At 43.4% G+C, this 72089-nt stretch overlaps 1 protein-coding gene and 1 pseudogene across 1 annotated transcript; both read right to left on the bottom strand.

Annotated features, from left to right (window-relative positions):
* Positions 1-25878: 25878 nt before the first annotated feature.
* On the bottom strand, positions 25879-48344 carry LOC9268642 (indole-3-acetate O-methyltransferase 1-like; annotated as a pseudogene).
* Positions 48345-61643: 13299 nt separating this feature from the next.
* LOC4340895 (uncharacterized) lies at positions 61644-63058 on the bottom strand. Its single transcript, XM_015786493.3, has one exon. The coding sequence runs from the start codon at positions 62565-62567 to the stop codon at positions 62007-62009; it is 561 nt and encodes a 186-aa protein (XP_015641979.1). The 5' UTR covers positions 62568-63058; the 3' UTR covers positions 61644-62006.
* Positions 63059-72089: the final 9031 nt, after the last annotated feature.

The raw sequence follows: 72089 nt of genomic DNA, 5'->3' as shown, positions 1-72089 counted from the left end.
AATACTTAAAAAAAGGTAGAAAAAACATTTTTGCATGCGGCCGAAAACGGTCTTCCCAGGCGGACGGCCATTCCTAGGTGAGGTGGAAGGGAGCACGACACACCGCTAGGGAAGATGGGTAGGAGTCTCCTGCGATAAGAAGGCCCCGCCGGCTAGGAAAATATGCGCCAAATTTTAAAATTTCCCGCCAAATTTTTTAATAATATTATTATCAATAATGTTGCAATTAATTAATTAGTGCATAAATAATATTAGGAACTTACAAACATTTAATACTAAGAAAAATACATATATTGCATTAGTGAAAAGTGTCATCAATATGTCACAATATTTTTTATATTTGTCATTTTAAATGCACTATCTAATTAATAAATACATTATGGCATCGCGTTGTTCCAATCCCGAAGAGACTTGTATTCATCGCTTGTCGCTAGGGTGCCTTCTGGGTCGAAGAACCGTCCTTGGATATGATAGCACTCGTGATGGATGAAGTGGCAGAGGTCCCGCTACAAATTTTGAATGCCTTCATCATCAAAACTTGTCCGATGTTCAATTCTAGGCAACTGCATGCACGAAAGAACGATAATATATTAGTAACATCTAGATGCGCAGTTCTCCATTGCACTTATACATTGAGTCGAGAGACTTACATCCTCTGCGTTGGTCGTGTACGTCCCATTCACCCTTAGGAATTCGCATGTGTAATAAATGCAGAGGACACCGACTTTAAGTTGCATGTGACACTTCTTGACATACACATAGAAGGAACTAGTTAAATATTGCAAGTAAAACAATTGAAATACATTAAGTGTGTGGATTATTACCGGCCAGTATGTATGCACTAGTGGTTTCTCCCTTGTTTGCAGTTGTTCTCCACCTTTACCTTGTAGTAGTTATACGCATTGTATGGATTTACCTATTCGCATTAAGGAGGAGATTTAATTATAATTCATGAAACGTAGACATGCATGTATCAAATAACTTACTATTGTAAAATTGTTAGAAATTGTCTGTACATCCTGTGATTATAATCAAGGGGTCTAGGATTGTCAAGGTGTCGTACTTCGAGTAGATCAGCAAATAAATATAATGATCGCTACATAGTAACAACGATGCAGTTAGTCACGGATGAAATAACACAGATATGTACAAAGAAATCTACTGCAAGCTGTATGCAGCCTTTAAGACTCTTTTGTGTTGAAATTTCAAGAAGGCTCGTCCAATGTACTCTACGATAGTAAGCAACTTGGTCTTGTGAAAGCCCTTCTAGTATGCCGCTATCTCTTCAGGCATCTTGTCTTTGAGCTGCTCGGAGTTTGATGGTAGCGTCATGGTATGTTGTGTTTGACAGATCCTTGTGGTATCCAGATATCCGATAAGTTCCTTTGTCTTCTCATCATCCATGTATTGCATCTTACAAAAGAAGCTTGTTAATAACAATCACAGGCTCACGTATTCTATTGATTTATTTGTATTATAAATGCGCGTTCATACTCACTTGCACCATGCACCAACATAGTTTGCATCTATCTTTTCCCGACAATAGACGGCTCGGAGATTAGAGAAATCGAGCAACAAACCTTCCTCAGCCATGAAAGCCTCATGCGGTGATCGAACAGTTAAAAAATGAACAACAAATATTTGTAAACAAACTTAAGTTCACTATAAAGGATAGAGAACTATTAATAACTAAGAGATAGTCTTTGAACGCGCTGATGAAGCCTAGATGGGGGGTGAATAGGTTGTCCCTAAAAACTTAAAAACAAATCGCAGCGGAAAAATTCAAACAGACCCGGAACTTCCTGGTAAGGAACTCCGGAACTTCCGGTCTCCCAGGCCTAGAACTTCTGGTGTTCTAAGACATGAACTTCCGGGTAACAGAACAGAGATGAAATTCAAATTTCGAGATAGGAGACTAAGCCAATCTTCACAAGATGGTGCGCAGGTATTCTAAGCGGAGGATATATCACAGAATCATCCACAGAAACATCACAGAAAGAGACAAGAGCGATTTTTTTCCCAAAGTTCGGATCTTGCAATCCTACTCTCTGTTGAGGGGCTCCAAAGAGTTGGGTCTCGATTAACCCCTTGCCTCACTTGTGCAAAAACCCCAGAGGAAATCCACAGCCTTCAACCCCAAACACCCCTAGGCAAATTTCTAGAATTGAGTGACCACCAAGATCCAACTCTACCTACCTCTAGAAATCCACCACAAGTGTGGGTTGCTCTACTTGGAAAGCCTCTAGAATCTCAGCACAAGAACTTCACTAACTTACCTTGTTCCCTTTCGGAGGAGAGGAAATCCTTCACAAACTTACCTGGGACATCCACAATATGCAACGGATTCTCGCGGGCGACACCTAACCGTCTAGGAGATCATCTCCAAGAGTAATAAGCACCGAGATGACAGCCCACGAGATATTCCAAGTGCTCACCCAAGATCCTAGTCTTCACACCTCTCCAAATCTTCTTCTCTCCCTCTCATTCTCTCTATCTCACAAGAATTAGGCTCTAGATTGAGTGGAGAAGGCAAGAAACACTTGGGAGAGGCTAGCAACAGCTCTAGGTTTGAAAAGTAAAAGTTGAATAGCCAAGGAACGAGCTGGAAACGAGTTGTATATGTATAACGGCTAGGTGACGTCATCTAGCCGTTACTCACAATTTTGAACTGGAAACTAGACAGGAAGTTTCTCACCTAGAAGACAGGAACTTTCGGACTACACTTAGGAAAAAACTTTTTCACAAGACCGGAACTTCCGGACCTGGAAGACAGGAAGTTCCGGACTTGCACTTTTGGACAGATGGAGTATTTGCAAAAAAGACTCCTAGGGAAACTTGACACTTGGTTCACCCTAAGAGCACTTGACATATCTCAGAGCATCACCTGGAACCCCTCTTAATAGTACGGTTTTTCCTAAAAACTCGATTTCAAAAGATAAACTATCCTATGCACTTCTCGAGTTCCGGTCAGCTTTGAATTTGTACTTTTTGGGGGTCTCCAAGCTTCCATCTTCCACACCTTGGACTAATGCACCTGAAAGTTATTCAATAAACTCATTAGTCCCTTAACCACATTTGTCATTAATCACCAAAACCCACTAGGGGGATTAATGCACTTTCAGTCTTAACAACGGAATTTTGCATCAGATTCAGAGAAGAAGGAAGAATATCGAAGCAGATTTGGTGTGGAATCGAGTTGAATTTGGAGTCGGACTGCGCATCGGCTAGACACTTGTGCTCAGTCTGGGCCTAGATTCGAATAACTGTTATTGCCAATTAGAGATAGAGCTCGATTAAGGAAATTGTATCTATTAATAATTAGGTTAGTTACGTCGGTTTGTGTTAGATTTGGCAAGAGACTGCCGTATATGATTTTGCTTATATTTTTTCTTTAGAAAGGTTTCAGTCGTGTCCATAATGGATAGAGTCTATATTCGGGGTATAAATATGAACCCCCTAGCATTGTAATACGGGGGACAATCCAATACAACTTCGGCGCATCGCCACCCTTTTCGTTAACAATGTCAGGAGGAGATAGCAGCCCAATGAATTTCAATGAGTCTGTCAGTCACACTAAGATGCAAGGTGCAATAGACCAAACCATGAAAAGGGTGGAAGACTTATTTGCAAAGATAGACGTAACGAACTCCATTGAGCGCATGGAAAAACGGTTGCCTACTATAACCGACAAACTTGACGATATTGACGGTCGTCTACCACTCCTTCGAGACGGTACCCACAAACATGGAGAGGTGGTAAAAGTGAGAAACACAGGATGAATGACTGCATCAATGCCTTCGTCTCAGTCGTCACGGTATGGGAGGTAATAATTTTAATAATCAACACCATGCCAAGTAGACTTATGATGCTTATGATGCCGAGAGATACTAGTGCTTATGTGCTTTATGATGTTTTTCTATTCAATCATTTTCTGGTGCTTGTGATGCCGAGGTATACTTTGATTGGGAGATGATAGTAGAGAAAAAGTTTCATTCACACGTAATTCCTAAGGGCTATAGAGTTAGACAAACCACTAGTGAGTTCAAGGACTTTGCAATAATATGGTGGAATGGTCTATGTGAAACCGAGGACAGTTTCCAATCAAGAAGGGGAAGATGATGAGGACCTCACTAGCTCGGATATGACCATGGATACCTTATGTATTCATCAATCAAATGCACATGTTTTCTACGTGAGATTTGCGTGTTCATATATTTTAAACATTATTACACTATGAGTTTATGCGTTCTGGTTTCAAAGATACTTGCTTGGGTAAAGAGAAAGAGATTGAGCGAAAGGAATATATGGGTGATCAAAGAAGTTTATTGGGAACCAAACCAAGACCTTCCCCAAGTATACTTCAATATTATCATGTCACTTTTGGTCTATAGAATGTAAGAGATGAAGTTCTGTATATTTTGGATACAGATTCGGGTTCTTGACAGCATCAACTTCAAACGGATCTAGCCGGTGATCCAAAAGGACTTTGAGACCCATGAGTACTTGTTGGAAAGGTTATATAGTCTACTTTCATATGGTTCTAGTCCCACATCAAAATTACTTCGGAGCAGTCGGGAGTATACAAAACAAGCCACGTACCTCATCCAATTCTAATCTGATTTGGGTCTTTGCCTTGTAATTATATCATGGTCTAAACCCAATGGGGTGGCACCCTAGGGCTACCCCTAGGACGTCCCTCGTCAAATTTGTTTAGTAGTCGTCATAGTTTTCAGTCGGGTTTTGCTTAGATTATTTCTGTCATTGCAGTTTTGCTGTTAGTTCGGTTTTTGGAATCCCAACTTTGAGATTTTCATCATTCTTCTATAAATAAAGTCGTAATTTATCTTGTTCTTAATTGTGTTCTTCGATTCATATGTAGGGATTAGCCTTCTTAGCGGTGTCAATGGGGCAGCACACGGAAAGAAGACGTGGTGTTGCAATTGCAGGGTTCAGATCGTAGTGATCTGAAGTCGAATTGTTTGTGTTTTGTTTCACTAAATTGAGAGTTATCAGGACCTATCAGAAGATTGAGACCTAATTTTTATCACTATCGGTTTTATGTCCTCTTCCAAGTAGGTAATCGCTTGCCTTTATCGTAGTTTTCAATGTTCTAGAAAAAGTATTGGAATTTACATTATAATTCAAATTTACATTGTAAATGTATGTAATTATATTTATAGTAGAAAAGAAAAATATGGAGTCACAAAGCTAACTCGTCCGTGAATCAACATCTAAGGGCAGTCCAAGTGCAAAAACACTTTTAGCAGTTTTTATATTTTGTTCAATATCACCAAAAGAAACCTTTCGCGCGCAATGCACACACTATGTTAATTAACGAGGTACTTCCTCCATATCACAATGTAAATCATTCTAGCACTATCTAGATGTAATGCCCCGGGTTTTGAATTAATATATTTCAGGGAATATTAGAGCAATCTGGGAAGTTTCTCCTCAAAGGATACAAAGAGGGATTCGCAAACAAAAAGGGGAGGACAAAAGTTCAACTTTTAAACCATTGTTCGAATAGGCGATCAGGAACCGTGGATGCGTAGAGCTCATCGAGTAGTGCGAAATAGACTATAAGTTTGTGGTAATCGGAGTCCCGAGTTATTTCCGGTGATCGATTTAATGTGGGCCGTTCGATCTTCATTAGCCTCTCCCTATTTAACCAATAGAAGGAAAAAAAAAAAAAGGAAAAACTGCTGCTGCCGCTAGGACTGCTGCCTGTGCTGCTGTGGCTGCTGGCCTGCTGCTGATCTGCTTGTGCTGCTGCCGATCTGCCGTTGCTGCTGCTTGTGCGTTGCTATTGGCTGCTGCTGCTTGTTAGAAGGGAAAAAAAAGTTAAACCTAGTTGTTTAAGAGAAGGGAAAAAAAAGTTAGAAGAAGGGAAATTTGGGGAATTTGGTGGATATTTCTAAATTCTTGGTTTTTTTTACAAAATTAGTACTGCTAGCTAATCCGTTTTAGTCCCTAGTTGTTTCTAATTTATATATAAGACGATCTGTTTCCGGTAGCTCTATTTTTATCGAACGCTAGGCTGAAACCGTATTTTCAATTCTAGTATTAAACCTTCGGGATTCAGGTTAGTTGTCCTAAATAAAGTTTGTAGTCATCGTCGATATCTTTCTAACGCTGCTGGTTTCGCTCGATTCCAATAAACGGTTTAGGAGAAACAACAGAAACAGTACTGCTGACCAGGTCCGGAAATCAGGACAACAATTCGTTGTAGACAATTTTGTCTAGATGTCCGAAGTTGTATTATTTGCTAGATTCCGTTAGACGGTTCGTGAGTTACACATAAAACAATAAGGGAACAACTATAGGTTATTTAATATAAATCGGTAAAAAATTTATATATTCTAGGTTTCGATTTTAGTAAATGTCCCTTGTAACTATCATTAGTTGGATATAGTGGTTTATTATGGGTAGTTTTGCTCCATAGGTGTGGAGGGTACCAATGTTGAAGGAGTTGAGTTGGATTATCGATGAAGTTAAGGCAAGTACAAGACGGACTTGTGTGGTGGATAAACTGTATTGCTTTGTTGGTTTCATTTACCCAATTATTATTCGAAGCTTCCTATTATCAATTGTGTGGTTTTGGTATTATGCTACATATTCATATTTCACTTCATGTTCAAGTTCACGACGTTATTCATGTTTCATTCTTCCAGAAGTTTTTGATTATATTATTCAAGTACCATGCATAGTCATGGGAGTGCAATTTGAATCTTTTTGTTTACATTATTGTCACGCTCGGAATTTCTATCCAAAATTCCAAACGCTTACATGTGTGTAAACCCTCGTCCAGGAATCAGCCGAGACACACAATAACAAATTGATAATAGAGTGCAATTATTATTCTAATTAATAAGCGAATATAAAGTCATTACAGAGGTAGATAGTTCCTCTTAAACAATAAAGATCTAAGCAGCGGAAAATAAAATAAGCAGCGCAGGCGACTCCATCCCACAAGCAGCTTGACCAGGGCTACGCCTAACCCTCCACACCTTCAGCATCACTGTAGAACTCCTCCTCTGATGAATGATTGCAAGGTGAGTATATGACATACTCAACAAGCCACGCAGCAAATATGCAAGTGCAGGGGATAACAAAGGATGGCATAATATAGTCTCATTTGCATAAATGACATTCAATAAATACTTCAGAATTTAGAAAAACAATAAAGTATTTAAATAAACAGTATTAATCCAACGCTATACAACATACCCATTGCATAGGCCCAACCATTCTGAACAACCATTCCCGGCTGCACAGTTCTATCTCCAAACCAGGAATATACCATTCCAAACCAGGAGCTAAACAAGTTATTGCCAATTACAGCATCATTTATTATGGTGAGAGGTATGAGACTAATCACGAAAGACATTGTAAGACCCGTCCATAACCGCGGGCACGGCTATTCGAATAGTTTTACTCTGGCCAGAGGTGTACCACTGTACCCACAAGACACAACCTCAACATCATGTCAACCATGCGTCGCGATACTTAACAAGTACCTGAATAGAGATTGTGACAATACCCTTCACATAACACAATTCAAAGCAGTGCACCGTTCCTGGATCATAATCACCCCCTTATAAAACAAGGCATGGACTCCTCAGCGACCCCCGTGGGCTTATCTCCGCCACTTCACAGTCTGGTGCTCTACAATGAACCACACTATACAAAAGGTAAAGCCGTTGCCCACGCTGGCTTGTGGTTGGCACGGTTAATGTTTCACAACCGAAAATCGTGAACCGGTCCTTAACTGTCATTAGCACGACCATCAAAACCATGTGCTCACAACCCACCATTATCAAGTTTTAGTTGGCATCTTATTTAATCAACCTATCATGATTAACCATCATGAGCTACCATTAATCCATCATTAAGTAGTAGTGAATCATTAATTATCCCATTCATATGAGCTAATATCTCTAAGCATGGCTAAGCATCCTAATTACTTTAGCTAAAACCATATAATGTTCTAGGTAATCCAATTATTAACCAGGTGACAAAGTATAGGTAGTCAATAACAAAAGGCTATAACAAAGGTAATAGGTCATTCCCACCCGATGACATTAAAAAATAAAGGGATCAACATGCTCAAAGGGTTGTTTGGAATCTGTGTGACTTGCCTTGCTGGCCTTGGAACTCTTCAAAGTCTTCTCCTGCAAAATCGGACTCTCCGGGAACGTCGAAATCTAAGCGCAAAAGAGCAAAATCACCAAAACAGCACATAAACAATCGTAAACAGCACATGTGGATATTTTTAACATGTAGATCTCAATTTTAGAAAAATTTAGAGACTTGAACCAACTAAATCCGAGCTAAGATGAAATAGTTATGAATTTTCTAAGATTAAACCAGATTAAATCATTTATTTAGATTTTAATTGAATTATGACGCAATAAAGAATTATTTTTGAAAAAGGAAAAAGGATTTATTGTGTCAACGGGGCTTGGGTTCACGGTGGACCGGGTGCACGGAAGCGGTCTACGAAACGAACGGCCGAGATCTAATCTAATCCAAACGGACGGCCGAGATCTAATCGATCTACCGCGGGTCTACGGCTGACGTGGCACTGATGTCGATGATGACGTCATCACCGGCGGCTGCTCGGCATCTCGTGCTCGCCGGCGAACGACGGCGCGGCGGCGCAAACGGAGGACATCTACGCGTAGAGGGCGACACGGCGAACTCACCGAGGGCTCGGACGACGGCGGACGGCAACAGACGGCGACGGCGGCGAGGTCGAAGCGGCGGAGACGTTCGGGTCGAGGACGACGGCGATGCTCCGGCGGTCTTCGGTGAAAACGGATGACGGGACGAGGACGGCAACGACTTGGCGAACCCGACGGCGGCCTTCCCGAGCGACGACGACGACCGGAGTGGCGGCGGCGCACGGCTGGACTTGCTGCGGCGACGGCGGCGAAAGGCTAACGCGGAGGCGGCGCTACAAGCGGCGGCAAGCTAAGGCGAGGGTTGCGTCCGACGGAGGAGGTCTCGGGGGTCCTTTTATAGGGGCTAGGGGGCGGCGGCTAGGCCCACGGCGGCCGGCGGCGGCGATGGAAGGTTTAGGGTTAGGAGTGAAAAATGAATCCGAATCGAGATCAAATCCGGGGTTTTCCAAACGAAATTAGCCGAAGTTTCCAAAAGAGAAAAGGAAGAGGAGATCCCGAGGATCATTTCCCCTCTATCAATTCGATCGGATCGGAAAAGACGTGGCCGAATTTGGAAGAGGCGGCGGCGGCTTGCGCGCGGCTGCGGCGGGAGGAAGACGACGACCCTGACAGGTGGGCCCCACCTGTCAGCGGGAGAGAGAAGGGAGAGCGGGCGGCTCGGCTTGGCGGGCCGACTGGGCAGGGCACGCACTTGCCTGGGGAGAGAGAGAGACTTGGGCCGACTTTCGGCCCAAATCCAAAAGAAGGATTTTAAAACCTTTTTCCTTTTAAATTATTCATGAAATGCAATTCCATTTATTAAAAATACTTTCTTGGCTCAAATAAATCCCAGAAAAATCTAGGAACTATAGAATCAAGAGAAGTATTTAATAAAATTTTATCTAGCCCGCTTTTATATTGGAATTTATTATTTAAAAATTAGATCTTTTCTTCTAGGCTTTTAAAATCATTTCTAATAATTCCATTTAAACAACAATTTATACATTTGGGATTTTTAGGGTGTGACAATTATTCAAGTACTATGCGTAGTCATGGGAGTGCAATTTGGATCTTTATTCATGATTCTTGAGAAGCGCTGATCACGCTTGCTCGGCTTACCGGTAATGCTAAGAGGATATTCACACCTGCCCGGGAGGGAACTGAAAGTTCAAGTGCCATTAATTTGGTTTTGATGATTAATAACAAATCCAATTATGTGAGACTAATGTTTTTATAAGCATTTCTTTGCCTAGTCTCATGTGGATATGAAAGTGGAGTGTTGGTGGACCTAAATCACAAGGATGAAATACATGGAGATCAAGCTATATGTATCACTCTTTCTCTTCATGTACATATTGATATGTTCGTATATAATATTTCCACGTGATTGGCATATGCATGTGAGACTAATGTTTTGTTTGAGTATTATCTCTTATTTAGTCTATTTACATTGAGAACGTGGAGATGATGAAGGTATTGAAAGGGTCAATTAGGCCTAGAGGTGGGGTGAATAGGCTAATTTAAAACTTTATGCGGAAGCTAAAACTGAAATAAGGTCGGAAAGTCTGATCCACAGTCAGACTATCCGAAAATATCAGATAGTCTGATGTTGGATCAGACTGTCTGATCCACCAATGAAGCACAACAAGTGGATCTATCACACAAACAAGAGTAAGGCACAAACAGCGGCTAGATCTATAGCGGCACAATTAAGCAAAACTAAAAGGAGGATGAAGGGAGATCAAACTCGGCATAATCTGCATCGGCATAACCAATGAGATCAAACCTCGCTCCCTTAGGATACCAAAGACCAAGATTAGGTGCGTGCACTAAATATCTAAGAATTCTCTTCATGGCCACAAGGTGACACTCCTTCGGAGCGGCTTGAAATCTTGAACACATGCACACACTAAGCATAATATCGGGCCTAGATGCACAAAGGTAAATGAGTGAGCCAATGATGGAACGGTATACCTTTTGGTCGACATCTTTACCTCGCTCGTTGAGGTCGAGGTGGCCATTTGATGGCATGAGAGTGTGGATTGGCTTCGCATTCTCCATTTCAAACTTCTTGAGCATGTCCTTCAAATACTTTGTTTGGCAAATGAAAGTTCCTTCCTTGAGTTGCTTGATTTGAAGGCCGAGGAAGAACTTCAATTCGCCCATCATGGACATCTCAAAACGCTTGGTCATCATCCTACTAAACTCTTCACTAAAAGACTTGTCAGTAGAACCAAATATAATGTCATCGACATATATTTGGCACACAAAAATATCATTATAATGTCTTTTAGTAAAAAGAGTTGAATCAGCTTTCCCGATCTCAAAGCCGTTTTTCACAAGAAAATTGCGAAGACACAAACGAGTAATGCTCACAAAAATTTGCAATACGAGAACGAGTGGATACTCCCTTGTTGATGTCTCCTAAGATGTTGTCGGTGGGGTGATCTCGTTGGATACTTTGGTGGATTCTTGGATGAGCTAGATTTATCGGAGAGGGTGGCACTTGCTCGCCTTCTTCACCTTGATCCAAGCTTGAAGTAGAGGGATCGTCGGCTTGGGTTGATGTAGGTGGCTCCACTTGTGTTGAGGAAGAGGCCCCTTGTTGTGGCTCCCTAGGACGTACGTCTCCAAGAGCCAACCTTTTGATTGCTTCGCTAGGGTCCTCCTCTTCACCTAACACATGTGAGTCAACTTGCTCTACTTGAGAGCCGTTAGTTTCGTCAAATATCACATCACGCGCGATCTCAACAATACCGGAGGTTTTGTTGAAAACGCGGTATGCGCACTCATTTGACCCATACCCAAGCAAGAACCCCTCATCCACTTTAGGAGCAAACTTTGAGGATCTAGCCTTCTTATTAAGAATGTAGCACTTACTACCGAAAACAGGAAAGTAACAGACATTTGATTTGTTACCGGTAAGAAGCTCATAGGGAGTCTTCTTAAGAAGGTGGTGAAGATAGAGGCGGTTGATGGAGTGACATGCGGTGTTGACGGCTTCGGCCCAAAAACGGTCCGATGTCTTGTATTTGTCCAACATTGTCCTCGCCATCTCAATGAGAGTCCGATTCTTCCTCTCGGCTACTCCATTTTGTTGAGGTGAGTATGGAGCCGAGAACTCATGCTTGATGCCTTCTTCATCAAGGAAACTCTCGATGCACGTGTTCTTGAACTCCTTGCCGTTGTCGCTTCGAATGTTCTTGATCTTGAGGTCGAACTCGTTTTGGGCTCTTCTTGCAAACTTCTCGAAGATGGCTTGTGTCTCACTCTTGTCATGCAAGAAGAACACCCACGTGAAGCGTGAAAAGTCATCAACAACAACAAGACCATATTTGTTACCTCCAATGCTTAGATAAGCAATTGGCCCGAAGAGGTCCATGTGAAGAAGCTCCAACGGTCTTGTAGTAGTCATTACGTTCTTAACCGGGTGATGTGCTCCAATTTGTTTCCCGGCTTGGCATGCACTACACACCCTATCTTTCTCAAATTGAACATTTGTTAGTCCAAGGATGTGATCGTGCTTTAGAAATTTGTGAAGATTCCTCATACCAACATGGGCTAGCCTCCGATGCCAAAGCCATCCCGTGTTGGACTTAGCCACTGAGCATGTCTCATGTTTGGCTTTAGTTGAGGAAAAATCCACAAGATAAAGTTTTCCCTTGAGAACACCCTTAAAGACTACCGAGGAATCATCCCTTCTAAATACGGTCACATCAACATCGGTAAAAAGACAATTGAATCCCATGGAACATAATTGAGAAACGGACAATAGATTGTAATTTAGAGATTTTACCAAGAGGATGTTGGAAATGGAAAGGTCATTTGAAATTGCAATCTTACCCAATCCAATTACCTTTCCCTTTCCATCGTCCCCGAAGATGATGTTCTCTTGAGAAGTGCCATTTGGATCAAGAGATGAAAACATTGATTCTTCTCCGGTCATATGATTAGTGCAACCACTATCAATCACCCAACTTTTTCCACCGGAGACATATTCCTACAAGAGATCAATTTCTAGTTTTAGGTACCCATACTTGCTTGGGTCCTCTCATGTTAGTAACAAGTGCCTTAGGCACCTAAAGTACTCTCTTGATAGAAATATTTTTTCCCTTTGGGCCAACATACTTAGCAACAACACGACCACTAGTGTTCTTCCTAAGAACATAAGATGCATCAAAAGAACAATGAGAAGCATAATCATTAGGAAGGATACATTTTTCCTTAACAAAGTTGCTAAGACCTTGGGGCTTCTTGATCATCACTCTTGTCCACCTTTCCTTTAGGTGGAGGAACATACCCAAGACCTTCATGGTTGAAGTAGTCCCTTTGATAGCCTAGGTACTCCTTTAGGGCCTTACTATCCATATGGCACTTAAGTAGGCCATTATGAAGGAGTCCCATAAGCTTCTCATTTTGCTTTTGCAAAGCACTCAAAGAAGTAGAGTTAGTAGCACAAGCTTCAATATCAATATCTTTGCACCTCACACATGGTTTATTGCTTGGGACAATTTTGGAGCACGATGCCTCGCTAGGGAGAGAGACACTATTCTTTAAGGTTTCGAACTTCGCTTCAAGAGAGAGGTAAGCTTTATCCAAGCCATCCACTCTCTCTTGAAGTTGAGCGTTTGTCACCTCAAGATTAGCATGAGACTCTTTGGTTTGCTTGTAAAGCCGTACCAAAGCCTCATTTCTCTCTCTCTCCTTAGAAAGTTCACTCTTGAGTTCATGAGACCACTCTTTCTCACGAATGAGCAATTCCTCTTGCCTCTCAAGGGTTGCATATTGATTCTCAATTCTCCCAAGCAACTCACTCAAGTGTGGTATGGATTCCTTTGCTATGGATTTGAACAACTCGTCATCCATAACCTCATCCTCAACATCTTTCTCCTCATCACTAATAAGATCAACATTAAATGACTTGAGGGGAGAGGGTACCTTAGGCTCCTTTGCCATGAGGCAAATGGGAGCATCCTCATCACTTGAGTAGTTGAAGAGTCTCGGTGGTGATGAAGGCTTGACGGCGAACGTGGCAACTCCTTCTTCTTCACTTCAGCTTGACTCGGAGTCGGAGCCGAAGATCATCCCAAGGTGAGCTTGGCCATAGCGATCATGCTTGCTATGCTTGTGTTTCTCCTTCTTCTCAAGCTTCTTCTTGTCTTCCTTGAAGTGGGGGCAATCCTTGATGTGAGGGCAATCCGCAATGAAGTGCCCGGGCTCTTTGCACACATAGCACACCCTTGCGGAGTGTCTTCCACTTGACTTGTTAGAGGAATACTTGGACGAACTTCCCTTAAAGAAGCCGCTTTGCTTCATGAACTTGCCGAACTTCTTGACGAAGAGAGCCATCTCTTCATCATCGATCTCCGCCTTGCTCTTGCTCTTGCGACTCTCTTCTTCTTCTTCCTTCGCCTTCAATGCCAAGTCTTCCTTCTTGATGATTGTGGTTGAGGTTTGGTTGATGTATTGGATGGCCTCCTTGGACTATTGCTCGAGCATGTCATGGGCAAGGATACGCCCGAGCAAGTCATGAGGTGTGAGAGTCTTGTAGTCCGGACGCTCACGAATGATGGTCACCAAGGTAGAGTTCCTTGGAGTGATTGCCCGAACCATCTTCTTGACCACAACCTCATCGGTCATGTCCGTGGAGCCAAGTCCCTTGATCTCATTAACGATCTTGCTCAATCGATCATACATGTCGCTTGGGCTCTCACCATCCAACATCACAAACCACTCAAATTGCCCCTTGAGAATCTCCACCTTTGACTCACGAACACTATCCGTGCCTTCATGCAAATTCCGAAGCGTGTCCCAAATCACTTTGCCACTCTCAATGCCGTCCACACGGTTGAACTCACTTCCACTCAAGACGCTAAGAATTGCATTAGCGGCTTGAGCGTTCTTGTGCTCGTTCTCGTCGTCCTCCTTGGTGGGTTCCTCAGGATTATGCAAAACATAGCCTTTTTCGACTATTCTCCAAATCAAAGGGTTAATAGATTTCAAATGCATCTTCATCTTATGTTTCCAAGCGGCATAGTCCGTACCATTGAAGTACGGAGCTTTGCCGCTATAGGTGCTCACATAAGATGTAGATGCGGAGGGATAGTCATAAGGAAACGTAGCTCCCTTATCACCATCCTTGCCATTCCCCGTTTGACCCGACATGATCTCTCCAAGCGGTTAAGCCTAATTAGGAGATTAGGCTCTGATACCAATTGAAAGGGTCAATTAGGCCTAGAGGGGGGTGAATAGGCTAATTTAAAACTTTATGCGGAAGCTAAAACTGAAATAAGGTCGGAAAGTCTGATCCACAGTCAGACTATCCGAAAATATCAGATAGTCTGATGTTGGATCAGACTGTCTGATCCACCAATGAAGCACAACAAGTAGATCTATCACACAAACAAGAGTAAGGCACAAACAGCGACTAGATCTATAGCGGCACAATTAAGCAAAGCTAAAAAGAGGATGAAGGGAGATCACCAATGATGAAGTTCACGAAGTTGTTCCCGGAGTTCAAATCCTTGAGGGGATTCTACTCTCCGTTGAGAAGCTCACTAAGAGCCGGGTCTTTGCTAACCCTTTCCTCAAGAGGTTGCACTAAGCACTCCTCCTTCCACTAAGGGGTATCTCTTTTCTTGCGGAGGTGAGATCCGGCCTTCACAAACTTCTCCCGGCCAACCACACGTAGATTTGTGGCTCGGGAGTGACACCTAGCCGTCTAGGAGCCCTCAACCTCCAAGAGTAACAAACACCACATAACTCTTGGTCAAACCCTAGTGCTCAAGATCGAGTGAAACACACACTAGGCCCTCAAACACCAAATCCACAACCACCAAGATCCACCACACAAAGAACAAGGAGGGATTTGAGAGAGGGAGAAAGAGCTCAAAGATCCAAAGCACCTTAGCACCAAGCTCAACCCAAAGTGAATGAGAATGAAATGAGTTGGGTAACCCTAGAAAAGGGTTAGGTGGGGGGTATTTATAGATCCCCAAAAATGTGGCTGTTGGAGGGGAATCTTTCAGCCCACGTCGGATAGTCCGATACAAGATCGGATAGTCCGATATTTTAAACCTCCAAGGCAACTAGAAACAGAGAACGAAGTTCCATGAAATTTTGGACTTTCCGAGACATCGGACTATCTAATGTTAAATCGGAGTATCTAATATTTTAGAAGCAAAAACTTCGTCCTCAAACAGAGACTCAAGTTCTATGAAATTTCGGAGTCTCTGTATCATTGGACTATCTGATCCGACATCGGATACTCCGATACTTAGAAAAACTCACTCGATAGGATTTTTTCAAATCAAGACAGAGAGTGAAGTTCTGTGAAGAATCGGATAGTCCGATACATCGGATAGTCTGATTTCAAATCGGATAGTCTGATGTTGCTCAAGTAAAACTGCAATAACTTTTTACTCCGAACTCCGATTTCAAAGATCTTGGACTCTATGGAATGCTAGTTTCGTGGGCTATCAAACCCAACATAAAACATGGTCCAAAACCTTCAAGAGATGTTGAAAAACTTGCAAAGAAACCCGGTGTAAGTGTTGTGACAAGTGAAACAACTCGGGATTGAAATTTTGACTTAGGTTTTTCAACTCACACAAAGATGAAGCATTTTGAGCACTAGTGTTCTACCAATTATATGCATGTGGTATCCCTCTTAATAGTACGGCATTCCTACGACACAATGCAAGGTAAAAGATACAATATACCATTTGATCATTGCCGCATTGCATCGTGATGTCGCATTCATGGGGTATGCATCTCATTACAACATGTCGAGGACATAACAACCTTCACATTTGCTTGAATAAAAGTGTTAGTCCTCTCTAATCGCATTGTAATCAATCATCAAAATCATTAGGGGCCTAGATGCACTTTCAGGTATGTTTTTATTTTGTTGTCTATATTTGATAAATGCCTTCTATTCTTATATAGGATAAGCTCTCAATGTTTACTATCTTGTTATGCATACTCTTGCTTCACACAAATATTTTGTATGCATACATTTAGGGGGAGCAAATCCTATACTTTAGTTATGCATGTAATCGATCCAAATTATTCACCTTCATTTAATTGGGATCTTTACACTTGAACATATATTTGAGTATATGACACTTGTGGTGTTGATTAATACTCATCATTTATTCATATCCTTTTATACTTGCGATCAGTTGGTCAACATGTGTAGGTTGACAACCGGATCATTGGGACTAATAATTTTATTGAGTTGAATGAAAGAAATAGGTCCCAAGGATTACAAAGGTGTTGATGCTCAAGTAATATCATTACATCTAACAATACCAAGAATGACAAAGTGAAGATATTGAAGATGTGTGATACGAAGTGGCTATTATGACAAGACGGTGAAGGGCAAGCGATGCTCGGTCGCGATGGACCATGCGGCGGTGAAGGGCAAGCAAGGGGCTTGGCGCCGAAGAACCAAATCCGGTGGTGAAGGGCGAGTGACGGCTTTGTCATGATGGACCGTGTGAGACCATTTAAAGCTACAAGTAACCGCATCAATTATTTGAAGAATATATGGTGAAACGGTATCGGCATTGGCGTCCCTCAAGACAATGAAAGAAAGATGAAAAAAAGGCATTCCTAATGGTATAGTTCTCTTCTTATTTACATTTGAGTTTAGGAATGCCGTACTATTAAGAGGGATGCAACGTCGAGGTGTTTGTGTATGTCTCGGTGCTCAAAGTGACCTATCATAGTGCTACCTTGAGAGAAACCCAAGTTTTAACATATCCTTTGAGTGGTTTTAGACCTTGTTGTTGGTTGAGTTGGGTAGTCCTCTGAGTGAGCTTTCCATAGAGTCCAAGTTCATTAAAAACGGACTCCCGAGCGAAAAGTTATAGTCGTTTTACTCTTCGCTTTTCGGAAAGTCCGAAAAATTATCGGAAACTCCGAAAATTTTTCGGATAACTCCGAAAATTTTCAGACATTCCGAAAATGGCTGCGAATATGAGATTTGCTTCTGTAAGTTTTCGGACTTGTCCGAAAATGCTTTTCGGAAACTCCGAAAATTACAGTCTTGGCCTCCAACGGCTAGTTTTTGAGGGGCTCGGGTATATAAACCCCTCCACCCCTCCTTTGAGTGGCTGCTGCTCTTGGGGAGTATTAGACACATCCAAAGCCAAATAGCCATCCCCATTTCCCTACCTTTGTGGTGCCTCTTTGTGAGGGGGATTTGAGAAGGGGAGAGAGTTGGATTGAGAGAGTGAGGAGTTGAGAGCTAGTGAGCTTCACTCCATCCTTTGTGGTGCCTCTTTATGAGAGGGATTTGAGAAGGGAAAAGAGTTGGATTGAGTGATTGAGAAGTTGAGAGCTAGTGAGCTTCACTCCATACTTTGAGCACTCGAGTTCATAGCAAGCAAATCTTCGATTGTTTTGTTACTCTTGGGGACTAAGGTCTCCTAGACGGCTAGGCGTTGCCGGTGAGCACCCAAGGTTGTGGTGTGCCACGGAAAGTTTGTGAAGGCTTCGATTTCGCCTCCGCAAGGGAAGAAATCAAGAGTGAAACCGAGGAGTGCATTTGTGCAACCTCGTGAGGAAAGGGTTGAAATAGGCTCGGCCCTTGTGGCTCCTCAACGGAGACGTAGGATCCGTGGATCCGAACTTCGGGAAATAAATCGCGCGTCTCCCTTCTTGGTTTGCCCATTCTTGCATTCTCTCATATTGTGCTTGAGCTTGTTTTTACCCGATCTACTTGCATGCTTATTTGATTTAGTTGGTGACCTTATATCTTGCTTAGATATCTTATTTGTCACCTTTTGATTCATATACATTTTGTTTGTTTGAGCTATAAGTTCATAGCTAGTGTTTATTCCGTTATCCGCTGAACTTTTCGATTGAGACCGGAACTTCCAATCCCATACCGGAAGTTTCGATTTGAATCAAAAGTTATTATCTCTCTAATATGCTATGAAGTTGTGATAATTTTTAGGAACGCCTATTCACCCCCCCTCTAGGCGACATCAAGGTCCTTTCAGGAACTACTACTTTTTGTCCCCTTCGTTTTAAATTAAAGGAAGTCAAATGTTTCGTATTGGTTTTCTTATTGTATTAAACCTGTGTATGTTTTACTAGTTCAATATTGTACTTGCTAAGTATTCTTTACTCACTCTTGTGTTTAATTTGGTTTTTAGGTACCTAATGATATTGATATGCATGGGACGGGAGTAGCACACTTGAACTACACATTATTATTGCACACTATTGAAATTTGGTTTTAAACTATGTTTCTGCTTAGCATAAGTTTTGGTATTGAAGTTTTGCGTAGAACAAATTTAGTTCTACGCAAAACTTATGCTAAGCAGAAACATAGTCTAAAACTAAATTTCAATAGTGTGCAATAATAATGTGTAGTTCAAGGGTGCTACTCTCGTCCCATGCAGATCAATATCATTAGGTACTTGAAAACCAAATTAAACACAAGAGTGAGTAAAGAATACTCAGCAAGTACAATATTGAACTAGTAAAATATACACAGGTTTAATGCAATAAGAAAACCAATATGAAACATTTGACTTCCTTTAATTTAAAACGAAGGAGACAAAAGGTAGTAGTTCCCTCCCGGGCAGGTGTGAATATCCTCTTAGCATTACCGGTAAGCCGAGCAAGCGTGATCAGCGCTTCTCAAGGATCATGAATAAAGATCCAAATTGCACTCCCATGACTACGCATGGTACTTGAATAATGTAAACAAAAAGATTCAAATTGCATTCCCATGACCACGCATGGTACTTGAATAATGTAAAAAAAACTTCCGGAAGAATGAAACATGAATAACGTCGTGAACTTGAACATGAAGTGAAATATGAATATGTAGCATAATACCAAAACCACACAATTGATAATAGGAAGCTTCGAATAATAATTGGGTAAATGAAACCAACAAAGCAATACAGTTTATCCACCACACAAGTCCGTCTTGTACTTGCCTTAACTTCATCGATAATCCAACTCAACTCCTTCAACGTTGCAACCCTCCACACACCTATGGAGCAAAACTACGCATAATAAACCACTATATTCAACTAATGATAGTTACAAGGGACATTTACTAAAATCGAAACCTAAAATATATAGTTTTTTACCGATTTATATTAAATATATATAGCTGTTCCCTTACTATTTTATGTGTAACTCACAAACCGTCTAACGGAATCTAGCAAATAATACAACTTCGGACATCTAGACAAAATTGTCTACAACTTTCATGTGGAGCACAAAATCAGATTATGCCTCTGAAAATCCCAGATTAAGGAAAACGAATTATTGTCCTGATTTCCGGACCCGGTCAGCAGTACTGTTTCTGTTGTTTCTCCTAAACCGTTTATTGGAATCAAGTGAAACCAGCAGCGTTAGAAAGATATCGACGATGACTACAAACTTTATTTAAGACAACTAACCTGAATCCCGATGGTTTAATACCAGAATTGAAAATACGGTTTCAGCCTAGCGTTCGATAAAAATAGAGCTACCGGAAACATATCGTCTTATATATAAATTAGAAACAACTAGGGACTAAAACGGGTTACCTAGCAGTACTAATTTTGTAAGAAAAACAAAGAAGTTAGAAATATTCACCAAATTCCCCAAATTTCCCTTCTTCTAACTTTTTTTTCCCTTCTCTTCCTCCTTGCTGTTCTTCTGCAGGAACAAGCAGCAGCAGCCAATAGCAACGCACAAGCAGCAGCAACGGCAGATCGGCAGCAGCACAAGCAGATCGGCAGCAGCCGCAGCAGCAAAAGCAGCAGTCCTAGCGGCAGCAGCAGTTTTTCCTTTTTTTTTTTTTCCTTCTATTGGTTAAATAGGGAGAGGCTAATGAAGATCGAACGGCCTACATTAAATCGATCACCGAAAATAACTCGGGACTCCGATTACCACAAACTTATAGTCTATTTCGCACTACTCGATGAGCTCTACGCATCCACGGTTCCTGATCGCCTATTCGAACAATGGTTTAAAAGTTGAACTTTTGCCCGTTTGCTCTAATATTCCCTGAAATATATTAGTTCAAAACCCGGGGCATTACATTATTCCCCCCTTTAATCGAATTCGTCCAACCATACTCTACAACACGGGATATTACACTAGATTCATTAATATGAATATAAATGTGGGAAATACTATAATGATTTACATTGCGAAATGGAGGGAGTACTAATTACAGAATGCTATGCCCCTGGTTGCATCCTTTCAACGACGGCACAGGTGAGTTGGTTACTGATGCTGATGATCCTTTTCGACTCGCCGACGCTGACGGCGTGTTCTCACCAATCACCCCGCTAACAGAACTTTTAAATATGACGACCTAACAATGTTTTAAACCAATTGTATAGTAACATGTTATATTATGGCAGCGATTCCTTATACAAAGGGATCTGTGGCACACATTCATAGGAGGATCAGATGTAGGTTTTTCTGTACGAGGTGTACGAGGCCCCCGGTATATTCCAGACAGACCGTAAGTGGCGCCGCCTGGAAAAACCGGTCCACCGGGGCCGGGTCATCGCCCGCACGGGATAATCTCTATTATCCCGTGCAGGCATCTTAATACGACCGCATGTGATAATATCTGCATGGCTCGTTAAGTGAACCGCACAGAAAAATCATTTTTCGCGTGCGGGCCTAACCATACGGGGCGGAACCTATAAGAGATCCGTACACAAAAATACCCCTCCCTTTTTTGCCACTCACTCACTTTGAATTTTTTACTTCCTTCTTCCTTTTATTCACTCATCTCTCTCTCTTCCTCTCCTCTCTCTCTCTCTGCATCTCTCTGCCTCTCATCTCCTTCTCCACCACTCTGAGTGTGCAGTGCGCGGGAGGCGGCCTGCTCGGTGTCGCCGACGAGGAGCTGGCCGGGAGTGCATGACACCGCCCTCCCCACGTGCAGCAGCTGTGGATATGGTGGTGGGGGATATGGGCGGCGGCGGATTCAGCGATGGCGATGACGATGACGAGGACGACGGCGACGGCGGATTCTAGGGTTACAGTTCGGATTTTTCTGATTTTAGTTTTTTGGTTTTTAATTTTTGCGTGCGGGCGACAAAACCACCAGTACGCGAAAATAGCGACTTTTCTGTGCGGTTCGCTTAACCTGACCGCACAGGAAGATGCATTTTTCCGTACGGTTGACCCACCAGCACGCAAATATTTATTTTCCCAGACACCTAGTGCAGACGGGCAAGACCTCCGCACGGAAAAATATTTTTGACCACACGAAAAAAATCCTTTTAGTGCAGCAGATGTTTGTGAAATCAGATGGAGTAGCGACCACGTCCGGATGGTGATTTCCACGTTACCGCTGGCGATAAATTGGTAGTGGCAAATTGCTAATTGTTGGTCACATCATTCCTTTCGAAGTTTACCAAAGAGGCGTATTGTTTGGAATAACTAAAGGTAGCTCCACGCAACAACCCTGTAGGTACAGCAGATTGCTACTGTCCAAGTTGGATAATCCATTGTTTGACCGCGGAACAAGACAATGGGTTCCTCTCGAGCGTGGTGCGAAAAGTCACGCAGCCAAACAAGACGAGGCTTTCATCTAAAAAAGAAGAAAAAAAAAACAATACTCCGGTGCTTTCTACTGATAATATTTTATACTATCAGAATTATTAGGAGTAAATTAGTAATTTACTAATATAATATAATGATTAGAAGTTACTTTATCATTTATTTTTTTCCCCGGCTAAATCGATATATGATTATCCATTGTGCTGGCATTGCTCATATTTCATGAAAAAATCAAAAAACAAGGAAAAAAGTTCAATCACTGCTAAATTAATGACGATTATATACTCTGCCCCTAATTTTTTTCTCACAATAGTACCCCTCCACGTTTGTAGTACCGCTAACTGATGTGGTAGTATAAATAGATCCGAACCCTTCGATTAAATAAGATTAACGGTTCGGATTAATTTCTACTACTAATAAAGAGTGTTGGAAATTTGGTTATAAATCGGCATATTTTAATCCAGAAAAACAAGATTGTAATCGTGACGATTGCTGTAAGAAATGATCTAGTGCTAGCACTAAACATGAATATGCTAGCAGGTACAAAATTAAACGTCTAGCAATATATTTAACACAAAAATAAGAATAGAGATATACCCAGAGAACGCTCCACTGAATGGATGATGAGGCATTAGTATTGCCTCCATTGATGTTGACGTTCTCTCCTATGTTGTTGTTCCCTCCTCCTGGTGCGTAACCGTTATCTCCTGCTCCAATAGCGCCGGTGCCAGTGGAAGATATTGCGATGGAGAGGAAGTATACGGTGCAGACAGCTGATGCAGAGGAAGTAGACATACCAGAGGACGTAGCCAATGCAGAACAGCAGAAGACGTAGCCGATGCAGAGCAGTCGCGTAGGAGGATTCTCCCCAAAAACTTGATTACCCGCCTACCCGTGCAGGTACACAAGCAGATGGAGTTTCAAAGGCATGCTTGTCCCGAGCACCCATGTACGTTGGTGATCAGAACCGGAGAAACAGAAGCTAGCATACGAACAAAGGAAAAAAGAGAACCACAGAGCAAAAACAGTGTGCTAGAGAAGACAGAGCCTCTGACATCCTAGCCGAATTAGGATATGGCTTGTATGGCCCATAGAGCTGTGTACACATGTTTAATACCACCTTGCTAGTTTAGTAAGGGTGGAACCAACTTACAAGGCATCATCCCTCCAACCATACCACTCCCGGTTAACCCTTTTACATGAAGCGAGAACGAAAGTGTAACAGAAGTCGTATGTGTAAGTGGGTCCGCCCGTCGGATGGGCTGGCTATGCGGTTCTAGAGGGAGGGTTGTTACAAAGCCAAGAGATGTGTCTTTCTAGGTGATGGGTTTATATAGTGCACGAGAGGGGAATCTACCCGTTGTCGGAGTACTCAACTGGTCTAATGGGTTTATGTAGTGCGCGAGAGGGGAATCTACCCTTTGTCGGAGTACTCAACAGGTCTAATGGGTTTATGTAGTGCGCGAGAGGGGAATCTACTCACATTGTCAGAGTAATTGTGATGGGTTTATATAGTGCGCGAAAGGGAAATGTGCTCGTTATCGGAGTAATCAACAGGTCTGATGGGTTTATACAGTGTGCGAGAGGGGAATCTGCCCGATGCTGGAGTAATCAATAGGCCTGTTACCAGAGCAACCAATAGAGTTAATCTGATAATTAAATCAGGATTGACTGTCATTTGTTGTAGCGGTAATGGTGTTGATTCTCAACCGTTACAAATTCAATTTCTGTCAGTTGCAAAATAATGTGAGAGAGAGAGCAGTAGCAGCAACAGCAGCCAATGACGCCTTGCCTCGGCATCAGCCCGGCTCGGCGCGCGTGTGGTAGTCCCACCACCACCTAAACGATTCAACAGGTGCTCTCTAATAGCTCTCTATTTAAGTTGAGATCTCTCCAGTTAAATTCGAATCTCGTAACATTAATTATGGGCCAATAGAATTTATTGGGAATAAATTGGGCCTAGCCCATTTATTCCAACAATCTCATAACATTAATCTTTGTCCTTGCGCTAGCTACTGTTTCCCCGGTTCTGACCACCTGTGCGCATAGGTACTCGGGATGAGTAGGCCTCCGAAACTCTATCTAATTGTGTACCTGCAAGGGTAGGCGGGTGGGGGGAGCATCCTGCGATGCGACGGCTCTGCATCGGTTACATCCTTTGCAACACGTCTACTTCCTCTGCATCGACGGTCTGCTTCATCTTCTTCCTCTACATCATGAAGGCTGACACCGGCACCGGCGCTACTGGAGTGAATGACGGCGCCACAGAGGATGGAACGGTGGTACCGGAGACAGGGGCGGATTTACCGCGGGGGCGGGGGGGTCTTGAGACCCCACTACCATCCTTGGGACCATGGAAACCCCCTTAAGCCCCCACTAAAAATTTCTTCCATGGATGCGCCGTTTGTGGGAGTTAAGATCGGCTGGAGGAGAAACTGGAGGTTGAAGACGATGTTTTGGCGACTTGGGCCGGCTATGAAGAGCAGCCCATGAGCTTAATCTTCCAATTTTGGCCCGGCCCACTCCTCCAACCTGTAGCTCAAGCGCGGCACACGGCCAGGGTTCCCTCTCCCTCTCCCTTCTCTGAATTCCCCAGCCGCCCAGCCGGCGTTCTCTCTCCCTGTCTACCAAATCCCTAACACTAGCGTAGTAGCGTTCGACCGGCCGTGGACGCGGGCCGATGGGCAACCGGCGACGGGAGGCGGCCGTGGTGGCGAGGCGCCCGACGCCCGGTGGCGACACCGGCTGACGAGGGCGGGAGCTAGGAGGCAGCGTGGCCCGTGGCCCCGTGGGCGTGCGGCGAGCGGCAAGCAGGCGGCGGCGGCGGCTGGCGAGCCATGAGCGGACGAGGGGCCCGGAGGGCGGGAAGCCGGGAAGGGAGGCGGCCCGCGGCCAAGCGGCGGTCCAGCGCCGGCGCGCCCGCCGGGGAGGTGGCAAGACGGGCCAGGGCGCCAGCCGCCAGGCGGCGGTCCTGCGCCGACGCGCCGACGGGAGGCGGCTAGGCGACGGTCCAGCTCCAGTGCCGCTGCGCGCTCGCGCCGACGGGGAGGTGGTGACCCGCAAGCCAGCGAGGCCGCGAGGGCGCAAGGACGCTGGTCCGCTGGACGCAGCTTGCAGCAGCAGCAGCCAGCAGCCGGTGATTGAATATTTGAAGTTGAAATTGCCAAATTGGTAACCTATTTACCTCTAATACTAATAGACAGTCTAAATTTGTGTCTCAAGTGAGGTAGTGATTAAAATTTATAATTGTTTCTACATTTTTAGTTTGTCAACATGCCAAAAAGAATAATGCTTATGTATTATTCTAGTTCAAACAACACAGATACCAGTGATCCTCCACGCAACCACGAGAATATAAGTCCGCTAAAGAGGTCTAGGGTAGAGTCTGTTCAGCCCCACCTACTATTTTTTCCTGGATCCGCCCCTGACCGGAGAGAATGTCAACGTCAACAGAGATAATACTAATTCCTCAACATACTCTGGAGTGTTCTTCGAGTATATAGGATTTCTATTTCTAGTGTCAAACATGTTTGTAGATGATGTTTTTTCTTGCTCAAAGCATATTTATGTTTAGCACTAGCACTGGATCATTTCCTACTCGCATGCCATGTTTATTATCTTGTTTTTCTGAATTAAAATATGCCGATTTATGATCATATTTTCAACAGACTTATTTAGCAAATACAATTATTATATTTAAATTATTGTGCCCAAAATTTGAATATATTTTTTCATTATTAGGACAGTGTACGATGTAGATATCGTCAGACGAGTGAAAGCGAGCACACGATGTGGAAGTGGACCCCCATCTCGTCCCCGAGCTCATCGGCGAGCTCTCTTGTGCGCCTCTCCATCCGGACAAATAGCTTGTCGGCGAGCGCCCTGCTGATGTGCGCTTCGACGAGCGGCCCAAAGATCGATCGTTGGTTGTTCGCCACCCTGCGCCCAACCACGCAGCGGTCGTGGGGGTCGTCGGCCACGGCGAGACGACTTCCCATCACGTGCTCCAGCCGGTTGACGGCGAACGAGCCGTCGGCGTCGACGGCCTCCCTGAACTCCTCCAGCGTCGCGGCGTACGACGGGATGTTGAAGCTGTCCATACTCCCACCGTCGATCAACCCCTCGTCGACGAGGTCGCGCCACGACTCCTCGAACATGGTGCCGAGCAGGTTGAAGCTGCGGCCTTGGTCGGTGGGGCCGGCGGACGACGGGCAGCCGACGAAGACCAGGAACATGGCGCCACCGGGTTTCAGCTCGGCGGCGCGGCAGCGCAGGAAGCGCGCCATGTCGGACTGGAATTGCCGCCGGAACGCCGCGCCGATCTCCTCCGAGCTTCCCTGCACGAACACCTTCCCCTTGTTGTAAGCCGGTGACCGCGTATCGGCGACTTCGTCCAGCACCTGTGTAATCAAAGCCCATCCTTTCAATTACTCCATTCGTCCCAAAATATAACAAATTTTAAACTTTAGGATTTATCCTAAAATATAACAACTTCTTCACCAACTTTCTCTTCCCAACCATTTACTTTTCCCACCTACCTTCACTACTCATCCAGTCACAATCCTATCATTCACTTCTAATATTTTTCTTAATGACCGTGTCCAACTCTAAAACTTTTTATATTTTGAGACGGAGGGAGTAGGTGAATTACACACCTTGAAATCTATATTGATGCGTAGGTAAATGAGAGAGCCAGTGCAAGGAGAAGGTGGAGGTGAACACGTCGATAGATCGCTCCGGGAACAGACGGTCGTGGAACGAGCCAGGCACGGCGGCGGCGAAGTAGCGCCGCCCACTGCCGTCACCGGAGGAAGCGGCGTGCGGCGGGAGGAGGCTGAAGAGGGTGTTGAAGTCATTGCTCGGGAGGTCGGAGAAGTAGAAGCAGAACTCTGGATAGGCCGTCGCGGTCGCGGCAGTCGACACGCTTGCCGCGACCGCGACACAGCTTGGTCATGTGCTGCACGATCGCGTCGGCGACGACGTGCGAGTTGCGGCCGCAGGAGCAGCCGAGGTCGGCCGCCGTCAGCAGAAGAAGCTTCCCCGGCCCGCGGGGAGGGATCGGGATCGTGTCCAGTGTCTCCTCCAGGGCATACAGCATCATTTGCAGGTTTCTCAACTGCATTTTGTTGCCAGTTTCGCTCGATCAAGCACAGGGAAGGAACTTGCTTAGGAAACAAAATAACCTCTACTTGCATGCTGATTTCATTTTTTTTTTTTGAAACTAAAGTTGCATGCTGAATTTGAACTCCATCAATTCTTTGCGTATATAAATAAGGAGAATTTAAACTTCAATAAATTGTTGTGGCATTTAGGTAATTAATTTAGTTTTACTTGTTACCTGAGCTTTACTGTTTTTGAGGTAACTGGACTCCCCTTGCCCACCCTTCATGCAGAAGACGTTCTTTACGTCCTGCGCTTGCATCTTCTCTTGATTCCACCGTGCGAACACTACGGGAGTAGATTTGATGGGGGCGTATATCTAGTATATATAATATAGTAGTCTCTGCTTTTTTGCTCTTAAAATTTCTGCTCTGTTGCTTTGTCTGAAATAAACAGTAATTAAAAGGTTTTTGAGGTAAGAGTTGATAAAGACAAAGAAGAAAGAGTGGCTGATATGCTGAACTACGACTACGAAGTGGGAAGTTTCCTATAACTTATTCAGGCATTCAATTTCTTGGTCTTCTAACTTTTAACTAATTAATAAAAAACGATCAATAATTAGAAAGTAAAATAATTATAATTCTTAAGTTACATCCGATTTTTTAGTTTGTTTGAATTGTTATTTTATTTATAGTTAAATAAATAATTTAAGGTCCACATTACCCATAGTTCATTTAGAAAAACAAATACATCATTTGAACATAAACGAAATAGCAAAACGAACAAAAAAATTAAAAAAATGACAATAAGTATTATATCACAAGTACATCCTCTGTAGAAAAAAAAATCTTAGAGATTGTAAAAAAAATTGACTATCGGTTTTCCCTTGAATAGATGATTCATTATTTTTAACTAACATATATACTTTTAGAAAAATCTTAAACCGCTTCATGTGTTACGTCTTAAAAATTAGAAAAAAATATATTAGAGAAAAAAATTAGACCATCAGTTTTCACTTAAATTATTTAGAAAAATAGAAAAAAAAACACCCCTCCATTGTGCCCTCCCTACACATGCACACCACACAATACTACTCGTCCCCTCCCCTCTCGGTTTGAGCTGTCCACTGTACCCCTCCTTGTTTTATATAACGAAAAATAATAATAAATATTAAAATATGCATAATTTTTAAGCTATACATATAATTTCTAATCTAACTAAACCAATGATTTGAAGATCCATAATGCCTATATTTTGAACTGATATAAAATAAATCATAAAATAAAGAAATGTCAATAGGGACCTACATTTCACCCGTCCTCACGCAATATCCAGCAAGTATACCAAGTGAATACATTTTCTCATCCATTGACCTTCCAGAATAAGGCAATTTTCTCTCCGACGACGAAACCGTCATCATCAAAAGGCAGCCAAGTGGTCATATTTAATTCATTTATTCTCCTTCACTACTAGAAAAAATGTAGAAAAAATGTTTTTGCATACGGCCGAAAACAGTCTTCCCAGGTGGACGGCCATTCCGTCTGGGAAGATGTTTTCCTAGGTGGAAGGGAGCACGACGCGCCGCCTGGGAAAATGGGTAGGAGTCGCCTGCGATAAGAAGGCCTCGTCGCCTAGGAAAATACACGCCAATTTTTTAATAATATTTTTTATCAATAATGTTGCAACTAATTAAATAATGCATAAATAATATTAGGAACTTACAAACAATTAATACTGACAAAAATACATATATTGCATTAGTGAAAAGTGTCATCAATATGTTACAATATTTTTTATATTTGTCATTTCAAATGCACTATCTAATTAATAAATACATTATGGCATCGCGTTGTTCCACTCCCGAAGAGACTTGTATTCATCGCTTGTCGCTAGGGTGCCTTCTGGGTCGAAGAACCGTCCTTGGATATGACAGCACTCGTTGTGGATGAAGTGGCAGAGGTCCCGCTGCACATTTTTAATGCCTTCATCGTCAAAGCTTGTTCGATGTTCAATTCTAGGCAACTGCATGCACGAAAAAACGACAATATATTACTAACATCTAGATGTGCAGTTCTCCATTGCACTTATACGTTGAGTCGAGAGACTTACATCCTCTGCGTTGGTCATGTACCTCCCATTAACCCTGAGGAATTCGCATGTGTAATAACTGCAGAGGACACCGCTTTTAAGTTGCTTGTGACACTTCATGACATACACATAGAAGGAACTAGTTAAATATTGCAAGTAAAACAATTGAAATACATTAAGTGTGTGGAGTATTACTGGCCAGTATGTATGCACTAGTGGTTTCTCCCTTGTTTGCAGTAGTTCTCCACCTTTACCTTGTAGTAGTTATACACATTGTATGGATTTACAGATTCGCATTAAGGAGGAGATTTAATTATAATTCATGAAAGTTAGACATGCATTTATCAGATCACTTACTATTTGAAGATTGTTAGAAATTGACGGTACATCATGTGGTTATAATCAAGGGGGTCCAAGACTGTCACGGTGTCGTACTTCGGGTAGATCATCAAACAAATATAATGATCGCTACATAGTAACGACGATGAAGTTAGTCACGGATGAAATAACACATATATGTACAAAGAAATCTACTGGACTTAGTTAAAGTTGTATGCGGCCTTTATGACTCTTTTATGTTGAAATTTCAAGAAGGCTCATCCAATGTACTCTGCGACAGTAAGCATCTTGGTCTTGTGAAAGCCCTTCTTGTATTCTGCTATCTCTTTAGGCATCTGTTAACGACCAAATTTGGTAATATCAGCATCGGAGATGAAGATTAGATCGAAACGGAATCGAAGATGAGGATTATCGCAGAAGCAGAGTAAGAATCGGCTGGAGTTCGGATCGGCTACGACTGAGATCGGCTAAGACCGAGTCAGACTGGGTTAAGTGATACAGCTGATTCTGACAATATGACTCATATCCGACATCGGGTTTGAATTGATGTGCTTCGAGATGATTGTCAGACTGGGTTAGAATATTTTATGTAAATTCCTTAGAGATAAATATGGGCAAAAGTCTGCCGCAAAGACTTATGGTATCTTAGAGTTTGTTAGAGATAATAGTCGTGTCTGGTATGGACATATCTTGTAATTCTCGGGTATAAATAGACCCTGAGCCCTATGTAATTAATAACAGACGTGCAATACAATCTCGGCGCATCGCCACCCTTTTTACTTTCGTTTTGTTTCGACGAGTTCTTGCTTTCGGGTTGAGCTGCATCGGTTTCGATCTTCAACAAGATTTAAAACTTGTTATGACGGCTTGTGTTCTCGGGATTAGTGCTTCCATCTTTACGATACTCTAATCTTGTTTATGTAATTTGTCGAGTTATCATATATCTCATATAATCTTCGATAATATCATCATCTAGCCTATAATCGGCTAGCATCTGTTATTAGAAGGCAGCCGATTAGGTTAAATAGCGACATTGGCTTAGATTATGTAAGATATCTACCACTCCTTGAAACATCCAGCGGCTTGATTGTCAAGATATTATTCTTCTTTTTATACTTAATGCTGCATCAGTTGAGTTTGATCTTTTAAGTCGTGCTTAGAACCATAATATCTAGCCTGCCTTCTGGTTGCCGATTAGAGTAGTATCGGAGTTTCAGCCGATCTTACCTGATTTAACTACTTTTATCCTATATGCTTGATTGACATGTTAAATCTGCCCTTTATATTAAGATCTTGTTGCATTTAAGTATATTAGGATTTTGTTTGGTGTATTCTACTTGCTTTAATATCTTAATTTAGAGTGGTATCGGAGTATTAGCCGATACACGCTAGATTTATCTGATCGGCTATGCTACGAATACATATAACCTAACTATTAATACATATTTCGATTTAAGCGATTTGTACTGTCTCGGCAAGGCGACTGATCTATCCCAATCACTAGATTTAAGTATATATTGATACAAGGATTATATATCATTAATATCTACGGCAGATCGAGTAGATTTAGTTTTGATTTGCTTATTAATACTTGCCGATCGATGCACATATGACATCGGCCTAAAATAAATGATATGTCATCGGCACCTAACCGATTGGCTATCATTTATGGATTTAACCACGGTTTCTTTGTCTTTGTTTCTTGTTGATTATAGGATCAAATCGAGTGGCAAGCTCATACATCTGAAGGTGAGTTTTGGACCTGCACTGGAGTTAAGCAGATCTCCCAGGCCTCGTGTTTTCTGTCAACAACATCTTGTCTTTGAGCAACAAAGCCCTTCTACATGTTTGTAGATGTTTTTTCTTGCTCTTACCATATTTATGTTTAGCACTAGCACTGGATCATTTCCTACTCGCATGCCATGTTTATTATTTTGTTTTTCTGAATTAAAATATGCCGATTTATGACCATATTTCCAATAGACTTATTTAGCAAATACAATTATTATATTTAAATTATTGTGCCCAAAATTTGAATATATTTTTTCATTATTTGGATAGTGTACGATGTAGATATCGTCAGACGAGTGAAAGCGAGCACACGATGTGGAAGTGGACCCCCATCTCGTCCCCGAGCTCCTCGGCGAGCTCTCCTGCGCGCCTCTCCATCCGGACAAACAGCTCATCGGCGAGCGCCCTGCCGATGTGCACTTCGACGAGCGGCCGGAAGATTGATCGCTGGTTGTTCGCCACCCTGCGCCCGACCGCGCGGCGGTCATGGGGGTCATCGTCCATGGCTAGACGGCTTCCCATCACGTGCTCCAGCTGGTTGACGGCAAACGAACCGTCAGCTTTGACGGCCTCCCTGAACTCCTCCAGCGTCGCGGCGTACGACGGGATGTTGAAGCTGTCCATGCTCCCGCCGTCGATCAACCCCGCGTCGACGAGGTCGCGCTACGACTCCTCGAACATGGCGCCCAGCAGGCTCGTCCAATGTACTCTGCGACAGTAAGCAACTTGGTCTTGTGAAAGCCCTTCTTGTATTCCGCTATCTCTTTAGGAGGAAATCTTAATCAGGATGGCAATCCATCACAGGAGTTTTTCAATAACTTCCAAGACGGGTTGATTATGCCATGCACAATGCTTTGATTAATCAGTCTAGGGTGTTAGTCAATACCTTGTCAAACATGATGAAATCAATAGCTGATGGTTCAATAGCTGAATATCAGGCTACAGGCCTAGTTTATTTGCAAGGAGGTGTCTTTCCAAATTATAGGCCTTTGATCACGATTACTCAGCCTATTCGAACAGTTCCTCCCATTGCACCATCAGCTCAGCCGACGGCACCGGTATCGACTCCCCCACCTGCTCCATCAGCGTCGGCACCAGGCCAGCTGGTTAATCCTCGGCTATTGATGAGGGAGCAACCACAACATAGTGGGAGGTTGCGAATCGGCTAACTCAAGATCAGGTTGCTGCCATGTTTCTACCACCTCAACCTACTGTTGATCCAGTCCAGCAGCAGCCGATTCAACAAACACCCCCGATCCAACAGGTTGTACAGCCAGTTCAGCAACAGGTTGTGCAGCCAGTTCAACAAACGCCACCAAGGCAGCAGATTGTATAGCCAATTCAACAAACGCCATCAAGACAGTAGGCTATCCAGCCGATTCACCAGCAAGGCTTGATGAATCCATCGGCTGGACAACACGCTCTGAATCAGGTTGTTCCAGAGCATTTGGTCCATCATGTGCAGCTAGACCATACGGTAATACCTCATATTGTCCCTGAACACTTGGTGCGAAATATTCAGCCAAACTACCAGAATTACCAGGGGGCAATTTGAACTATCAATATCAACCTCCTTCCCCGCAAGCCCAATATCAGCAAGGAGGGCTAACTCAACCTCAGTTTGCTCCTCAGTACAGTCAATTCGAGCCCATGCAACAACAGTCGCAAGGAGCAGCTCAACAACGACCGTGGGCCGATGTGATTGCTGACGTAATGAGGGAACAGTTCGGGCTTAAACCAAAAGATACTGGAAACTTGTATTGGCAACCTTACCCTGAGTGGTTTGAGAGAGTTCCCCTTCCAAAGCGGTTCAAAGTTCCAGATTTTTCCAAATTCTCAGGACAAGATGGTGTGTCAACTTATGAGCACATTAGCCGAATTTTAGCTCAGTGTGGTGAAGCATCGGCTGTGGATGCTCAGAGAGTTAGGTTGTTCCGGTTGTCCTTGTCTGGATCGGCTTTTACTTGGTTTTCTTCTTTGCCATATGGGTCAATCAACAGTTGGGCCGATTTGGAGATGCAATTTCACAGGTATTTCTACAGTGGGGTTCACGAGATGAAATTGTCCGATTTAACAGCGATCAAGCAAAGGCATGATGAACCTGTGCATGAGTATATTAAGAGGTTCAGGGAGATGAGGAATAAGTGCTTTAGCTTGAGCTTGACTGACGCCCAATTGGCCGATTTGGCCTTTCAGGGTATGATTGCTCCGATTAGGGAAAAATTCTCATCTGAGGACTTTGATAGTTTGTCACATCTTATACAAAAGGTAAACCTGCACGAGCAGAGGTCTGCAGAGGCTAGGAAGAACTCTAAGAAGGTTAATCATGTTTGCCCTTACATGTATGTGTCAGATGATGATGATGATGACTCCGAAATAGCTGCAGCCGAATGGGTAATACCATGCCAATGGGTAATGAATTCTGGAAAAGAGGATAGGTATGACTTTGATATTACCAAGGTTGACAAGATTTTTGATCTGTTACTCTGAGAGAAGCAAATTCAACTCTCTGCTAGTCATACGATTCCATTGGCTGAGGAATTAGGCAAAAGAAGGTATTGCAAATGGTACAATTCTGGATCTCATTCTACTAACGATTGCAAGGTTTTCAGGCAACAGATTCAGGTGGCCATTGAGGGAGGCAAGATTAAGTTTGATGATTCCAAGAGGCCGATGAAGGTTGATGGTAATCCTTTTCCTGTTAACATGGTGCACACATCTAGCCGAACAGCCGATGCGGGACGTACGAGAGGTTTTTAGGTGAATTCGGCTAAAATTATAAACAAGTATCAAAGGAAATACGACAAGCAGCAGGAGAGGCGTTATGAAGAGGATAATGGTGGTTTTTATCCTCGTTGGGCTGTGAGTTCTTTAGATTCTGCTGGAATGAGGGTATGAGGCTACCATCTATCGAGAACTGTCCTGGATGAGGTGATGTTACTGGGAGTTCAAGCCGATCATATAGTGAAGGCAATCGGCTGAAGCATGCAAGGGTTCCTGTTCATCAAAGATTGGGCCCGGTAAACCAGGATCGTGACCCGGAGGATGATGAAGATAGGAAGATTCAGTGGTGTCCTTCTGGTATTTTTACAAAGAATCAGAAAAGAAGGGTTCAAAGGTTGAGGAGCAGAGAACGTTTTTAGGAGGTCGAGCAAGTAATTAGTCATCGACTAAAGAAGACAAAGCCGAGGCAGGAGTGGCGCGTTAAGAATCAAGCTCCTGGAGCCGATGATATTGCAGCCGACGAGGCAGAGAGGTTGGCAAAATGGAAAAGTTTTGTAACGGCATCAGTTAATATGGTTTTTACCTTGCCAGCCGAATTTGGGATCGAACAAGCCGATGTCGACGAAGTAGAAGAAGAATCGGCTAAGTTGGTTCTATCACCAGAACAGGCAGTCTTTGAAAAGCCTGAGGAGACAGAGAATCGGCATCTTAAACCATTGTATATAAATGGCTATGTCAATGGGAAGCCGATGTCTAAGACGATGGTCGATGGTGGGGCTGCAGTAAATTTGATGCCTTGTGCTACGTTTAGGAAGTTGGGTAGAAACGCCGAAGATCTCATCAAGACAAACATGGTGCTCAAAGATTTTGGTGGCAATCCATCAGAAACCAAAGGTGTTATAAATGTGGAGCTGACAGTCGGCAGCAAGACTATTCCTACCACATATTTTGTCATCGATGGGAAGGGTTCTTACAGCTTGTTGCTTGGAAGGGATTGGATTCATGCCAATTGTTGTATTCCTTCAACCATGCATCAATGCTTGATTCAATGGCAATGCAACAAGATAGAGATTGTGCCAGCCAACAGGACAGTCAATGTTGCCAGTGCCGATTTAGCTCTTTGGGAGATGGATGGTCTTGATTGTTTATCTGGAAAAGTTTGGGATGGAGATTTTCTAAAAGTTTTCGATTCTGATATATAGCCAATTGAAGATGGAGAACCCAAGCTATTATTTTGATGGCATTGTGGAGGGTTGAAACGTCTACACCAAGGACGCAGTAGATGATCTCGATGACAAGCAAGGTCAGGGTTTCATGTCGGCTGATGATTTGGAAGAAATATATATAGGTCCAGGCGATCGGCCAAGGCCGACATTTATTAGTAAGAACTTATCTTCAGAGTTTAGAACCAAGCTAATAGAGCTCTTGAAAGAATTTAGAGATTGCTTCGCTTGGGAGTATTATGAGATGCCAGGACTCAGCCGATCAATTGTCAAACATCGGCTACCTATTAAACCAGGGGTTAGACCGCACCAGCAGCCTCTGAGGAGATGCAAAGCCGATATGCTCGAACCTGTCAAGGCTGAGATTAAGCGTTTATATGATGCTGCTTTTATTCGTCCTTGACGATATGCTGAATGGGTTTCTAGCATAGTTCCTGTTATCAAGAAGAACGACAAGGTGAGGGTATGTATTGATTTTAGAGATTTGAATAAAGCTACCCCAAAGGACGAATATCCAATGCCAGTGGCCGATCAGTTGGTTGATGCTGCTTTAGGACATAAGATATTAAGTTTTATGGATGGAAATGCGAGATATAATCAGATCTTTATGGCTGAGGAAGATATTCATAAGACGGCTTTTAGATGTCCTGGTGCAATCGGCTTATTTGAATGGGTAGTGATGACTTTTGGATTAAAAGTGCTGGAGCCACATATCAAAGGGCCATGAATTATATTTATCATGATCTGATCGGCTGGCTGGTTGAGGTCTATATTGATGATGTGGTTGTTAAATCTAAGGAAATAAAGGACCACGTAGCCGATTTGAGAAAAGTTTTCGAGAGAACCAGGAAATATGGCTTGAAGATGAATCCGACGAAGTGTGCTTTTGGTGTATCGGCTGGCCAGTTCTTGGGATTTCTTGTTCATGAGAGGGGGAGTGAAATAACTCAAAGAAGTGTCAATGCGATCAAGAAGATTAAGCCTCCAGAGAACAAGACAGAATTGCAGGAGATGATCGGCAAAATTAATTTTGTTTGAAGATTTATTTCTAATTTGTCTGGAAGGTTAGAGCCTTTTACACCATTAATGAGATTGAAGGCCGATCATCAGTTTACTTGGGTGGCAGAACAACAGAAAGTTTTGGATAATATTAAGGAATATTTGAGTTCTCCTCCAGTTTTGATTCCTCCACAGAAAGGAATACCTTTTCGGTTATATTTGTCGGCCGGTGACAAGTCAATCGGCTCGGTCTTGATTCAGAAGCTCGAAGGAAAGGAGAGGGTTGTGTTCTATTTAAGCCGTCGGCTCTTGGATGCAGAGACTAGATATTCCCCTGTGGAGTGTTTATACTTTTCATGTACAAGGTTAAGGCATTATTTACTATCCAATGAATGCACTGTCATATGCAAGGCCGATGTTGTCAAGTATATGTTATCGGCTCCTATTTTGAAAGGAAGGATTGGAAAGTGGATATTTTCCTTGACTGAGTTTGATCTTCGGTATGAATCGCCGAAGGCGATCAAAGGGCCAGCTATAGCCGATTTTATTGTTGATCATCATGATGATTCAATCGGCTCGGATGAGATTGTGCCATGGACTTTATTCTTTGATGGGTCAGTTTGTACTCATGGTTGTGGTATCGGCTTAGTTATAATTTCCCCTCGGGGGGCATGTTTTGAGTTTGCTTATACTATTAAACTTTATGCGACTAATAATCAAGCTGAGTATGAGGCGGTCCTCAAGGGGTTGCAGTTACTAAAGGAAGTTGAAGCCGGTGCTATCGAAATCATGGGGGATTCTTTGTTGGTAATCAGTCAGTTGGCAGGAGAATATGAGTGCAAGAATGATACGTTAATGGTTTATAATGAGAAGTGCCAAAGAACTAATGAAGGAATTTCGGCTAGTAACTTTGAAGCATGTACCTCGAGAGCAGAATATTGAAGCTACTGATTTAGCCCAAGGGGCATCGGGATATAAGCCGATGATCAAATATGTTAAGATTGAAGTTGTCGCCATAACAGCCGATGATTGGAGATATGATGTCTATCGATATTTACAGGATCCATCTCAATCGGCTTCTCGGAAATTAAGATATAAAGCGTTGAAGTATACATTGCTAGATGATGAGCTTTATTATCAGACGATTGATGGGGTGTTGCTCAAATGTTTGAGTGCCGACCAGGCAAAAGTTGCAATCGGTGAAGTCCATGAAGAGATATGTGGCACTCATCAGTCGGCTCATAAAATGAAGTGGTTGCTTCGATGTGCTGGATATTTTTGGCCGACAATGCTGGAAGATTGTTTCAGATATTATAAAGGATGTCAAGATTGTTAGAAATTTGGGGCGATCCAGAGAGCGCCGACATCGGCTATGAATCCTATTATTAAACCATGGCCATTTAGAGGTTGGGGAATTGATATGATAGGTATGATTAATCCATCTTCAAGTAAAGGGCATAAGTTTATATTGGTGGCGACCGATTATTTTACCAAGTAGGTAGAGGCGATTCCTTTGAAGAAGGTTGATTCTGGGGATGATATACAATTTGTTCAAGAACATATTATCTATAGATTTGGTATTCCTCAAACCATTACGACCGATCAAGGCTCAATCTTTGTGTCCGATGAATTTGTTCAGTTTGCCGATAGCATGGGTATCAAATTATTGAATTCTTCACCATATTATGCACAAGCTAATGGGCAGGCCGAGGCATCTAACAAGAGCTTGATTAAGTTGATTAAAAGGAAAATTTTTGATTATCCTCGGCAATGGCATACTCGTTTAGCCGAAGCATTGTGGTCTTATCGGATGGCTTGCCATGGGTCGATACAAGTTCCTCCTTATAAACTTGTTTATGGACATGAAGTTGTTTTGCCATGGGAAGTTAGAATCGGCTCCAGAAGAATTGAATTGCAAGATGGTTTGACGGCCGATGAGTATTATAACCTTATGGCTGATGAAAGGGAGGACTTGGTTCAATCGCATTTGCGAGCCCTTGCTAAGGTTACCAAAGATAAGGAACGAGTTGCTTGGCACTACAACAAGAAAGTGGTATCCAAGACTTTTTCGGAAGGTGAACTTGTATGGAAGTTGATTTTGCCGATTGGAACTCGGGATAACAAATTCGGCAAGTGGTCACCGAATTGGGAAGGACCGTTCCAAATCTATAAGGTTGTGTCTAAGGGGACATATATGTTGCGAGGGCTTGATGGCGAGGTCTATGGACGAGCGCTCAATGGCAAGTACTTGAACAAATATTACCCAAGTGTTTGGGTTAACGCATGATCTGTTAGTGTTGTTGATGCATGATAGCCGATGTGTTTACATCGCCTTGAGATGGCTGATATTGTTATATCGCCCTTAGTTGTTTTGTATTGTAATCGGTTATGTTTTGCCGATATACAATGGCCGATATTGTTATCTCGCCCTTAGCTGTTTTTGTATTGTAATCGGTTCTGTTTTGCCGATGTACAATGGCCGATATGGTTATATCGCCCTTAGTCCAGATTATAATTTTCTCAATGCCTTCGTCATTACAAAATTAGGGGGGCACATATATTCACAAGATGCAAATTTAGCAAATTTTTGAGCGAAATTTGGAAGTTAGATTAATCGGCACAAATGATTGTCAGGATAAACATCGGAAGTATCTTAGCCGATTACAAAAAATTTCTAAGGTCTATTACATAGAAAGTCACTGAGACAAATATCGCTGGATAGCCGATATAGCTTTTCGCCTAATTTGTTCTACTTCTTCTATGGCTAGGGCGTCTTGAGCATCGGTTCCAGGGATGACTTTTAAACACTTGGTCAGATCAACAACATTTTTTATGGCCGATTTTAGTCTTGCCTTCTGCTCTTCAACAGATTTTGGGACATCGGCTAGTTTTTTATTTTCTATGTCTAGCTCGGCATTGCATTCTTGATGTTGTGCCAGGAGCTCAATCTTCCGAGCTTCAAGCCAATCAATATTAGACCTGATCGGACCTTCAGATAATTGATCAAGTTTTGCTTTTTCTTCATGCACCAGTTGCCGATTGACTTGAATTGTAGCTTCAATATCTTTGTGCTTCTGCCGTTCAGCCAGTCTTAACTTGGTTTTCTCCAGTTTGAATTGATGTTGCTCAAGATAAACGGCTGGAGTGAGGATATCAGCTAGCTCATCTGGGATCAGAGCTTGAATCTCATGAAGCCGAGTCCTAATTGAGCCACAATCAACTAGCAAGCTATCCAGCGATGATGCTTCTAGCCGATGAGAAATATCTTCTAGAATTTTCTTCACATCATCGGATAAAGGGGCTAAGGCTTTGCTTGTGGTGTCTTATTCTCCTTCATCAAGATAATCTCTGATGTGAAAAGAGAAAAGATCGGCTAAGACCTGCAGCAATGATTTAAAGAGAGTTAGAGATCAAATAGGCATAGCCGATCTGAGTATTTTTGTCAAAGAAAACTTACTGGGATAGCAGGAGCAGTTGGTTGAACTTCTTCTTCCACATGGTGACTCACTACAGCCGATGGAGTCTGGTCACTTGATGATTGTTGTACAGAAAGAGAAGGAGGAGAAGGAGGCTAAAAGAGACAAGTGTTAGACAAAATCGGCTGAGAATTAACTAATGAAAAGAATTGAGACTATCTTACTGGTGGAGCTGGTTTAGATGTTGTTGCAGCCGATTTCTTCTTCACAGCAGTCTTCTTTTTCTGCAATTACTAAATCTGTGAGTAATCGGCCATAAGGTAAAATGATTACAAGAGGGATCAAAGAGAGTTGCTTACTCTTGAAAAGTGGACTAGAGCAGAAGGAGTTGGAGGGGTCTGCTTGGGTGAAGCCGATGGTGTTCTTTATGTATCGCTTACTTCGGCTGCGACCTGATCAACATCGTCTTCAATTACTTCTTCATCCAGAGCTTGTTCAATGGATGGATCTAGAGCAGGCAGATCATCAGCTGGCGTGGTTTTCTTCGTCTTAGTTTTCTTCTTTGGAGCTGGGGCTGAAGTATCTACAGCCGATGATCTAGTTTTCCTCTTTTTGCCGGCATCGGCTAGTTCTCTGATGAGCCCTTGAAGAAGAGCTGAAGTCTTGGGGGCATTATAGCCGATGACGGGGGGAGATGGCCCACCTCCATTGGGAATCAATCCTGGGGCAAACTCAATATCCTTGCCACTGTTGCTCTGGATAGGAGGAGAGGATTCTGTTGTCTGCAAGTCAAAAGGAAAGTTAGCCAAGGATTAATCGGTTAAGTAGTTATTCAAATGAAAATCAAGTGAGTTAAGACTTACTTGAGGGACAACATCTGGAAAGAGGTCTGTCATATACATAGAAGCCGATTGATGGAATAAGTGCGGCTTCCATTCGCCCCACCATCTGTCAAATGCTTTGCTTCTGAAGGTTGCCAGCTTTATGTTGTCAATGCTGCCTAGAGGAGGTTCTTGGAGATTAAGCAGCCGATCCATCATTAAGGTTGATGAGATTTCTCCTCGGCACTGGATCTTATCGGCAAAGAATAAGCCGATTAGGAGTTAGCCCATTCCAAACTGTCTGGCAGAACTCATTGGATGATAAAACTCATAGGAAACTTGGATGTTTCTCCCTTGATGGATGCCGACAGGAAGGATACACGGACTGATTGCAGATGAGAAAATTTCTCTGGGCTTTTGATATATGTCATTGTTGATGTCTTCAAATCTGAAGTCCAATGGATTTTCCAGAAGTGTTGAATCTTCATAGAGAAACCAGACTCGAGCATCCTTTTGGAACCCCTCAAAAAAGCTGCAAAACCAATCTTTGAGTAGCTCAGCCGATAGCTTTGCTCCTGCATCAGTTGGTGTAGAAGCATACTCTCCATAGGATGTGCATCTCCGATGAGTGAGTTCTTCTCCGTCATTGTTCACAATCGGCTCTAATCTTGGGAATTCAGCTTCTGTTACAGATGGCTAATTGACGAACCTCATGACTACCAAATTTAGCCAGGATTGCAGTAGCCACCATGGTCTATCTGCTCCGACTACTGAGCCGACAGCTAACTTAGCCGATGCATTATTTAGCATTTGGTACAAGTAGCCGAGGAGGATTTTGCCTAAAGGAAATTGTCTTTTTGTCTCTAAGGCTTCGGCTACGAACTGCCAATTGGTTGTAGGACCACAGCTTGATCCACAAAAGAGGAATTTCTCTAGCCACATTAACAAGAAAGCCACATGTTCTCGAGGGGTGACCGAACCTTGGCCCTTGTATGCTGCTACATAGCCTGACCAGCCACCTATGCTCTTGGTCTTGAAGTCGTATTGGTTCTTCGTATTCGAACTCATAGGGTTGGCCGATGAGGTGACATCCAGGCCCGTGATCATGCTGATATCTATGAGAGTTGGGGTCATCGGCCCTTGATTAAACAAGAAGGCATTGATGGTGTTTGACCAGAAATAAGAGGCAGCTGCCATCAGGGGTTCATCTTTGGTCGAGTTTGCTATGGTGAGGTCGAGTGCTTGGCCGATTCCAATTTCGTCCCAGTGAACTCTTTTGCTTGCCGACATACGCTTGAACTATGTAGTCCAACTTTTCTCGGGTGGGGTTTTCTCTAGAGACGGCCAAGATTTAAAGGTGTTCTTCCAGTGGCCTAGATCAGGGTTGGTTAATCTAAAGGGAATCCTATTGGTTTCACCAATGATGAACTCGGTGGGATCAGGATTGCCAACTGGGCCGAGAAAGTAGTAGTTTTCATGCGATAGGCTGGGAATCGCAACTAGGTTGGAGAGATGCTATAAATCCAAAGCAACCGAGAAGAGGAGAGCAATATAAGACAACAGAAAATCGATCTGCTGCTAAGAAAGGGGATCTAGCCAATGGGAACTTACCTCAGCATACTCGGCTGATGGCGCGACAGATGGGCTGGTGGAGGACGACATCGCTGCGGGCGGAGATCTCGCCGGAGATGAAGTCGCCTGGAAATCGCTTTTTGCGTCGGAGGAATCGCCGGAGAGAGAGAAGGCAGTGTTTCGCTTAAGCGGTGAAAACGGAAGTAACGGTGTGAGATTTCTCGGGGGCAGCAGTTAGTATTTAAAGCGCTTGAATAACGGTCGGAAAACGGCAAAGTGCGAAACCTGTTCAGAGTATGTACACGGCAAATTCGGAACATTATCAAATATCGCGGACTTGGGGGGCATGTGTTAACGACCAAATTTGATAAAATCAGCACCAGAGATGAAGATTAGATCGAAGCGGAATCGAAGATGAGGATTATCACGGAAGCAGAGTAAGAATCGGCTGGAATTCGGATCGGCTACGACTGAGATCGGCTAAGACCGAGTCAGACTGGGTTAAGTGATACAGCCGATTCCGACAATATGACTCGTATCCGACATCGGGTTTGAATTGATGTGCTTTGAGATGATTGCCATACATGGATAGAGTCCTGGGAAGGCAATTGTATCTATTAATTAGAATATTTTATGTAAATTCCTTAGAGATAAATATGGGCAAAAGTCTGCCGCAAAGACTTATGGTATCTTAGAGTTTGTTAGAGATAATAGTCGTGTCTGGTATGGACATATCTTGTAATTCTCGGGTATAAATAGACCCTGAGCCCTATGTAATTAATAACAGACGTGCAATACAATCTCGGCGCATCGCCACCCTTTTTACTTTCGTTTTGTTTCGACGAGTTCTTGCTTTCGGGTTGAGCTGCATCGGTTTCGATCTTCAACAAGATTTAAAACTTGTTATGACGGCTTGTGTTCTCGGGATTAGTGCTTCCATCTTTACGATACTCTAACCTTGTTTATGTAATTCGTCGAGTTATCATATATCTCATATAATCTTCGATAATATCATCATCTAACCTATAATCGGCTAGCATCTGTTATTAGAAGGCAGCCGATTAGGTTAAATAGCGACGTTGGCTTAGATTATGTAAGATATCTACCACTCCATGAAACAACCAGCGGCTTGATTGACTAGATATTATTCTTCTTTTCATACTTAATGCTGCATCAGTTGAGTTTGATCTATTAAGTCGTGCTTAGAACCATAATATCTTGCCTGCCTTCTGGTTGCCGATTAGAGTAGTATCGGAGTTTCAGCCGATCTTACCTGATTTAACTACTTTTATCCTATATGCTTGATTGACATGTTAAATCTGCCCTTTATATTAAGATCTTGTTGCATTTAAGTATATTAGGCTTTTGTTTGGTATATTCTACTTGCTTTAATATCTTAATTTAGAGTGGTATCGGAGTATTAGCCTATACACGCTAGATCTATCTAATCGGCTATGCTATGAATATATATAACCTCACTATTAATACATATTTCGATCTAAGTGATTTATACTGTCTCGGCAAGGCGACCGATCTATCCCAATCACTTGATTTAAGTATATATTGATACAAGGATTATATATCATTAATATCTACGGCCGATGGAGTAGATTTAGTTCTGATTTGCTTATTAATACTTGCCGATCGATGCACATATGACATCGGCCTAAAATAAATGATATGTCATCGGCACCTAGCCGATCGGCTATCATTTATGGATTTAACCACGGTTTCTTTGTCTTTGTTTCTTGTTGATTACAGGATCAAATCGACTGGCACGCTCATACATCTGAAGGCGAGTTTTGGACCTGCACTGGAGTTAAGCATATCTCCCAGGCCTCGTGTTTTCTGTCAACAACATCTTGTCTTTGAGCAACAAAGCCCTTCTACATGTTTGTAGATGATGTTTTTTCTTGCCCTTAGCATATTTATGTTTAGCACTAGCACTTGATCATTTCCTACTCGCATGCCATGTTTATTATTTTGTTTTTCTAAATTAAAATATGCCAATTTATGACCATATTTCCAGCAGACTTATTTAGCAAATACAATTATTATATTTAAATTATTGTGCCCAAAATTTGAATATATTTTTTCATTATTAGGACAGTGTACGATGTAGATATCGTCAGACGAGTGAAAGCGAGCACACGATGTGGAAGTGGACCCCCATCTCGTCCCCGAGCTCCTCGGCGAGCTCTCCTGCGCGCCTCTCCATCCGAACAAACAGCTCATCGGCGAGCGCCCTGCCGATGTGCGCTTCGACGAGCGTCCGGAAGATTGATCGCTGGTTGTTCGCCACCCTGCGCCCGACTGCACGGCGGTCATGGGGGTCGTCGTCCACGGCTAGACGGCTTCCCATCACGTGCTCCAGCTGGTTGACGGCAAACGAACCGTCGGCATTGACGGCCTCCCTGAACTGCTCCAGCGTCGCGGCGTACGACGGGATGTTGAAGCTGTCCATGCTCCCGCCGTCGATCAACCCCTCGTCGACGAGGTCGCGCTACGACTCCTCGAACATGGCACCCAGTAGGCTCGTCCAATGTACTCTGCGACAGTAAGCAACTTGGTCTTGTGAAAGCCCTTCTTGTATTCCGCTATCTCTTTAGGCATCTTGTCTTTATGCTACTCGGAGTTTGCTGATAGCGTCATGGTATGCTGTGTTTGATACATTCTTCTGGGATCCAGGTATCCGATAGATTCCTTTGTCTTCTCAGCATCCATGTATTGCATCTTACAAAAGAAGCTTGTTAATAATAATCACAAGCTTACGTATACTATTGATTTATTTGTGTTATAAATGTGCGTTCATCCTTTCCCGACAATAGACGGCTCGGAGATCAGAGAAATCAAGCCACAAGAAACCTTCCTCGGCCATGAAAGCTTCATGCGGTGATCGAACAGTTAAAAAATGAACAATAAATATTAGTAAACAAACTTAAGTTCACTATAAGGATAGAGAACTATTAATAACTAAGAGATGGTGTTAACAACGGAATTTCGCATCAGATTCAGAGAAGAAGGAAGAAGATCAAAGTAGTTTTGATGTGGAATCGAGTTGAATTTGGAGTCAGACTGCACATCGGCTGGACACCATATCGGCAGGAAATAAAGTGTGAGTTGATCAAGGTTGATGTAGCCGATGGTCGATACAGTCGATATAGTATGACTTGGGCTCAGTCTGGGCCTAGATTAGAATAACTGTCATTGCCAATTAGAGAGAGAGCTCGATTAAGGAAATTGTATCTTTAGTTACATCAGTTTGTGTTAGATTTGGCAAGAGACCGCCGTATATGGTTTTGTTTGTATTTTATCTTTAGAAAGGTTTGAGTCGTGTCCATAATAGACTGAGTCTGTATTTGAGGTATAAATATGAATCTCCTAGCATTGTAATACGGGGCACAATCCAATACAACTTCGGCGCATCGCCACCCTTTTCGTTTTTACTTTTCGACGAGTTCGCTTCGCAAGCGGTAACCCATCTTGATGGCTTATGCTATCGGGGCTATTATGTCGTTTTAGATATCTTAGTCCTTGTATCATGACCATTGCTATCATACGTCTCTGTTAATCTAGTCTTAGCATATCGATTTAGCTCTATCGGCTGCTTCTCGCTTTAGGGTTTCCGCCGGTATCGACTAAATCGTCTTGTTAGATTAGATTAGCTTAGACATCTACCACCCTGAAAATCAGTCTACGGCTTGATTGTCTAGATATTATGTTTCTTTTCATACTTAGTGTTGCATCAGTACATTCGACCTACTAAGTCGTGTTTAGAATCATGATCTCTAGCCTGCTTCTGGATTGCTCGTAGGGGTAGCATCGAGCTTTCAGCCGATCTTACCCAATATACATGTTTCTTTATCTATTTCATGTATATTTGTCATCTATATAGACAGCATTGAGCTCTATTTGGTATAGTACTATAGGTTGATTTGCCTATATAGATCTGTACTAGAGTATTAGCTAGTACATTATCTTTCTAGCTCCAAATATTGTTGTATTGGCTATTTTAATAATATTGTCTTATGCTTCTTCATCAATCTTGATAGACAGTGTTACAGCCGATGATATTTGGGGTTTAATATTCTTTGATATATCCAGTCCATAGCCGATTTGGTCTAACTCCATCGGTTGAGACCACCAACGATACGCTATCGGTCGATCGACTATCGACTGACTAACTTTGTTTTTGTCTTTCTTGTTGATTGCAGGATCAAATCAGCTGGCACACCCTTGATACACTCAAGTCTAGCCTTGGACCTTCACTGGAGCTAAGCAGATCTCCTAGGCCACCGTGTTTTCTCATCAACACGCTTTTGGCACGCCTAGTGGGACAAGTTTCATTGTTCAATCATGTCATCACACTCAATAACTGATGTTGTTGACAAAACGTTATCCCTGCTACAGTTGAAAATTTAACTGATGAGCAAAAGGCAGAGATGGAACAAGTGATGCAACAGGTGAGAGAAAACTACATCAAGACTTTTTCTGTAACCCGTCAAGGAAAAGCAATTTAGAAGACAAAATTCCAATCACCAGGGCAAGAAGAAGAAGGATCTAGAACAAAGAATGTCAAGACTGAGGGAAGTCAAGAGGATGATGATGCCAAGGAGGGTAAATTTGATCCGGTGACTTTCCAAGATCATGTTGATTCAGCTGTGCATCATGCATTAATCAACCAATCTGGCATTTTGGTCAATACATTGTCAAATTTGATCAAGTCAGTGGTTGATGGATCAATTGTTGAGGAAAAGACAGGAGGACCAATCTGTTTTCCAAGTGGTGTTTTTCCCAAGTATAGAGAAATCAAGACTAATATTGGGAGTGGTCAGCCTCAAGGAAACTTCATGTCAGCACTAGGATCATTACAACCAAAACAACCATCGGCATCCGGGACTTTAGGACCAAGCACCATGATAACAGAGCAGCTGGCTCAATTCTTCATGATAACACAATTTTCTGGAAGTACACAGCCATTGGCTACTCAGCTGATTACAAGCCAGCCACCATTAATTCCTCCTCCACAAACTCAGCCATCTTCACACCAGCTGATTGGATCTCAGACAATCGGCCCATAGTATTGTTAGGAAAGTATATCTCTCGGCATGGAAATCGAGAGGAAATCTCGGACGGCAGTACGTTTTCCACCCGTTGCCAAAATCTCGGACGCCGTTTTCCACCCGGGATTAACGCGATTCAATTTCCATAACTTCAATAATTTGGATTGCCCCCGATCTCCCTCAGCGCTATACTAATAGGGGAGGCCGGTGTCGTGGATAGGTGACGATCTCTCCACGATCATCTTCTCCCCGAAAATTCCCAAAACCCTATCCGATCAAGTTGAGCGCTGGAGGGAGAACGTGTGGCGGTTCCGGGACAGTGTGGCCGCCGCTACCCCGCAAGTGATCACCGGCGACCCCTTCGGGATCAAGCTGGTGCTCACACTGCTACTGCTACCACTACAACCTCTACATCGACAAAACCAAGGAAAACATCAATGGCTTCAAACAACGGTCAGTAACCTAAGGATTCCGCATTAGGGTGATCATGCTAGGCTTAGCACTTATGTCTTAGTAGATGGCAAGAGTCTACATTTGGTATCAGAGCCAATGTTTAAGCCTTCAGATCCCATCATCCCATTTTGAAGCCTAATGCCATGATCTTGCTTTCGGTTTGATGAAAATTTCCTCATGATCATGTTCTGTTAATGATTAATTAGGCTCGGGTTAAAGTTTCATTACCACTGCTCAAGGCTAATTAGTTCATGTTTACATTGTTTAATCGTTTAAGGCTTGGGTAGAAATTAGAAGGAGGTGAATTTCGGCGGATAGTAACAATCCCCAAATTTCCCCAAAATTTTCAAAAACCCTAATCACAAAATTCCCCAAGATTAGAACACTAAAATCCCCAAATTAGAAACTCACTTACTGGCATTATGAACATGTTGTCGTCGCCGCGCGTGGCATCAGCTCGCCCGCGCGCTCGATGACGTCCTCGCCGTCGTCCTGGACCGGCCTCACGCCTGCCCTGCCTCCCATGGGCCGCGCGAGGTCGAGGCTCGCCGCCGTGGCCCTGGCTGCGCGCGGAGGAGAACCGCGGCCCTCTCCGCCGCGCGTCGTCGCCGCGCCGCCCCACCGCCGTTGCCGCTGCGCCCTGCCGCCGCCGCCCTTCCCGCGCACTCAGCCACCTCTCGTGCGTGCCGCCGCCTCCCGCGCCGTCGCGCCGTCGCCTCGCAAGCGCCGCCGCCTTGCGCTCTCGCCGCTACTGCGAAATCGCCAGCCGCCGCCGCCGCTTTTTCGGGAGAGAGAGAGAGGAAAAGAATGGGGAAATTTTTTAGGGTTAGGGTTGAGCCGGCACTTTTATTTTTTTTATTATTTTTTTCTCTTTTACTAATATTAATCGATCCGAGCCGTCCATCTAAGCGAATGGCTCGGATCGCTTCCGATCGGGCCACCGCCATTAGCAGGCCGCAGCGCGCCCTCCGGGTTGGGCCGAGCCGTGCATCATGGGCCGCACGCGCCAGGCCGGCCCAAATATTATATATTTTTTTTCTTTCCAATTCACCTTTAAGTATTTTTCAGAAATTGCATTAGTACCATTTATATTGCTTAAAATTGCTGAAAATTTATGAAATTTTTATGGAGGCTTATTAATTTAATTCTAGCTAAATGGAACCAACGAGAAATTTGTCTAGATATTTGTATTCCATGATATGAATTTATTTTCTGACCAACGTTGATTATAAATTCACGTAAATTTACTTATGATTATGTTTCCCAAAATTATTTCTGCCCAACGGTGATGTAATTAGGGGAATTTATTTTTGTTTAATTATGTAATTAATTGAGCCAACGCAAATTAATTGCATATATGTACTTACGGATATTTTTTCATGATTTTTCAGCTTTTGGTCAGATCCGACTCATTGAGCCTCTTGATGGGTCAAATTATGCTAAGTGGAAGGCTGACGTGTTGCTCAACTTAGGCATACTTGATTATGATTATGCCATTAGAGAGGACCATCCTGAGGAGCCTTTTAGTGTTGAGCACGATTATGAGGAGAAACTGAAGTTATATCGTGAGAAAACTAATGAATGGGAGAAGTCCAATAGGATTTCTCTCATGTACATCAAGAGTGTCATATCAACTGTCATTATTAGTGGTATTGAGGATTCTGATGATGTTAAGACATACTTAGAAAATATTAATAGGAACTTCAGGAGTTCTTCTAAGTCTTACGCTAGCTCTATAATTAAGCGCCTAACGTCCATGCGCTATAATTATAAAGATGGTGTGAGAAAGCACATTATACAGATGGGTGCTATGAATGGAGAGCTTAAGAGTATGGACATGGGAATTAATGATGATCTTCTAGTCCATTTTATCTTGAGTTCACTTTCTTCTGATTTTGAGTCTTTCATCATTAACTATAATAATCAGAGGGATAAGTGGTCCATTGAAGAACTCATTTCTCATTCTGTTGAGGAGGAGGATCGTCAGAAGGCTGACAAACAGAAGCATAAGGATCAGCTGAACCTCCTTCATGGTGCTAAAGGCGGCAAGAAAAAGTTCTATCAAGGGGAGTCCAGCAACTCCCAAAACAAGAAAAAGAAACCCAACACTCCTTCCACTCAGGCTTCTAATGGTGCCCATAAGGGCAAAGCTCAGGTTCCAGCAGGACAAAATTCTGCTGGTAAGTTCCTTTGCAAGTTTTGCAAGGCAGAAGGTCATGCACAGAGGGACTGTGAAGGCTTTCGGGCTTGGCTTGCTAAGAAAGGTACTAATGTTGACATTGTCTCTAATGTTGATGAATTACTTTATGTTGAATTTTCTCATAAATCATGGTGGATTGACTCAGGTGCCACTGTGCACGTTGCTAACTCATTACAGGGATTCCTTTCCATGAGGACGCTAAGAAAGGGGGAGCGGATCCTAAGAGTGGCTGATGGAGCTGAAATTAAAGTGATGGCCGTTGGGGAGCTTCATCTTCGACTTCCAAGCGGCAATAATCTTTTACTTCATGATGTTCTTTATGCTCCCTCTGTTAAGAGGAACCTTATTTCTGTAATGGTTTTAACGAACAGTGGTTATGTGTCACACCCTGATTTTCGTGTTAGGATTTATAAATTATTTAATAAATTATTAATAGAATTTATATGAAATGTTCATTAATTTACAAGTGAAGTTAAATGTGGGAAATAAAATTTCCTAAATATAAAGCATGGGTGGATTTAATTTTTATTAAATTCTCCATGGTTAATTATACTCTCTGGAATTTTCTCGGATTTTTCGGAGCTCAATTCCTAAATGTAAATGATACAGAGAACAGTTCAGTAATTATTTGATCAATAATGATCTAATTATAATTGTTAAGTGCTTTTCTTGTTTAAAATCCTTAAATTATAAATTGTTGTTTAAAAGGAATTATTAGAAATGATTTTAAAAGCTTAAAAGAGAAGATCTAATTTTAATGTGCTAAATCTCAATATAAAATTGGGTTAGATAAAATTTTATTAAATACTTTGCTTGTTCCTCTATTTTCTAGAATTTTCTGGGAATTGTTTGAGCAAGGGAAGTATTTTTAATAAATGAAACATCATTTCACGAATTATTTTTTAATTGAAAAAGTTCAAAAACCCTTTCCCTCTAGGCACCGACATGTGGGGCCCACATGTCAGGCCCTTCTTCTTCCTCTAGCAGCCGGCCGGCCGAGCCCAAGCCGTCGCCCGAGCCGCCCCTTTTCTCCCTCAAATCCGCTCCAATCCGGCTCTTTTTCTTCCGGGTTTTTGAGGGGATTTTATCCTCTCGTCCTCCTCTATCTTTCCCCTCAATAATCGGAGCAAATGGTTGAGTATCTTGCCCGAATCAAACTCGTTTTCGAGTTTATCTCCAAAACCGAGTTTTGATTTTCTCGGATCGATTTCTTGCGGGAGGAGTCCGATCTCTTCAATCCAAGGCTATAAATAGGACCCCCTAGTTCCCCTCTTTCGTTTGCCCCATCTCCCGTGGTCTCCCGTGCTCCGTAGAGTCGCCGCCGCGCGCACTTAGTTCGCCGCCGCCGCCGGCCGTCTTCAGCCACGCCGCGCCGTCGCTTGCGTCGTCGCCGCCGCTTGCCGCCGCCGCCGTTAGGTGCGCCGTGGTGAGGAGAACCTCGGCCGCCCGTCCCCCTTCGCCGCCGACCACCGGAGCTCCGCCGTCGCCGTCAAGCCGAGCCGCCGCCGCCGTCCTCTTCGTCGCCGGCCATCATCGTTCGTCGTTTGTCGTTGTGGTGAGTACCGTTGGGTTCGCCTCGTCGTCCTCTACGCGTAGGTGTCCTCCAATCACCCGGCCAAGGTCCCTAGCTCCGGCGAGGTCGCCAACCCTAGCCGGCCTCCGTGGGTGATGTCATGCTGACATCATCATCCTTTCTTGTTTTTCCTTTTTTCTAATAGATGAAATCTTCGGAAAATCATAACTAAATAACCATAGATCCGTTTCAGGTGGTTCAAGTTGCTAAATTTTTCTAAAATAAAGATCTACATATTAAAATTGTCCATAAATTGAATTAAATTTATTTAAGTCTTTTTAAATGGACTTTAATTAGATTTAATCTTGTAAAATTCATAATAAATTCATTTGAAGTCGGAATGAGGCCGTTCAAGTCTCATAATTCATCTAAAATTATGATCTACATGTTTGTTTACTTTTTATGTACTGTTTATTTGGTTTTTATTAGTCTTTTTCTTCGTTTTGCGTGTTAGCTTGTCGTTTCCGTCGTTGCGAAGGTTCGTGAGTGCGTCGGAAGTGATCAAGAAGGTTAATTGAAGATCGATTATTGCAAGGCAAGTCACACAGATCCTAAACACAATCCTTTGAGCATGTTGATCCTATATTTAAATTCTCTATTTATTTCAACTGTGCATTTATTTTCGAATGTCACCGGGTGGTGTGAACCTATTCCTTTGTTATGGCCAATTTGCATTGAATGCCCTATTCCTTGATACCTTGGGTAATAAATTGATTAGCTTGAACCTTATGTATTGGTTTGGTTCAGCTAAAAGTTATATATATAATTGCTTAGCAATGCTTAGAAACATTAGCTCACTAATGGGATGAATCATATATACTACATTATTATTTATGGTTATATTTAATGGTAGCTCACGATGGTTAATCGTGTGATGTTAATTAATTGATAATTAAAACCTGGTTAAGGTGGGTTGTGAGCATATGGTTTTGATGGTTGTGCTCATGACAATTAAGGACCGGTTCGCGAGCTACTGTTGTGAGACATTAACCGTACCAACCACAAGCCAGCGTGGGCAACGGCTTTATCCTTTGTATAGCATGGTTCATTATAGTGCGCCAGACTGAGAAGTGGCGAGAAGTCCACGGGGGTCGCTGGGGAGTCCATGCCTTGTTTATAAGGGGGTGATTATGATCCAGGAACGGTGCACTGTTTTGAGTTGTGTTGTGCAAAGGGTATTGTCACGATTTCCCCCTTTGCAATGCCGTGGTGGTATTTCGGGGCATGGCAACATGTGTGGAATCGTGTCTTGTGGGTACAGTGGTACACCTCTGGCCAGAGTAAAACTATTCGAATAGCCGTGCCCGCGGTTATGGGCGGGTTGAGCAATGTTTTTCGTGATTAGTCTCACACCTTTCACAATAATTATGGATGTAATAACTGGTAATAATTTGCTTAGCTCCTGGTTTGGAGTTAGATCTGTTCAGCCGGGTATGGTTGTTCAGGATGGTTGGGCCTGTACAGCATGGGTGTGCTGTTCAGTGTTGATTAAAACTTCTGATTAATTAATCTACTGTTTTACTACTCTTAACTCTTTGCTAAATGCTGCTTTCGCAAATGAGCCTATATTATGCCATCCTTTGGAATCCTTGTGCACTTGCATATTTGCTGTGTGGCTTGTTGAGTATGTCATATGCTCATTCTTGCAATAATCATCAAACCTCAGTTGAAGATAAAGGATCCAGAAGGAGAAGACGTTTGGCTTATACCCTAGTTGAGCTGCCTATGGGAGTGGAGCTGAAGCCAGCGCTAGACCGTTAATTCCGCTGCTGTTTTTCTTTTCTTTTGTAAGTATGTAACGTTATTATTATGATGGATTTGTATATTAAATTGTCAGTTTGTGTACCTCGGCTGATTCCTGGACGAGGATTTCATGCACAAATTAGTTCGGAAATTATTAGTGAATTTCCGGGCGTGACATTATGATTGTAATTTTTCTAAGGACAAATGCTTTATTAAGTATAATAATATTGATATTGGTCTTGCTAGCGTGCAAGACAAGCTCTATTTGCTCTCTTTGGATGATCATATTATGAATATATTGAATGCCTGTAATGATAATGAGACGTCTTCGAAATTGTGGCACTGTCGTTTAGGCCACATTTCTAAGGGGAGAATGGAGCGTCTCATTAAGGAAGAGATACTTCAACCCTTAGATTTTTCGAATGCGGATCATTGTTTAGATTGTATTAAGGGAAAATTCACTAAGAAAATTAAGAAAGGAGCTACTAGGAGCACGTGTCCATTAGAAATAATCCACACGGATATATGTGGACCGTTCCCAGTAACATCTATTGATGGATATGACTCGTTCATTACCTTCACAGATGATTTCTCCCGTTATGGATATGTTTTCCCCATTAAAGATAGATCTGAATCACTCGATAAGTTTAAAATATTCAAAGCTGAGGTTGAAAATCAACATAATGCAAAAATTAAAGTAGTGAGATCAGATCGAGGAGGAGAATATTATGGGAGACCTACTCCTTATGGGCAAAGTCCTGGTCCATTTGCCCAATATCTTCAGATACATGGAATAATTGCCCAATATTCCATGCCTAGAGAACCACAACAAAATGGAGTGGCTGAGCGTCGCAACCGTACACTTATGGACATGGTACGGAGTATGCTTAGTCATTCTATTTTGTCTGTGAATTTATAGATAGAGGCACTTAAAACAGCTGCACACATACTCAATCGAGTTCCAAGTAAGTCGGTACCCAAAACACCTTATGAATTATGGACCGGAAGAAAACCGACATTAAATTATTTGCGTGTGTGGGGCTGTCGTGCTGAGGCAAGAATATTTAATCCACAACTAAAGAAATTAGATCCTAAGACTGTAAGCTACCATTTTATCGGATACCCCGAGACATCTAAGGGGTACCGATTTTATTGCCCGGACCGTGTCACTAAATTTGTGGAATCTAGACACGCCGTATTCTTAGAAAATAATGAATTCTGGGGGAGCTCACAGAAAAGGGAAATTAATCTTGAGGAAATTCGGGCTAATGTTACACCGGAAATCCAAGAAAATAATATTCCAATAAATTTGGTACCTCATGTTGTGTACCCGTGACTCATACCGTGGTAACACCAGATGAAAATTCTGGTGATACCGATTCTGTTGAAAATAATAATGAATTAAATAATGACACTCAACAGACTTCTGAGGCACAAAATGAAGAAATTATAGAAGAACCTTCTCAACCGTCAGTGATCGAAAATGAACCACTTAGAAGATCACAACGGGAGAGGAGATCTGCCATTCCAAATTATTATGAGGTTTATTTAGGTGAAGATATTGGGAAGGTAGATGATCCCACCTCATTTAAAGAAGCAATAACGAGTGAACATTCATCCAAATAGCTTGAAGCTATGGAAGATGAATTAAAATCTATGAGTCATAATGGAGTCTGGGACTTAATAGAAATTCCTAAAGGAGCCAAAACAGGAGGCTGTAAGTGGGTCTACAAAACTAAGCTTGACTCCAAAGGGAAAATCGAAAGGTTCAAGGCAAGGCTTGTAGCAAAGGGTTTTTCACAAAGAGAGGGAATAGATTACAATGAAACCTTTTCTCCTGTCTCTAAGAAAGACTCATTTAGAATTGTCATGGCGCTTGTTGCTCATTATGATTTAGAGCTCCATCAGATGGATGTAAAGACCGCATTTCTTAATGGTGACTTGCATGAGGATGTATACATGGCACAACCCGAGGGTTTTGTTATGGAAGGCAAGGACCATTTGGCTTGCAAACTTAAGAAATCTATCTATGGACTTAAACAAGCGTCAAGGCAATGCTACCTTAAATTCGATGAAATAATTAAGAGATTCGGATTTAAGGAGAATGAGGTGGATAATTGCATTTACATTAAGACTAAGGGTGGAAAATTTATAATACTAGTACTCTATGTAGATGACATACTGTTAGCAAGCAGTGACATTAATATGTTGCATCAGACTAAAGAATTTTTGTCATCTAATTTTGATATGAAAGATCTCGGTGAGGCATCTTATGTTTTAGGCATTGAATTACACCGAGATAGGTCTAAAGGAGTACTGGGATTATCTCAGAAATCATACATTAGCAGAGTACTAGAAAGATATAATATGAGTAAGTGCTCTGCAACACCTGCTCCAATAGTTAAGGGCGATAAATTCGGATTATTTCAAAGCCCGAAAAATAAATTAGAATCAGATCAGATGAAAATGGTACCAAACGCTTCAGCTGTCGGAAGCCTTATGTATGCTCAAGTCTGTACGCGTCCAGACTTAGCATTTGTTATCGGGATGCTTGGTAGATTTTAGTCCAATCCAGGTTTAGATCACTGGAAGGCTGTTAAAAAGGTCTTGCGTTATTTGTAAGGCACTAAGGATTACATGCTCACATATAAGAAATCTGAAGAACTTGAAGTCCTAGGTTATTCAGACGCGGACTTTGCAGGTTGTGTAGACACTAAAAAATCTGCATCAGGTTATGTCTTCACTCTCACAAACGGAGCTATTTCATGGAAAAGCTCTAAACAAACTTTAACTGCATCGTCGACAATGCAGGCTGAATTTGTGGCATGTTATGAAGCAACGGGGCGGGCCGTATGGCTTAAGAATTTTATCCCGGGTTTAAGAGTGGTCGACAGCATTTCTAGACCAATTACACTATACTGCGATAATAAAGCTGCAGTATTCTATTCAAGTAACAACAAGTCGAGTGGTGCTGCCAAACACATCGACATTAAGTATCATGTTGTGAAAGATAGAATCCAGGATCAAACCAGCATATTAGCACTAAGTCAATGCTCGCGGATCCGCTCACCAAAGGCTTACCTCCCAATTTATTTAAAGATCATGTAGCCGGCATGGGAATAACTGATTGCCTTTGATTAAGACTAAGATCCTGGAAATAGGGGCATTAGTCCTAACTAACTCCCATTAAGATTAGATAGAGTTCTTTCGAAGTTTTATAGTGAACTATAGGTACCGGTGTCTTGGTAGGATATGATTACTACCCTGACACGTTGCCTTAGTAAATCTATTTTTCTAAGAATAAACTCATTAGCCTCAAGATCAGGGGGGAGAATGTTAGGAAAATATATCTCTCGGCATGGAAATCGAGAGGAAATCTCGGACGACAGTTTTCCACCCATTGCCAAAATCTCGACGCCGTTTTCCACCCAGGATTAACGCGATTCAATTTCCAAAACTACGTGATTACGCGCATTGATCGGTAGCGCCAAATCCTTCCATAATTTGGATTGCCCCTGATCTCCCTCGGCGCTATACTAATAGGGGAGGCCGGTGTCGTGGATAGGTGACGATCTCTCCACGATCATCTTCTCCCCGAAAATTCCCAAAACCCTATCCGATCAAGTTGAGTGCTGGAGGGACAACGTGTGGTGGTTCCGGGACAGTGTAGGTGGCGACCGGAAGGCCGCCGCTACCCCGCAGGTGATCGCCGGCGACCCCTTCGGGATCAAGCCGGTTCTCACACTGCTACTGCTACCACTACTACCTCTACACCGACAAAACCAAGGGAAACAGCATCAATGGCTTCAAACAACGGTCAGTAACCTAAGGATTCCGCATTAGGGTGATCATGTTAGGCTTAGCACTTATGTCTTAGTAGATGGCAAGAGTCTACAAGTATTGCAACACGAACCCTAATGCTTTCCAGTATTAGAAAAATCCAAGGTTCAATATCAATAATCAATTCCAACCGCTGTCACCATTGCAGTATCGGCAGGACACACTTCCTTTTGTTCAAACTCCAGCATAACCAATAAATAATCAGTATGAGCAGCAACATCAAGGAGGAGTTCAACAGCAACCTTTGGCCAATATGATTGTAGATGTGGTAAGGGAACAATTTAGGATTAAGCCTAAAGATAGTGGGATCATGTATCGGCATCCATATCCAGAATATTTTGGCAGAGTGTCATTGCCAAACCGATACAATATTCCAAACTTCTCAAAGTATTCAGGGCAGGATAATGTGACTACATATGAGCATATTAGCCATTTTTGGCATAATGTGGTGAAGCATCGGCTGTCGAGGCTCTGAGAATTAGGTTTTTCCCTCTATCATTATCGGGATCGGCTTTCACTTGGTTTCTTCTTTACCATACAATTCTATCAGATGTTAGCATGATCTAGAGAAACAATTTCGTAAATACTTCTTCAGCGGTGTTCAAGAGATGAAGTTATCAGACTTGACCGTAATCAGGTAGAAGGCTAATGAATCGTTTCCAGATTATATTTAGAGATTTAGAGATACAAGGAATAGATGTTTTAGCTTAAATTTGGCTGATTCACCACTGGCTGATCTGGCTTTCCAGGGATTGATTGGGCCGATAAGGGAGAAATTTTCATCACAAGACTTTGAGAGTTTAGCACACCATGTTCAGAAGGTATTGGCTCATGAACAAAGATTCCAGGAGGCTAAAAAGTTCAAGAAGGTCAACTATGTTTATAGTTGTGTTTCAGACTCAGATGATGATCAAGACCTTGAAATCAGTTTGGCCGAGTGGTCTAAGGTCAAGAAGACAACTATGTGTCAATGGGTCAAGGATACAAACAAGGAGGAGAAATATGACTTTGACATTAATAAAGCCGACAAGATTTTTGACTTATTGCTGCAAAAGAAACAAATTCAGTTGCCAGTTGGTTGTGACATCCTGGCCCAATTAGGATGAGGCTTGTGTGGTCCATGAGAGCTGTGTGCGCATGTTTAATACCACCTTGCTAGTTTTGCAAGGGTGGAACCAACTTATAAAGCCTCTTCCTTCCAACCATATCACTCCCGGGTTAACTCTTTTACACGGAGCGAGGATGAAAATGTAAGTGGGGTGATATACATGGTGCAAGTGATGGCATTGCTCAAGGACGGAGATGCAAAGGCTCGGCATACCATGGACAATATGGAGCTTCAAAAGTACTTTGAGAATTTGTATCTTGATGATGATGTAAACACTAGATGACTGTAATTGGACTCGTAAGACTTTATTATGAACATTTGAAAGCTGTGGTCTGTACTCTTTTCCTTTCTAGGGTTTTCTCATGAGGTGCGAGTTTTTACCTCGAAAGGTTTTTAACGAGGCAACCATTGCACTACACACCTACACCTACTTTATCAATGAAATATGTGTTCTACTTTCATCTTTACCTTTGTGGCTTTGTGTAGATTTGTGAAGTTGTGAATAATTGAATTGTGATGTATGTGGTCCCTTTGTTGTGAAAATTATGAATGAATTTGTTGTAACTTAGTTACATCTTTGCATTTGTTGTGCAAAACTGAGATGTACAAGGTGTCTCAGATTTAGCTTGCCTAGTCTGGCATGGGCCCGTTGGGCTAATTGTGTCTTCTGGCTAGCATGACACGGCTCGAGCCTGACTGGGCCATACCTGGGCTGTTGGTGCGGGGTAGGCACGGCCCGGCACATCGTGTTGGTTGGGCCGTGCCTTGGTTGTGCTCGGGCCAAGCCATGCCGAGCGACCCATTTGGCCATCTATATTACTGGCCATCAACTATAAAGATAGTATAGATACCTCTTATCTCACATCACATCTTAGATATAAATGTCATGTCTTGGCCATCAACTAATATTTAATGTCCATGACCTACGCATGCTTTTATATATATGACTCTATGTTATACTTTTGCGTTTTGTTGTCCCTCTGTTCCATGTAAGGTAATTTAGTTTTGTCTAAAGTCAAAAGTTCTCTAACATGACCAAGTTATGTAATATGACCTAATTTGTACAAAAAGTAATTAAATACCAAGTAAGTATACTACTAAGACATATTTCATAGTTAATTTTAATAAACTAATTTCATATTACAGATGTTGATGTATTTTTTCATAAACTTGATAAAATTATTTTTTTGCGGACAAAACTAAAAGACCTCACCACAAGTCACAATATGGAACGAAGGAGTACTAGCTGTATACTCTCCTTTGCTTTATACTACTAGATGAATACTCCACCGTGTTGCTGCGGAAAATTAAGTTACATAATATGTACAAATAAATTGTAGTTTTACTATCAAAGCTAAAATAATTTGATACAATTTTGAGCCTAAAAATAATTGAGATTGCATGTTTTTATGAGAGAAGAAAGAAGAGATAATTTAGACCATAAATCAATCATCCAAAGTCTAGAAATAATTGGGGGTGATGTGGCTTAATGAGAGAAGTGAGAAATAGTATTAACTACACTTAGCGGAGATGAACTTTATAAGTATGTAGGATTAGTCGTTTTGATTTTTTCTTTCTTTTCTAAATCAAACTTCAATAAATTTGACTAAAATTTAAGAGAAATGTAGCAACTCTTATAACACTAAATTAGTTTTGAAACATTAAATATATTTTTATAGTATGGTTGTTCAGTATTGAAAATGTTGTTTTCTTTTTTAATAAATTTGATCAAAATTAAATAAATTTGACTAAAACAAAAGTTAAATCAACTAATAATATGAAACGCGAGAGTAGTAAGATTTCAGCAAAAGGTGCACTTTTTATATTTTAAACAGCACATTATCTGTTCCCCTTTCCTAATTGAGAAACGTTGTCTACCAAACATGCAAATTACTGTCGATCACGTTTTAAACCCACCCCCCACCCCCCCTCCTCTTTCCTTCTGAATTGCCTACATTAATGAATGGAATGTGCCAAGAGAATGGGAAGAGGTTCTTTCTCATCCAAACGAGTGAGAGTCATGCATTTTGTGACATCTTGGCTTGGGAACATATTCCGTTGGTCCACACGAGCATAAACACAAACCACTATGCACAATTGTTGTTAAATATCCACCGGTGGAGAAAGGGTTATTACTCCCGGTTCGTAACCCCCTATAGTCCCGGTTTTTGAACCGGGACTACGAATCCAGGACTAAATATCGTTATTTTTAGTCCCGGGTGAAAAAACCGAGGGTAAAAATCGATTTTGTCCCGGTTGGTGTTACTAACAGGGACTAAAGATAAAGCATCTTTAGTCCCGGTTGGTGGACTAAAGAGGCTAATCCGGTTGTTCTTTCCCGTTCCTTTTTATTATATTCTTTTCTTCATTATTTTTAAATATATTGATTTCACTCCATCCCGTCCCCAAAATCCCAAATCAATCATCCTCAAATTGTCTCCAAATCCACAAATCGATCATCTCAAATACTCAAAAACATCATAAAATCTTAAAAAAAATTACATCACAACTTTTACAAAATTCATCACATATTCACATCACACACAAATCAAATACATCACACAACAATCTCAGATTCTTAAAAAAAAAGAAGGAGAAAGCGCTGCCTCGCCGCGCGCTGCCGCCGCGCCGGCCGGCCCGCCCTCCGCGCCCCGCCGACCGCCGCCTCACCGCGCGTCGCGCCGCCGGCGCACCAGCCGGCCCACCGCGCCCCGCCGCCGCGTAGCCGCCAGCCGCCGCGCCGGCCGGCCCACCACGCCCCGCTGCCGCGCCGGCCGGCCCTCCGCGACCTGCCGCCCTCGCGCCCCTGGCGGTAGAGAGGAGGAGAGGAGAAGGAGAGGAATAGAGATAAGGATGAGAGGAGGAGATAAGATTGAGGAGAGGAGTTAAAAATGAGAGGAGGAGATAAGGTTGAGGAGAGGAGGAGGTACTGGCCTCGATCCGATCGCGCACACCTCTCTGATCTCCGCGTCGATCTTTACTCCCGGTTGGTTTTACCAACCAGGACTATAAATAGATCTTTAGTCCCGGTTGGTAACACCAACCGAGAGTAAAGCGAATGGCGATCTTTTTTCCCGGTTGGTGTTATCAACCGGGACTACAAATAGATCTTTAGTCCCGGTTGGTAACACCAACCGGTACTAAAGATTGAAAAAGTACCCTATAGCTTTTAAACCGGGACTAAAGATATTTTTAGTTCCGGTTTTTAATACAACCGGAACTATTGTAAAATCTGGTCGACCGACCAAAGATGGTTTCTCCACCAGTTATCCATGAGACCATGATTCTACTGCCTAGCAAGCTTAGCTAGTTCGATTAAATCGTCGTCAATGATATGATGGAGATGAAACTAAACACAGATAACTAATACAAAAACAGATGGAAGTTGACAAGATTAATTTACATCCTTCCATAAAACAAAAAGAACAAATTTGCAGATTTTGCTCTGCATTATAATCGAGATCATGCAATACTGATATATGTCCATGATTCATCAACACCCATACAAGTGCACATACTAAAATACAACAATTAACACAATATTACACCCAAACTAGTTAGGGCACAAGAACAACAATTAGCAACTAATGTCTCTTTATTTTTTGCAAACCTGTAAAAATATATATAGCACATATGTATATATGCATCGTTGATCACCAGCCAGCAGCGCCGAGAGCGGCATATGCATAAAGAACGAGGATCACAATTCACAGCACAGCCAATATGTAGTTGCGTGCCATTGCTCACCTCACAACCATGATCTGCGTCGAGGCTTGCGGTCGTCGACCTCGCCGTGATCACCATAGCCAGGGTGTTGCTCATCAGCATCGCCATGGACGTCGTTGGCGGCAGCAGCAGCAGCAGCAGGAGGAGCATCCTTCACTGTCGTCGCTGGAGCAGCCATGGGTCCCACTGGCGGCGGCGCCGTGAGTACCGTGGACGAAATTCCATTGCGGCGACCGACGGCGCCGCCGCCGCCGTGAGCCTTCTTAGCCTCCTCGCCGGTGGGAGCTTGCGGATGATTTGCCGCCGGGACCACCATAGGCGGCTTCCCAGCTGCGCCTTCCTTCGGAGGACTGATCTGTTTATCGCCATAGGTGGGCGCCCGGACCTCGGTGTCCGGCGACGTCGCCGGAGCAGGCGGAGCAGCTCCCCCGTTGCCGTTGACGGCGCCGCCGGCATGCGGAGGTGGTGATGGCTTGTGGCCGCCGTCGCCGTCGTTTGGACCTTCTCTCGGGTGCCTCGCCGGCGGCCGTACCTCGCTATTTTTCACGGGGTCGTCACCGCCGCAGAGGAACGGGAGGCACATCGCCGCCGGCGCCGGTGGCGATGGATCAACGACGACGTCGATCGATCGCTAGCTAGCTAAGCTAGCTATCAAACTGTGGCAGGCCAAGTAGTGGAGTAGTAGGTTAGCAAAGGAATCAAGAAGTGATTAAGCGACGTAGTAGTACCAAGCAGTGATCGATGCTTAAAGTGAGTGGAGGAAGGGGGAGATGCGGCCGGTTAGGCAAGACAGAATATAACAAAGCATAATATATCTATCGATATATTTAGCATGCAGTTGGTGAGGCGATGACCTCCCACAACAGCTTAAAGCTAGCTACCTCATCAATAATTTCTTTGTTGTCTCGTGCACTACTCGTGCTATATTGTGCCCTATTTTTTTAATAATTAATTTACTGCAAAAATGGATATATCTACTACAGCAGCTATAGAAGATCTCGGGTATCAATTTAAGGGTTATATATGAAAAACAATATCACCGTTTCTTAGCTATAACTAATATGTACTTAATATTTTTTTTCTTCAACTTGTACTCCGTCCCATAATATAACCCCCAGACAATACAAAGTACACCTCTTCCGTAGAGGCAAGTTGGTAGTAACCTAACCTTTTAGAGTCAGGGGAGCCGAGCCCTTAACTCTATCAATAGAAAAATCTTCGTGCGTGGCGTGAGTTTGAATCCTAGAAAAGATCGATTGAGACTCCCTCCTCGGTTCCACGAAGATCTCTACGTACTTGTCTAGTCCAGGACAACTGGGATCTTCCGGTCTGAGTGCGTGGTCCGCTCTTCATTCAGGCCCGGCCCGCCCATCTGCTGCTAGGTCCGAGAATGGCGCCAGGCGAGGGTGCCGCTATGCCCTGCAGCTCTGCTGCGGCCGGCCCCCAGACTATGCAAAAGAATCGAGGCCGGGGGATGTCGTCCATCAGGGCCCCCGCCTTACAAATGGGCCGTCCCCCTTAATGAATCGAATGGTCCTTCGACCCTCGTTTGATTCTGACGGCCGGCATAGATGAAATCCCATGAGACCCACCCACTATTACTACAAAAAAGCCCTGCCCCTGGCACCTTCGCTAGACGGAGAGTAAGCGACTTCTATTAGCACCGGACCGTCAAGTCGAATTGATCGTGTCATGTGCAACGTCCATCAATGGTGGTTCATTAATGTCCATAGATTTAGACTCCTTCCCCCCTCCCTTATACGCAAAAGATCGAGAGGGGCCCAAACCAAACCGAGAACGTAAACAGAATTCGACTCACTCTCGAATGGCTCGCCCTCGAGCCCTGGGCGAGTCAGCCGGGTCTTTCCCTCTTGTTCTGTTTCCGCCACGATAAAGACGCACGGAAGAACTATGGTATGCCCAACACAGCGCATGGAGGATCCGTTGAGAGTGTCCCTTGTCTCGGTAGGGAACAGTACCTATTGTCTTGAAAAAAAGTCAGTGCTACGGTCCCCTATTGTTTGATCCAATATTGACAGGTACGCATCATGTTCTACTACCTCCGGTCCGTGGTTCGACCTCCCGTAGTGGTCCTTGCTTTTCTTTTTGAAAGCTCCGCGGGGCCAATTTTTCGTACTTGCTCAGTGTGCCCCCCTTTCGTCGAGTGCCCCGCCCGGTTCACAGGGCTGTTGGCCTACCAAGCAAGCACTTGCCCGCAGCTCCTGCCGCCTGCCAAGCGGGCTCCGCGCTCGTTATCCTGACTGTTCTCTCTGCTGGACCCTTTCCTATTGCTCTAACCATAAGCTATGGCAATTCCAGCTCGCACCCACTCTGGCCCGCCCAGCGAGGCCTGAGTGAGCTCAGTGGTCAGCCCCTGACGTTAGGGGTCTTTCGCTTTTGCCAGATCTATAGAGATATTACGAGTCCTCCATCCCAGATTCCCTTGCCGCGGCCATCTGGTTCACCGGTACTACCAAAAAGTCTCATGCTTACGTTACTGTGACTGATATATAAGTTTGATCCCAGACTACGAAGACCCAGTCGTGCTTCTGGTTTCCATTCTCATCATCATATTGAAGGAAACTCCTCGTGCTCTTCCATAAGAACTTGGAGTCCGTATCATGGTGAAGGTAAGGTAACGCTGTGATTCTTGCTCAAAAAACTGACCGAACACGTTCGAGTTATTGGCTCGTCCGACCCGGACGCATTCATGAGTCGCTCGTTCAACTGTCCCTCGGAGACACGGTCGAGAATTGCCATGTATGGTCGCCCCCCCCTCCCCCGTCCTTTCTTTCTCTCGGTCCCACCAGGGCGGGCCCCTCTGTGGTAATAAAAAATGGATAAAAAAAGGGGACTTCTGCTACGGGCTATGCCACCCATTACTTATGAGGGAAGTTGCATCCGTCCCATCGCAAGCACCTACAATGTCATGATCACATTGGTTGACCCTTTTTTGGTAGTTCAACGGACGGTCGCCCCTCCAACAAGAAAAGGTAGAAATATGGAAACTTCTCTGCCATTTAGATCGGAGAATTTATAGAGGAAATCAGGTTTTAAATTTCCAGAAACCACACGATTATATAGCCAAAGGGAATACGCCGCACCTAAAATCATCCCAAGCGCTGCTAATGTGGCTACTAAGCTATTTCTTTGGAAAGCTCCTACTAAGATTAGAAATTCCCCAATAAAGCTGCTAGTGCCGGGTAAACTCATATTGGCTAAAGTGAAAAAGAAGAAAATGGTAGAGAAATTCGGCATGGTGCTCACTAAACCTCCATAATATCTAACAAGTCGAGTCTTATGTCGGTCATATAGAACACCAACACATAGAAAAAGGGCTGAAGAAACCAGTCCATGACTTAACATAAGTAAAATGCTACCCCCAATTCCCTGTATGTTCGATAGAGCCTAATATTCCCCCAGAGTACGCCGCTTACCCTCCGAACCGTACAAGATAGTTACCACCTATCATACGGCTTTCTAACTCCACTTCTTTTCTGGTCGATCCGCTCTATCGGATCGATGGTAGTCTCAGAGATCTGGTAACCTCCGACATTTTTTACAACACGCTTCCTGCTTCCGTTTTGAGTTGCGCATCTTTCCCCCCGGGGCATACTATACTATAGTATCACATTGTAGACCTCCACCCCAACTCTATCTTCCTTATCAGTGAATCGGAACATAGTGCATAAGTACTCTTCGATGCTGCGAGGACGAGACGAGGTGACATACTACGATCACGCACTGAAGTTCTGCCCTTTGGCTCGGCATATGGAACCTCTCAACATGCTCCCTCAGGATAGGTAGGCCCATCCCCCCACCCCCCTTTCCCGACAGGCGGCCGGGCTGTGTTTCCCCAGCGGCCACCCAGTGGCGGCAGAAAACAAAAAAGGGTGGGCTCCGCGCGGTTCGCATTTTATTGTAAAGAGAGAGCTTTTCATTCTCTTATAGAAGCCCGCGTCCACGCGGGTAAAGCCCAGCGAAGCTGCAGGGAGCACTGAGCAATGGGGGGATGAGGGCGACTCCGCCCACGGGTTGGACCACACCACAGGCAAAAGTCCTTCCACGGCAAGAGAAGGGTGACCGGAACAAGAAAAGGGAGCTAGTCGTTGGAGGGAAGACAAGGCTCGTTCCGTGCGACTCCACAGAAGAGTACGCGCGCTAGAAAAGGCAGCCAGCTTAAAAACGCTAGCTACTTTTTTTTTAGCCTTATTTAGTTTGGTTGCCTACGCTTGCTCCCCGACACGCTATGGCAACACCCCCTGCTTGCTTCTTTCTGTTCGACATGGAGCTCGCAGCCTCCCCACCCTTGCTTAGCGTTCCACTTGTGATCCTGGAGGATTTGGAGAAATGCGCCCGACCATGAAGAATGGATTTTTTTCTTATCTTTCATGTGAACGGCCCTATCTTGTAAAGAATGGTTTTTCGTGCTATAGACCACGTTGAGAAAGACCAACCAACAACACAAATAAAGCCCGTTCCATTTGGGTACCTCGAAAGGGAGGTGCTCTTTATGATGCTACAGACGGCTGTCCGAAGTGCATGCAATGACGGGCTCGGATAGGATAGGATTGTGCGTGCCAGGCCCTTCGGGTGTCCATATTTTGGCCGACCTTAGCGTAGGCCCCTATGTTATGTGGCCGTAATATTTTTATAACTTCCACCGCTGTTACGCCAGAAATCCAAGGTTCCACACGAGCTCCTGTTCTGCGGCGTGGTGGCAGGACCGCTAGGGGATTGGCTCCGGGTGTAGGTAGGGTCAAATCCGCAGGGGTCATGCAAATACATAGGCCCCTTCCCTTCTACCGAGTTGTTTAGAAGGCGCTTTCCGTTCTACGGTCCATTCGCTAGGTCCGAATTCGTCAAAGCGAAAGATCAGATCCAACGGAAATCCCGCAAATTGAGCGCAGCTGATATGTGGCTACTAGGCGCGATCATCTCACATGCCATAAAAAAATACTTCTTTTTTTTATGGCCCGTCATATAAAGATAGAATAGATATGGATAGAGAGACATTCTACTGAATCGCGAATGGCTCGTTGATCCAAATGAATCATTCTTCTGGTCTCTCTCTGCCCCCCGCCCCAAAACTGACCCACGACACTGCGCCCATTCGTTTCGCGCGCGGGAAGGCAACGAAGTTCTGTTCAAAAGACCGCAGCGGAGTGGAGCAGCCGCGACACGAAGTTCCTTACCTTAGCTGGATCTCGCTGGTGCCACCTAAACGGTAGGTATAGGTGACGGATGTCTGACATTTGGAGTTGTCGTTCGTGCACCTGTCCCCAATAGAAGAATGAGTGATCCCTTCCCCTGCACTGCGGATCATGGCCTTACCACTAGGTCCCCGATGGCCAGCGGGGGATATTCGGTAAAGCAGCTCATGTTCGTTTGCGCTGCGCGTTCCCGCTGGACCGAACACGTGTTAGCTGTAGGAAGTATGGTTACGAAAGTGACTTCGGTTCGCCAGTTCAGGCTCAACTCCTCACTTTACGTTAGCGGACTTACAGGTCGGGCTGGGGCTCCACGCTCTTTCTTTCTGTGTGGGACGATGCCGGGGAATGTGTCGAGGCGGCGAACAACAACAAGACAACTAACTACATTTGCTTCCCCCCCCCATGAGATGCGCCAGTGCATTGGACCGATGGATAATAGAATTGAGCTGGCCAAAAAAGCGCTTGGGCGCTCTACATACGATGTAGACTCCATCAGATACATATCGATTTCTTTCTGATGGATCCAGAATAGATAGATATCTTGTATCATCAATAGATAGAAAGAGGTCAACCCTTATTATTGATAGATACCCTTTCGATCTACCAGAACAGATCAGGCCATCTATATCAATTGATTTGAAAGGTTCATCTCGCTTTTCGGTCATTTCAGCCACGCTATAATAGCCGCCACAATAAGAAAGAAGCAAGCGAAACAGCTAGAAGCGCTCGCTTCGCCGCGCCCAACAATTCTTATTCAAGGGAACCAAAAGATTCAATTCGGACTTCGTAGAGCCGGTGCTGTTGCTGTCTGCATAGGGCCGTCCCCCACTCCCGCCCCGGGGCGCTAAGGGGTTTTGTTTTAGGAACAGACGGCGGTGTTTTGCTGACGCCTCGAATCGATGCTTTTGTTGCGACATGCTAAGTTTTCCCCCCTATTGCTAGTAGGTTGATGGGTCGCACGCCCGGCACACATGTTTTGGCCTTGCTTGTGTGTCCATAACTCAAAATAGGTGACCTAACGGCCGCTGCCCGACTAAACATACCAATAGTCACCAAATTCATATGGGCTACTGAGGAGTAGGCAATGATCTTCTTAAGATCGATCTGTCTTAAAGTGGTCAAGGAAGTATATATTATAGCAATCGCGCTTAGAGTATAAATGAAAGGAGTGAAACAAAGTGTCGCTTCGGGAAACATGGGTATTGAAAATCTTAAAAACCCGTAGGTTCCCAATTTTAAAAGAATTCCTGCCAAGATGACGGATCCAGCCGTAGGTGCCTCTACATGGGATTCGGGTAACCAAATATGAACTGGTACCATAGGCACTTTGACGGCAAAAGAGGCGAAAAAAGCAATCCATAGAAGGATTTGGCGCCGCTCACTAAATTCTGTGGTTAATAAAATTTGTAAATCGGTGGTTCCTGTTTGGAGAAGAATCAACAGAATAGCTAATAGCATAAAAACAGATCCCAGTAAAGTATATAGGAAAAACTGATATGCTGCCTTGATCTTTCTTTGTCTCGAACCCCATACCCCTATAATGATGGTAGAGTCAAGGGTGGCCCCAAAGCGGAATTGACCGGTGGTGGTTGGTCAAAGCTCCAGTGGGTAGCCACTCCCTTCTCAGGGAACTGTACGTTAGACTTCCGTCGTCGGCCCTTGTCATTAGACCACTATGCTTGTCTTTTCCGCCTTGACTCTCGAATCTTTTGCTTCTCGAGTGGTGGCGAACCATGCTGCTTGCATAGCGGGAGATGCCCGCTCGTCGGGCCCGGTCTGCTTCCTGCCCGAAAGAAGGCTAGCAGGACTAGTGGTAGGGCCGTCAAAAACCCTACCTTTCAAACCCGCCCGTTCGTTATATCTAACGATAGAGAGATCTGTGAAAGTCATTGCCTTATGTTATGGTCGCCCCCTGACTGACGGCCTTTACGCAACTACGACTACTGTGATGTGAGCGGTTCTATTGGTTTGATCTTTCCGGCCTCCACTTGTACAAAGATGCATGCATAAAGGGACCCGCCCCTTTATTTATCTTGATTTTCTTTATTAGGACAGGACCCTACCCTATTCTCGAACCCTCCGCCGAGCTCTACCCTGCCCGCATTTATTTGGAAGGGGGCCAAAGAAATGTCTCCACCTGCTGCCAACAGTCTTTCTTCGGAATTCTACTGAACGGGTCGATCCCCCCCCTCCCCCGTTTGTTTTAGCAACTTATCCTAAGGTCTCTTCGCCAAGAACTCTCTGGCAACGACAGAGGAACTAACCTGCCTGCTGTGGCGGGGCGGCTTTTTTTTAAACAATAAGACCTAGATGATTATCCCTACCCTTGGTAGCTTACGAGTTTACGTCCATCCCTGGTCGGGTACAGTTTCCTTTATTTTTATCCCTTGTAGCCGTTACCCGAATTCGCGCAAGTGTGTCCACACCCCCCCTCCCCCTGACTTGACGAGGAATCCTTTCTCGTGAACAAACACACCCCCTACACACACCTAGGAGCACCCCTTCCTGCATATCCATACAAGACCTGAGTAGGCGGGTCGAGGTCCTACGAGGTACCCACTACTCGGAGTACCCTCCCACCAAAAAAAGATGTGTGGTTCGGTGGTTCGACTAGAAATGCTATGCTTACACACAAGACTACCCCTCTTCCCGAAAGCTTCGCGGGGACCTTTACTACTTTACGACGACAGGGGACCGCCCGTAGGGGGTTTACTGCAAAAGGCCCCTGCAGAGGAAAAGCTTGATCCCAGCGAATAGAAGATGCTCAGCTCCGCACAACATAGGGATTGGCACACTTTCGGAAAGAACATAGAATAGTAGAGGATCCAACATGTAGGACACGACGATCATTAGAAATTCACGAATTAGAAATGCTGTAATATACTCTTTCCTAAAACTTCTCATACCAGACCAACCCACTGAAATGCAATTAGGGATCAGAAATGTGGTCAATATCACTAAGAATAATGAAAGACCGTCTATACCCATATACAAATGGATGTTTTCATAAGGAAGCCATCGAAGGCTTTCCACAAATTGAGATTTGGCCGTAGAAGGATCGAATTGTATCCGAGGAACAAGGGGATACAAAAAAGTAATAAGAGAAATGCACAGACCAATCAATCGTATCAGTCTTATAGAAGAATTTGGAATGAAAAGAAGAGTAATGCTTCCTAGCACGGGACAGAGAATAGGACCACTTAGATCGAAATAGCATTCACAGAAATGTTCTAACATAGAGTAGAATCGAACATTGAAAAGATTAGTTGACAACAGTCAATCAAAAAAAAGATGGGGCGCCAAATTACTAAACAATAGGGGTCTTTCTGTGCAAGTCAGCTGAACACCGTAATTGATGAATGAGTAGGTGGGTTAGGCGCACCCCTCGCCCAGTGGGAAGTCATGAGGCTAGCCCCCCTGAATGAAGAAGTAGTGGGGCCCCCTGCCCGCCCACGTATGCACCTTTATTTAGATTCTAACTAAATATTTTACTGAACTTTATCCGGGAATCTTTCTAAAGAATCCATCTGGCAAAACGCAATTTGTCGATTTCAATCTAAGGTGCACCTTGCCTTTTTCAGGTAGCTTTGTTACGCCTATTCAGCTAGGTGGGGCATTGGTCATAGCCGAAGTCGAAGGGCAAAAATAAGGTAATGAGATGATGGTGCCATCAAGAAGTTTTCGACGAACGTAGTAGCGGCCAAAAATAAAACTCTTGCATGAAAGACCGGACGCAAGATGAATGGCGTTGGAGTTTTTCAAATGAAACCCGTGATCAGAAAGTCACCAACGGAGCCATACAATCTATCTAGTAGTGTGCCATAGCACGGTATAATGGTCAACGACTATGATTTGTTCGTACCATTTTGTCATCGATCACTGCTCGGTCGGTTGGTGAGTCACCCAAAAAAAGCATAGAAAAAGGTCAAGCAAAATGATCAGCGGTCTCATTTATGCTATGCCTTGCATTGTGTTCGTGTGTGTTTTTGAGCTTTCTTAACTTTCAGCGCCATGCGCTTTGCTTCGCTTTATAGCATAGAGAGACCGACCGTTGTCTTGAGAGTGAAAAGCAAGCGATAGAAAAGATAGTCCCTCGCGCGAACTACTATGGTGAGATCATTACTGAAAAAAGGACCAACAACAATCAAATCCTAAAAGAGAAGGAGGAGTCAGTTTTCTTTAAAGATCGAGGTGTCAATAGGACAGGACAATTATGCCATTCGGAAGAAGTCTTATACAGAGGGAAAGCCTGTTACAAGTAAGTGGAGAGGAAAGATCTCCAGAGATTCTTATCCAGTGGCTCGACCAGTAACCAAGGTCAAAAACTCGACCATGGTTTCCCGGTAGAACCCCATTTCGCCCAAGTTGTTGCGGAACCGGAAAAAGAAGCGGTTTTTCGCGCAGCTTGCTCATTGTGCTGGTCCCACTTTTCTATTTATTTGGCCGAAAAAGCATCGGACAGGTTGGAGTTCCAACCTTCTTGGGACTCCATGGACCAAGATCTGCTTTCATTATATGGGCAATACCAATCTACTAAAGTAGATCATATGGATGTAGAAAAAGCTTTAGATTTTGTGATGAATTGGAAACATCTCTTTTCCATTTCTATTTACCTAGTTCATATTTTTGTTTCGTGTGTTCTCGGGAGGAATTCTATCTCTAAAGAAAAAGTTTTGGAAGATTTTTTTAACCTCAGCCTAGCGGATTCTCCCCGTTAACTGGACCTGCCTCCCCCGCGGTCAAAACTCTCCTCTCCAGCCCCTCTGGCTGGGCCAGAAGCCTCGTCTCCTTTAACTGATTCAAGTGATTCAGTCAAAATGAAAGTAATCTCACAGAAAATTGGATTATCTAAAACCTCGTAAAAATGACAACGCTAAATCGAAAGTCCTTTA

This window comes from Oryza sativa, chromosome 6 (assembly GCF_034140825.1).
Source record: "Oryza sativa Japonica Group chromosome 6, ASM3414082v1".
Lineage (NCBI taxonomy): Eukaryota > Viridiplantae > Streptophyta > Magnoliopsida > Poales > Poaceae > Oryza > Oryza sativa.
The sequence above is the reverse complement of the archived record's forward strand: the minus strand, read 5'-3'. Positions and strand labels throughout refer to the sequence as shown.

Bases quoted from the DNA above. Each gene is read 5' to 3' on its own strand.
- LOC4340895 (XM_015786493.3), bottom strand. From the start codon at position 62,567: ATGTGCCTCCCGTTCCTCTGCGGCGGTGACGACCCCGTGAAAAATAGC.